This window comes from Mercurialis annua, linkage group LG8 (assembly GCF_937616625.2).
Source record: "Mercurialis annua linkage group LG8, ddMerAnnu1.2, whole genome shotgun sequence".
In the NCBI taxonomy this organism is placed as follows: domain Eukaryota; kingdom Viridiplantae; phylum Streptophyta; class Magnoliopsida; order Malpighiales; family Euphorbiaceae; genus Mercurialis; species Mercurialis annua.
Window position 1 is genome coordinate 14,534,079 of NC_065577.1, and position 72,089 is coordinate 14,606,167.

The window sequence follows — 72,089 nt, forward strand, 5'->3', positions numbered from 1 at the left end:
TATATTTATAATATTTGGACTAGTATTGTTCTGTACCACCCAAAACGAGTTCTAAATCTTAAGATTAACCCACTAAATGATGTCATTAAACCCTCATTAAAGGTTATCAATCCATGTAATATATGTTGATTACACATCCGATTGCGTCTTATTCATAATTGTATACCCTATTTATTTTATAAACATATATATATATATATTCATTTAAAACTATTATTAAAGAATTGAATTGATAAATATATAAGGCTCATTGCTGCTACAGTTTTAAATGACAAACTTTATTATAAATGTTAAATAAGTAAGTTTTGTAGATATTTAAAATATAAGTAACGTAATGAATTAGCACAAATATTTTAATTTTACCCTGTAGAAGTGTTTGTTTTTAGAAACACATTACGAAATTTTAATTACTAACGAAACTGCACATATTTAATTATATATTTTATAGGAGTTACAAATACATGTATATATAAATAGTTTGATGTGCAACACTAGAATTACTCCATAAAAGATATCTTCATTCCATACTTGAGTAAATATTATTTTATCGAAAACAAATCGCGGGAGTTAACAACCTTCTTATAGCAGTTGCTGTTTTTCTTAGCATGTCACTGTTTACTTGTGCACTAGATTTAGGAGCACCAACTTCTGCGCAAGAGCCACGCCCAGGATTGTTCAACTTCTTAGATGTATGCGCCAGTCATGCAACAAAAAAGTGTGGAAATGAGATATTTAAATCGGTGTTCTTGAATGGCACACTTTCTCATGAATGTTGTGTTGAACTCGTTTCTACACTGGGGAAATCTTGTCATGACGAAATGGTGAGTTATATCGCTCATGGACCGAACTTTGAAGCACGTCTGCAATACTATTTGGCTAAATCACAAGAAGTATACATTGGTTGTTTTCCTATTCCGAAGGCAATTGCAAACTGAGAAAAATCTAGCACGTGTAATCTCTTCAATTATGTTCTCAATGTCCAAACGGTGCACTACTTATGCTACGCATCGAATAATGAAAAGTGGAATAATCACTTTGTAAAATTTAAAAATAAAACATAATAAAAACATCTTAAGTTCTATTATTTGTTATGGAATACATAGGATAATATCAATTACTTTGTATTATAGCACTATGAAATTCCATTTTTTTTAATCAAACCTTTTATTAAAAAAATCGAAAAAATGATGCTCACATTTTACAAGCAGAAATATTAGAAGACAAATACATAATTTAATTGTTTTTTAAATATAAAATATACGTCAATGTGTATATAATGGACGTATATTTAAAAATATAAAATTCATTGCACAATTAAATTCTGAATAAGTAAAATAAATAAGGTACTAGTCATGTTATTAAAGCAACAACTAGCATAGTCGACTTATGTTTTTATTAAATTAAAAAAAGAAGTATGAATTTTTTTTTAATTTTTGCTATCCATAAATCTCAAAATTTACAGTTTAAATAATCTTTATACGGTATACCAGTAAAAAATCTCTGCGTTGTAATGGCATAAGTAATTATTTATAATTACATACTAAATTTTGTGGAATTGGGTTAAATATCTAATTTTATATTTTACATACCAAGAGAGTTATATAATTTCTTTGAGTTCGAACATATCTATTTGCCGATACTCTAATTTTAAATTTCTTTAACTTTTTGAATTATTTCGTACGGTGTTGAGAAATTAAAAGCATTTAAGTCATTTTTTATTTCATTTAAATTCTTTTACTCTAAACCATATGTAAATTTTACATTATCTGAATTAAAAATATTTATTAATACATAATCTATATGAATTAAATTTGCATGTTAAAATATTTAATTCCTTGAGAAGGGCGAATATAATTCTAAATAATTTCTGAGTAAATAATAAAGGTGTGAATTTTAATCAATTTTAGGAAACAATAGCGGTAGATTCCTTATCCGAAATTTGATATTAAGATATTGTTTTAGATTTCTTGTACTTACCTCAAGCCTTACACTTACGTAATACGAAAGAATTATTGTTTTGTACAAACACTAGAATTAATTCTAAGACATTTTCTAATTTTATATAAGTGTTGTCCATTAAAGATTAGAAAATTTAATTTTTAGTATAATGTTATAGTCCTACATTCACGTGTTCTAATATGTATATGATAGAAACATATTTTAGTAGACTTACATTCATAATTTGCACATTTATAATTCTTTTAATTTTTTTTATTAAACAGTTGTAGTGGACTTGTATATTTATAATATTTGGACTAGTATTGTTCTGTACCACCCAAAACGAGTTCTAAATCTTAAGATTAACCCACTAAATGATGTCATTAAACCCTCATTAAAGGTTATCAATCCATGTAATATATGTTGATTACACATCCGATTGCGTCTTATTCATAATTGTATACCCTATTTATTTTATAAACATATATATATATATTCATTTAAAACTATTATTAAAGAATTGAATTGATAAATATATAAGGCTCATTGCTGCTACAGTTTTAAATGACAAACTTTATTATAAATGTTAAATAAGTAAGTTTTGTAGATATTTAAAATATAAGTAACGTAATGAATTAGCACAAATATTTTAATTTTACCCTGTAGAAGTGTTTGTTTTTAGAAACACATTACGAAATTTTAATTACTAACGAAACTGCACATATTTAATTATATATTTTATAGGAGTTACAAATACATGTATATATAAATAGTTTGATGTGCAACACTAGAATTACTCCATAAAAGATATCTTCATTCCATACTTGAGTAAATATTATTTTATCGAAAACAAATGGCGGGAGTTAACAACCTTCTTATAGCAGTTGCTGTTTTTCTTAGCATGTCACTGTTTACTTGTGCACTAGATTTAGGAGCACCAACTTCTGCGCAAGAGCCACGCCCAGAATTGTTCAACTTCTTAGATGTATGCGCCAGTCATGCAACAAAAAAGTGTGGAAATGAGATATTTAAATCGGTGTTCTTGAATGGCACACTTTCTCATGAATGTTGTGTTGAACTCGTTTCTACACTGGGGAAATCTTGTCATGACGAAATGGTGAGTTATATCGCTCATGGACCGAACTTTGAAGCACGTCTGCAATACTATTTGGCTAAATCACAAGAAGTATACATTGGTTGTTTTCCTATTCCGAAGGCAATTGCAAACTGAGAAAAATCTAGCACGTGTAATCTCTTCAATTATGTTCTCAATGTCCAAACGGTGCACTACTTATGCTACGCATCGAATAATGAAAAGTGGAATAATCACTTTGTAAAATTTAAAAATAAAACATAATAAAAACATCTTAAGTTCTATTATTTGTTATGGAATACATAGGATAATATCAATTACTTTGTATTATAGCACTATGAAATTCCATTTTTTTTAATCAAACCTTTTATTAAAAAAATCGAAAAAATGATGCTCACATTTTACAAGCAGAAATATTAGAAGACAAATACATAATTTAATTGTTTTTTAAATATAAAATATACGTCAATGTGTATATAATGGACGTATATTTAAAAATATAAAATTCATTGCACAATTAAATTCTGAATAAGTAAAATAAATAAGGTACTAGTCATGTTATTAAAGCAACAACTAGCATAGTCGACTTATGTTTTTATTAAATTAAAAAAAGAAGTATGAATTTTTTTTTAATTTTTGCTATCCATAAATCTCAAAATTTACAGTTTAAATAATCTTTATACGGTATACCAGTAAAAAATCTCTGCGTTGTAATGGCATAAGTAATTATTTATAATTACATACTAAATTTTGTGGAATTGGGTTAAATATCTAATTTTATATTTTACATACCAAGAGAGTTATATAATTTCTTTGAGTTCGAACATATCTATTTGCCGATACTCTAATTTTAAATTTCTTTAACTTTTTGAATTATTTCGTACGGTGTTGAGAAATTAAAAGCATTTAAGTCATTTTTTATTTCATTTAAATTCTTTTACTCTAAACCATATGTAAATTTTACATTATCTGAATTAAAAATATTTATTAATACATAATCTATATGAATTAAATTTGCATGTTAAAATATTTAATTCCTTGAGAAGGGCGAATATAATTCTAAATAATTTCTGAGTAAATAATAAAGGTGTGAATTTTAATCAATTTTAGGAAACAATAGCGGTAGATTCCTTATCCGAAATTTGATATTAAGATATTGTTTTAGATTTCTTGTACTTACCTCAAGCCTTACACTTACGTAATACAAAAGAATTATTGTTTTGTACAAACACTAGAATTAATTCTAAGACATTTTCTAATTTTATATAAGTGTTATCCATTAAAGATTAGAAAATTTAATTTTTAGTATAATGTTATAGTCCTACATTCACGTGTTCTAATATGTATATGATAGAAACATATTTTAGTAGACTTACATTCACAATTTGCACATTTATAATTCTTTTAATTTTTTTTATTAAACAGTTGTAGTGGACTTGTATATTTATAATATTTGGACTAGTATTGTTCTGTACCACCCAAAACGAGTTCTAAATCTTAAGATTAACCCACTAAATGATGTCATTAAACCCTCATTAAAGGTTATCAATCCATGTAATATATGTTGATTACACATCCGATTGCGTCTTATTCATAATTGTATACCCTATTTATTTTATAAACATATATATATATTCATTTAAAACTATTATTAAAGAATTGAATTGATAAATATATAAGGCTCATTGCTGCTACAGTTTTAAATGACAAACTTTATTATAAATGTTAAATAAGTAAGTTTTGTAGATATTTAAAATATAAGTAACGTAATGAATTAGCACAAATATTTTAATTTTACCCTGTAGAAGTGTTTGTTTTTAGAAACACATTACGAAATTTTAATTACTAACGAAACTGCACATATTTAATTATATATTTTATAGGAGTTACAAATACATGTATATATAAATAGTTTGATGTGCAACACTAGAATTACTCCATAAAAGATATCTTCATTCCATACTTGAGTAAATATTATTTTATCGAAAACAAATGGCGGGAGTTAACAACCTTCTTATAGCAGTTGCTGTTTTTCTTAGCATGTCACTGTTTACTTGTGCACTAGATTTAGGAGCACCAACTTCTGCGCAAGAGCCACGCCCAGGATTGTTCAACTTCTTAGATGTATGCGCCAGTCATGCAACAAAAAAGTGTGGAAATGAGATATTTAAATCGGTGTTCTTGAATGACACACTTTCTCATGAATGTTGTGTTGAACTCGTTTCTACACTGGGGAAATATTGTCATGACGAAATGGTGAGTTATATCGCTCATGGACCGAACTTTGAAGCACGTCTGCAATACTATTTGGCTAAATCACAAGAAGTATACATTGGTTGTTTTCCTATTCCGAAGGCAATTGCAAACTGAGAAAAATCTAGCACGTGTAATCTCGTCAATTATGTTCTCAATGTCCAAACGGTGCACTACTTATGCTACGCATCGAATAATGAAAAGTGGAATAATCACTTTGTAAAATTTAAAAATAAAACATAATAAAAACATCTTAAGTTCTATTATTTGTTATGGAATACATAGGATAATATCAATTACTTTGTATTATAGCACTATGAAATTCCATTTTTTTTAATCAAACCTTTTATTAAAAAAATCGAAAAAATGATGCTCACATTTTACAAGCAGAAATATTAGAAGACAAATACATAATTTAATTGTTTTTTAAATATAAAATATACGTCAATGTGTATATAATGGACGTATATTTAAAAATATAAAATTCATTGCACAATTAAATTCTGAATAAGTAAAATAAATAAGGTACTAGTCATGTTATTAAAGCAACAACTAGCATAGTCGACTTATGTTTTTATTAAATTAAAAAAAGAAGTATGAATTTTTTTTAATTTTTGCTATCCATAAATCTCAAAATTTACAGTTTAAATAATCTTTATACGGTATACCAGTAAAAAATCTCTGCGTTGTAATGGCATAAGTAATTATTTATAATTACATACTAAATTTTGTGGAATTGGGTTAAATATCTAATTTTATATTTTACATACCAAGAGAGTTATATAATTTCTTTGAGTTCGAACATATCTATTTGCCGATACTCTAATTTTAAATTTCTTTAACTTTTTGAATTATTTCGTACGGTGTTGAGAAATTAAAAGCATTTAAGTCATTTTTTATTTCATTTAAATTCTTTTACTCTAAACCATATGTAAATTTTACATTATCTGAATTAAAAATATTTATTAATACATAATCTATATGAATTAAATTTGCATGTTAAAATATTTAATTCCTTGAGAAGGGCGAATATAATTCTAAATAATTTCTGAGTAAATAATAAAGGTGTGAATTTTAATCAATTTTAGGAAACAATAGCGGTAGATTCCTTATCCGAAATTTGATATTAAGATATTGTTTTAGATTTCTTGTACTTACCTCAAGCCTTACACTTACGTAATACAAAAGAATTATTGTTTTGTACAAACACTAGAATTAATTCTAAGACATTTTCTAATTTTATATAAGTGTTATCCATTAAAGATTAGAAAATTTAATTTTTAGTATAATGTTATAGTCCTACATTCACGTGTTCTAATATGTATATGATAGAAACATATTTTAGTAGACTTACATTCACAATTTGCACATTTATAATTCTTTGAATTTTTTTTATTAAACAGTTGTAGTGGACTTGTATATTTATAATATTTGGACTAGTATTGTTCTGTACCACCCAAAACGAGTTCTAAATCTTACGATTAACCCACTAAATGATGTCATTAAACCCTCATTAAAGGTTATCAATCCATGTAATATATGTTGATTACACATCCGATTGCGTCTTATTCATAATTGTATACCCTATTTATTTTATAAACATATATATATATTCATTTAAAACTATTATTAAAGAATTGAATTGATAAATATATAAGGCTCATTGCTGCTACAGTTTTAAATGGCAAACTTTATTATAAATGTTAAATAAGTAAGTTTTGTAGATATTTAAAATATAAGTAACGTAATGAATTAGCACAAATATTTTAATTTTACCCTGTAGAAGTGTTTGTTTTTAGAAACACATTACGAAATTTTAATTACTAACGAAACTGCACATATTTAATTATATATTTTATAGGAGTTACAAATACATGTATATATAAATAGTTTGATGTGCAACACTAGAATTACTCCATAAAAGATATCTTCATTCCATACTTGAGTAAATATTATTTTATCGAAAACAAATGGCGGGAGTTAACAACCTTCTTATAGCAGTTGCTGTTTTTCTTAGCATGTCACTGTTTACTTGTGCACTAGATTTAGGAGCACCAACTTCTGCGCAAGAGCCACGCCCAGGATTGTTCAACTTCTTAGATGTATGCGCCAGTCATGCAACAAAAAAGTGTGGAAATGAGATATTTAAATCGGTGTTCTTGAATGGCACACTTTCTCATGAATGTTGTGTTGAACTCGTTTCTACACTAGGGAAATCTTGTCATGACGAAATGGTGAGTTATATCGCTCATGGACCGAACTTTGAAGCACGTCTGCAATACTATTTGGCTAAATCACAAGAAGTATACATTGGTTGTTTTCCTATTCCGAAGGCAATTGCAAACTGATAAAAATCTAGCACGTGTAATCTCGTCAATTATGTTCTCAACGTCCAAACGGTGCACTACTTATGCTACGCATCGAATAATGAAAAGTGGAATAATCACTTTGTAAAATTTAAAAATAAAACATAATAAAAACATCTTAAGTTCTATTATTTGTTATGGAATACATAGGATAATATCAATTACTTTGGATTATAGCACTATGAAATTCCATTTTTTTTAATCAAACCTTTTATTAAAAAAATCGAAAAAATGATGCTCACATTTTACAAGCAGAAATATTAGAAGACAAATACATAATTTAATTGTTTTTTAAATATAAAATATACGTCAATGTGTATATAATGGACGTATATTTAAAAATATAAAATTCATTGCACAATTAAATTCTGAATAAGTAAAATAAATAAGGTACTAGTCATGTTATTAAAGCAACAACTAGCATAGTCGACTTATGTTTTTATTAAATTAAAAAAAGAAGTATGAATTTTTTTTTTAATTTTTGCTATCCATAAATCTCAAAATTTACAGTTTAAATAATCTTTATACGGTATACCAGTAAAAAATCTCTGCGTTGTAATGGCATAAGTAATTATTTATAATTACATACTAAATTTTGTGGAATTGGGTTAAATATCTAATTTTATATTTTACATACCAAGAGAGTTATATAATTTCTTTGAGTTCGAACATATCTATTTGCCGATACTCTAATTTTAAATTTCTTTAACTTTTTGAATTATTTCGTACGGTGTTGAGAAATTAAAAGCATTTAAGTCATTTTTTATTTCATTTAAATTCTTTTACTCTAAACCATATGTAAATTTTACATTATCTGAATTAAAAATATTTATTAATACATAATCTATATGAATTAAATTTGCATGTTAAAATATTTAATTCCTTGAGAAGGGCGAATATAATTCTAAATAATTTCTGAGTAAATAATAAAGGTGTGAATTTTAATCAATTTTAGGAAACAATAGCGGTAGATTCCTTATCCGAAATTTGATATTAAGATATTGTTTTAGATTTCTTGTACTTACCTCAAGCCTTACACTTACGTAATACAAAAGAATTATTGTTTTGTACAAACACTAGAATTAATTCTAAGACATTTTCTAATTTTATATAAGTGTTATCCATTAAAGATTAGAAAATTTAATTTTTAGTATAATGTTATAGTCCTACATTCACGTGTTCTAATATGTATATGATAGAAACATATTTTAGTAGACTTACATTCACAATTTGCACATTTATAATTCTTTTAATTTTTTTTATTAAACAGTTGTAGTGGACTTGTATATTTATAATATTTGGACTAGTATTGTTCTGTACCACCCAAAACGAGTTCTAAATCTTACGATTAACCCACTAAATGATGTCATTAAACCCTCATTAAAGGTTATCAATCCATGTAATATATGTTGATTACACATCCGATTGCGTCTTATTCATAATTGTATACCCTATTTATTTTATAAACATATATATATTCATTTAAAACTATTATTAAAGAATTGAATTGATAAATATATAAGGCTCATTGCTGCTACAGTTTTAAATGGCAAACTTTATTATAAATGTTAAATAAGTAAGTTTTGTAGATATTTAAAATATAAGTAACGTAATGAATTAGCACAAATATTTTAATTTTACCCTGTAGAAGTGTTTGTTTTTAGAAACACTTTACGAAATTTTAATTACTAACGAAACTGCACATATTTAATTATATATTTTATAGGAGTTACAAATACATGTATATATAAATAGTTTGATGTGCAACACTAGAATTACTCCATAAAAGATATCTTCATTCCATACTTGAGTAAATATTATTTTATCGAAAACAAATGGCGGGAGTTAACAACCTTCTTATAGCAGTTGCTGTTTTTCTTAGCATGTCACTGTTTACTTGTGCACTAGATTTAGGAGCACCAACTTCTGCGCAAGAGCCACGCCCAGGATTGTTCAACTTCTTAGATGTATGCGCCAGTCATGCAACAAAAAAGTGTGGAAATGAGATATTTAAATCGGTGTTCTTGAATGGCACACTTTCTCATGAATGTTGTGTTGAACTCGTTTCTACACTAGGGAAATCTTGTCATGACGAAATGGTGAGTTATATCGCTCATGGACCGAACTTTGAAGCACGTCTGCAATACTATTTGGCTAAATCACAAGAAGTATACATTGGTTGTTTTCCTATTCCGAAGGCAATTGCAAACTGAGAAAAATCTAGCACGTGTAATCTCGTCAATTATGTTCTCAATGTCCAAACGGTGCACTACTTATGCTACGCATCGAATAATGAAAAGTGGAATAATCACTTTGTAAAATTTAAAAATAAAACATAATAAAAACATCTTAAGTTCTATTATTTGTTATGGAATACATAGGATAATATCAATTACTTTGTATTATAGCACTATGAAATTCCATTTTTTTTAATCAAACCTTTTATTAAAAAATCGAAAAAATGATGCTCACATTTTACAAGCAGAAATATTAGAAGACAAATACATAATTTAATTATTTTTTAAATATAAAATATATGTCAATGTGTATATAATGGACGTATATTTAAAAATATAAAATTCATTGCACAATTAAATTCTGAATAAGTAAAATAAATAAGGTACTAGTCATGTTATTAAAGCAACAACTAGCATAGTCGACTTATGTTTTTATTAAATTAAAAAAAGAAGTATGAATTTTTTTTTAATTTTTGCTATCCATAAATCTCAAAATTTACAGTTTAAATAATCTTTATACGGTATACCAGTAAAAGATCTCTGCGTTGTAATGGCATAAGTAATTATTTATAATTACATACTAAATTTTGTGGAATTGGGTTAAATATCTAATTTTATATTTTACATACCAAGAGAGTTATATAATTTCTTTGAGTTCGAACATATCTATTTGCCGATACTCTAATTTTAAATTTCTTTAACTTTTTGAATTATTTCGTACGGTGTTGAGAAATTAAAAGCATTTAAGTCATTTTTTATTTCATTTAAATTCTTTTACTCTAAACCATATGTAAATTTTACATTATCTGAATTAAAAATATTTATTAATACATAATCTATATGAATTAAATTTGCATGTTAAAATATTTAATTCCTTGAGAAGGGCGAATATAATTCTAAATAATTTCTGAGTAAATAATAAAGGTGTGAATTTTAATCAATTTTAGGAAACAATAGCGGTAGATTCCTTATCCGAAATTTGATATTAAGATATTGTTTTAGATTTCTTATACTTACCTCAAGCCTTACACTTACGTAATACAAAAGAATTATTGTTTTGTACAAACACTAGAATTAATTCTAAGACATTTTCTAATTTTATATAAGTGTTATCCATTAAAGATTAGAAAATTTAATTTTTAGTATAATGTTATAGTCCTACATTCACGTGTTCTAATATGTATATGATAGAAACATATTTTAGTAGACTTACATTCACAATTTGCACATTTATAATTCTTTTAATTTTTTTTATTAAACAGTTGTAGTGGACTTGTATATTTATAATATTTGGACTAGTATTGTTCTGTACCACCCAAAACGAGTTCTAAATCTTACGATTAACCCACTAAATGATGTCATTAAACCCTCATTAAAGGTTATCAATCCATGTAATATATGTTGATTACACATCCGATTGCGTCTTATTCATAATTGTATACCCTATTTATTTTATAAACATATATATATTCATTTAAAACTATTATTAAAGAATTGAATTGATAAATATATAAGGCTCATTGCTGCTACAGTTTTAAATGGCAAACTTTATTATAAATGTTAAATAAGTAAGTTTTGTAGATATTTAAAATATAAGTTACGTAATGAATTAGCACAAATATTTTAATTTTACCCTGTAGAAGTGTTTGTTTTTAGAAACACTTTACGAAATTTTAATTACTAACGAAACTGCACATATTTAATTATATATTTTATAGGAGTTACAAATACATGTATATATAAATAGTTTGATGTGCAACACTAGAATTACTCCATAAAAGATATCTTCATTCCATACTTGAGTAAATATTATTTTATCGAAAACAAATGGCGGGAGTTAACAACCTTCTTATAGCAGTTGCTGTTTTTCTTAGCATGTCACTGTTTACTTGTGCACTAGATTTAGGAGCACCAACTTCTGCGCAAGAGCCACGCCCAGGATTGTTCAACTTCTTAGATGTATGCGCCAGTCATGCAACAAAAAAGTGTGGAAATGAGATATTTAAATCGGTGTTCTTGAATGGCACACTTTCTCATGAATGTTGTGTTGAACTCGTTTCTACACTAGGGAAATCTTGTCATGACGAAATGGTGAGTTATATCGCTCATGGACCGAACTTTGAAGCACGTCTGCAATACTATTTGGCTAAATCACAAGAAGTATACATTGGTTGTTTTCCTATTCCGAAGGCAATTGCAAACTGAGAAAAATCTAGCACGTGTAATCTCGTCAATTATGTTCTCAATGTCCAAACGGTGCACTACTTATGCTACGCATCGAATAATGAAAAGTGGAATAATCACTTTGTAAAATTTAAAAATAAAACATAATAAAAACATCTTAAGTTCTATTATTTGTTATGGAATACATAGGATAATATCAATTACTTTGTATTATAGCACTATGAAATTCCATTTTTTTTAATCAAACCTTTTATTAAAAAATCGAAAAAATGATGCTCACATTTTACAAGCAGAAATATTAGAAGACAAATACATAATTTAATTATTTTTTAAATATAAAATATATGTCAATGTGTATATAATGGACGTATATTTAAAAATATAAAATTCATTGCACAATTAAATTCTGAATAAGTAAAATAAATAAGGTACTAGTCATGTTATTAAAGCAACAACTAGCATAGTCGACTTATGTTTTTATTAAATTAAAAAAAGAAGTATGAATTTTTTTTTAATTTTTGCTATCCATAAATCTCAAAATTTACAGTTTAAATAATCTTTATACGGTATACCAGTAAAAAATCTCTGCGTTGTAATGGCATAAGTAATTATTTATAATTACATACTAAATTTTGTGGAATTGGGTTAAATATCTAATTTTATATTTTACATACCAAGAGAGTTATATAATTTCTTTGAGTTCGAACATATCTATTTGCCGATACTCTAATTTTAAATTTCTTTAACTTTTTGAATTATTTCGTACGGTGTTGAGAAATTAAAAGCATTTAAGTCATTTTTTATTTCATTTAAATTCTTTTACTCTAAACCATATGTAAATTTTACATTATCTGAATTAAAAATATTTATTAATACATAATCTATATGAATTAAATTTGCATGTTAAAATATTTAATTCCTTGAGAAGGGCGAATATAATTCTAAATAATTTCTGAGTAAATAATAAAGGTGTGAATTTTAATCAATTTTAGGAAACAATAGCGGTAGATTCCTTATCCGAAATTTGATATTAAGATATTGTTTTAGATTTCTTATACTTACCTCAAGCCTTACACTTACGTAATACAAAAGAATTATTGTTTTGTACAAACACTAGAATTAATTCTAAGACATTTTCTAATTTTATATAAGTGTTATCCATTAAAGATTAGAAAATTTAATTTTTAGTATAATGTTATAGTCCTACATTCACGTGTTCTAATATGTATATGATAGAAACATATTTTAGTAGACTTACATTCACAATTTGCACATTTATAATTCTTTTAATTTTTTTTATTAAACAGTTGTAGTGGACTTGTATATTTATAATATTTGGACTAGTATTGTTCTGTACCACCCAAAACGAGTTCTAAATCTTACGATTAACCCACTAAATGATGTCATTAAACCCTCATTAAAGGTTATCAATCCATGTAATATATGTTGATTACACATCCGATTGCGTCTTATTCATAATTGTATACCCTATTTATTTTATAAACATATATATATTCATTTAAAACTATTATTAAAGAATTGAATTGATAAATATATAAGGCTCATTGCTGCTACAGTTTTAAATGGCAAACTTTATTATAAATGTTAAATAAGTAAGTTTTGTAGATATTTAAAATATAAGTAACGTAATGAATTAGCACAAATATTTTAATTTTACCCTGTAGAAGTGTTTGTTCTTAGAAACACTTTACGAAATTTTAATTACTAACGAAACTGCACATATTTAATTATATATTTTATAGGAGTTACAAATACATGTATATATAAATAGTTTGATGTGCAACACTAGAATTACTCCATAAAAGATATCTTCATTCCATACTTGAGTAAATATTATTTTATCGAAAACAAATGGCGGGAGTTAACAACCTTCTTATAGCAGTTGCTGTTTTTCTTAGCATGTCACTGTTTACTTGTGCACTAGATTTAGGAGCACCAACTTCTGCGCAAGAGCCACGCCCAGGATTGTTCAACTTCTTAGATGTATGCGCCAGTCATGCAACAAAAAAGTGTGGAAATGAGATATTTAAATCGGTGTTCTTGAATGGCACACTTTCTCATGAATGTTGTGTTGAACTCGTTTCTACACTAGGGAAATCTTGTCATGACGAAATGGTGAGTTATATCGCTCATGGACCGAACTTTGATGCATTTTACTGGGTGATAGTATTATGGTTTTTATGCCCTTAATGAATTTGTTGATGTTAAACTATTTTGTGAGTACTTCTGGCGTTAGCCGAGAGCCTTGATTTTTAAAAAAAAATGATATTTTGTCAGACTTGACATTGTTTCGGGATTGAATGATTTTTTTTCTGAATAATCTTTTTCACGTTTGTGAATTACGTTGTAGGCCACGTATTGGTTTTAAACTGCCTTAAGAAAATTATTTTTGCCTAACTTGTGTTTAGACGCATATAGTTTAATGGGTAGTCTGTACATGACATCCTAATATATTATTTCAGTAATTTCCCCAGTAAAATGAAATCAGTATATTTCAAAATGTATATTCGACTAAGGATTGAAAAAGGGGTTTGTTCTTTTATAATAAAATGAATTTCTCGAAGTCTTAAAATTAGAATGTTACGTCTAGCTTGGTATTTTCAAATGATTGTTTGGAAATAAAAGTTATTTTGAAAGGTGTTATAGTTTTGGCAATTTAATATTACTTTTGTAATTTTACCATATTTTGGTTTGTCAACACTTGGCATTATTGGTCTTATGCTCGATTTTCTAGTTTTGACTAAAGATTGTGTTTCTGAAAATGTTGTTAAATTTTTTTTTCTCACTTGGGTGATGAGTCTGAGGTTGTTATTTGAGTGACGTCGAGCTTTCTATTTTGAAAGGATTGGAATTTGTTTAAAATGCGTTTTTCCGGATTCCATAAATGTTTTGTATACAATTTTTTTTTTCAAATCGTAATTGCGGATTTGACTTGGGTCATCCAAATTTAGAGTTGAGCTTGGAAGTGGTAATCACTCGGCTAACTCGATGATTTTAAATTGAGGCGTTTGAGAACAATTATATTTATTGTTTTATAAAAAGAGACTTTCCGGAAAATGTTATGTTTTTTTTTTTTTTTTTTTTTAAAAAAAAAAAAAAACTGTGGGGCTCGACATTAACTTGAAATCTATTTTGTAAATTTTAACTTTTGAAATAGATTTTAATAAATATTTTGATCAATATCACATTTCGTTTTATTTTGAATTGACGTTTAAAAAAAAAAAGTGTTATTACATGATATAATCATTGTTGGGCTATTTAAGTCATTGCCATGTCAGTAGGAATTCGTTGATCACATAAGATGTTCTATGCTAAATCCTTTGAAATTTATATTGGTTATCTATTTTAATGAGTAATTGTTTTACTGCAAAATGCTTAAATGTTTTTCGGATGTGTGAACAATTCTTGACCTATATTACTATGTTGTTATTTTTGTCTCTCATTAAGTTATGCCATGATAGTTTTGTGCTCGTTCGCCTCATTGTGTGAAGTATCACGTTAGGACAATTCTCGCTAGTTTTTCTTTGGCTTAACTTTGACATTGGTATCAATGTGCGTTTCGAACCTTTGTTTTGATCCTGCGATTAGTTTAGATGTTCTAACTGGCTTAGCTGGATCGAACGTTTGGACTCCGAAAATCGAATTTATTAATTTTATCAACAAGAAATTTGAGGAGCGATTCTCAAGAGCTGTTTGCAGATTCGAATTTTGAATCTGTCCTGGTCAGAGGAAGGCGATTCGAGTTATATTACTCAACATCGGTGGAATATTTTTTTTCTCGTGAGTGTTCGCCTCGTGCGTGGAATTTCGAGCGTTATGCGTTTCTACGTCGGGCTCATTTGTGATAAATTGTAGTATCAAAATCTTTCGGCTTTTCGCATTCTGGAAAAGAATGTGGAAACTGTGTTCGAGGTAGATCTGTGTAGTAATACACTGGTGTTTTCTTTAGGTGGATCGATGAAATACCAAACCTCTTAGTGGAGTGGTGAAGGCGGTCGTGTTACTTTGATGTCGTTGGAAATTTTTTTTTATTCGATTTGAGGTGGAATTCGTTATTAGGTAAATTTTAGTTTCATTGTTGATTTTGGCTTATTTCGTTAATGACAATACAAGTTGGTGGACTAGGATAATGGAGATGGGCAAATATGTCAAGATGGGCGAGTGCACGTCTCACAGAGTGTAATGTCTAGAAAATGTTTCGAGGGAAAATTGATTTCAAATGTTAACTTATTAAAGTAATTGAAATGTTTTTATCACGTAATTGTGCCCAGACATGTCATGAACATGCATTTGAAATGCCACGAATAGGAAACTGCATTGAGCATTGAGTATGGTCACTAATTAAAAGATAAATAAATAATTGATACATAAATTTAGAACATCCATCACGACATTAAATTATTAGGGTTAAATGCAACTCTTTGGGGATGAGAGCTGTCATCACCCTGGCGCACAATTATGTAAAATAAATTTTACCAGTGAAACTTTTCAAACAAAATATTTTTTTTTTAAAATCGCGAGTTATATTGTGAAAACGGTGTTTAAAAAGTTATTAAATTTCAAACGGTTTTGAAATTTTTAATTGGTTGGAAACTAGACAAATACTCTGTGATGACGGTAGTGATTTAAGAGAAATTGCATTGTAAAGATTTGTTTTATATTATTGGAGTATCCGTATTTGATAAGGAAGATCTATAGTTATAAGGTTGTACTCGAGGTTTAGTTGGGGTAAGTGCGGAAAAATATTGAGTTCGGATTAAAGGATTGTGTCAGCTTAGAGTATATAATTTGAGGAATTGTGATTTAAGGAATTGGTTATGCTCTGCGTGGTTATTTACACTGAAAGACTTATTATTTTTTTCAGATTCAATTTCTGTTTAAAAGGTTTTGGTAACGGTATGAAAATTATTTCGTAAATGAAGGGACTCTATTTGCAAAAAAAAATGATTATCTTTTGAGAAAGTGATGAAACTTTGTCGGTTTTGATTTAAAGGCCGATTTTAAGATTTTTCTAATTGAACAATTTTATAAAATTGTGAATTTATTTTGAAAGTAAGGTTCGGTCATGATTTCGAATTGAGAGTGTTTTATTATGTTGATGCGTTTACGAAACTAGAGGATTTTTCAACGGGTTAATTATTTTTGGTAAAAAAAAAAAAGAAATTATACTTGAGGTGCTAATAATTTCAAATTAAAGGCGGACGGTGTTATTATATATTTTGTGTTGCGAAACGTGTTTTTCATAAAATTTTGTCTTGAGCATAACCAATAAACTGGTTAAATTTGATCTGATCTAAATGATCTTCTGTAGGATTCGAGGTTATAGAGATTGATAAAAAAATTGAGGATGACAAAAAAATTGTTGTCAGGAGTTTAAGTTATGTATTTCTTAGAAATTGGCGTGCTTTCTTACGTCTGGGTTCGGAAAGTTGATGATATTGTCGAACTGATCTTAGTTGAACCGAGATGATTCTAGTGGTATTTAGTTCAGCCGTTATTTTTATGAGAGAATATATAAGCAGAACGACATTTTGAATTACTTGTATGCTTGTTATCGGGCGTTTTAAGTTTTCTCATATGAGGTATTTGGTGTTCTGACCACTATAGGTGATGTAGTGCGTAGGCGTTAAGGAATGTAAGAATTTTCCGGTTGAGAGTGTCTGTAGGTTTTTGGTTTTTAACTGTGGGCTTTTCCTCGTATAGCTGTTGGTTATTCCCGGTTGGAAAAAAAAAATTTGTAATTCAAACATTGTGTCTGAGAAGTCGTTTGAGATACCGGATTGTTACACTCAGAATTTTTCGCGTATGCGTGTGGTGATCTTTCGAGCTTACAAATAAGTTTTAAATTCGAGATCGTATTTCTTTAAGTTAGGGAGAATGTAACACCCCATATGTTTCACTGTGTTTTCGATTTCGTTTCGCTTTGACTCTCTTCAGTTTCATTGTGGTAAAATTATCTTTTGGTGAAAGTTAGTTTAATTTATTGAGATTGCGGTTATGTTCTGCTTAGGCTGAGTTAGGCGGGTTTTATTTTATTTCCGTTGAGTTGTTGCCTGATCGTAACGTGATTTTGGGAATCATAAATTGTTATGCATAGTTGTTTCTTTTATTCCGTCGAGGACGCGTTACTCCGTATTTTTGAGTTATGTGTGATTTTAGGCGTGCTATAATTGATTTTATATTACTTTAGTTTGTGTTAAATTCGAGGACGAATTTTTAATAAGTTGGAGAGAATGTAATATCCCGTATTTTTTTTTTAAATAATAATATAATTTTCCGTTGAGTTTCGATAATAATTGGAGTAGTTACGAATTCGTGGTTCAATTGGTAGTTTAAGTTAATTGTTTAGTTTGATTTTTGGTTTAATTAAATTCAATTTTAGGCCCATGCATCACAAGGCCCAATTTCCTTTTCTTTAATGCCCATGAATTCCCTTAATTATTAACGAGCACATTATTGTTTTGAAAGTTACAATTGAGTTTCCTTTTCATTTGTTTTACCGTAAGTTTTCCTTCCCCATATTTAATCCCGTTTTAACCCTAATTTCATTCTTATAATTATAACAAAACCCTAGCCACCACTCTCTATTCAATTACACTGAAAATTATTTTTCCTAACCCTCTCTTCATTGCTGCAAAATTTGGTAAGAGAATCACGTCATTTTATTCTTCGTTTTGCTTTTAATATCGACACTTTCGTTTGTTGATCCGTTCTCATTCTTTTTAACACCAAATCGAGATCCGTTTGTTTGATGCCGTAGTTAACTCAGTCCTCTACAATTCTCAACTTTGAAATCATTGAACGGTACGTTAATCTCTCCGTACTAAACGCCGTCGTTTTATCGTTTTTCTTGATACTTTTGACTGTTATTTTTATTAATGTTTCTGCCGAAAGTTGTACTGATTTGATTACGTTTTTATGATATTCTAGGGTTAGTATCTCTTGTGTTATGATTTTTAATCGACTTGCTTTTAGTTGTGATTATCCATTCGATTCATTTTCTTACCATAGTTGGATGCTATGTTGGTTTGTTCTTGTTTTTGTTCACTGCTCATATTCACTGATCATAGTTTGGTTTATTTCTTGTTTATGTTTCGTTAGGAAAGTTAGGGAAGGTTTGATTGAATTTAAATTGTTACTTGTTGAGCTTCCTTGTGTCCTAAGTTGATGGGTTATTTGGTTGTTGTTCAGAGATGATCAGAGACTTGATATGGTCACTTTTGTTGATCTGCGCTTAATTGTTATTGTGTTCCACGTTGAACTTGTTACTGTTGTTTTCAATATTTCATTCTCAAGGTTTGAAACTGTTTCAATGGAAAACTGATGAGTGTGTGGTCTGTTTATGTTTTGGCCCATCTTTTAAACTATGGTTTCTTATTCATTTAGTTATTTTGGCGGGAAATTGTTTAATGTTAATTAGGTGTTGGGCTTGAGTTTTGAGCAATTGTTATGGTTTCTCATTCTGAATTCTTATTTGAATTCTTATAAATTGGACTCATGTTGCATGGGTGATTATTATTTTTAATTTTGATTGGGCAATAGTTTACTCATTATTTCATTATTATGGTTATTGTTTTTAGTTTAAATTGTATTTAATTATTATAGTCGGAAATCGATAAAATATAATTACTCCGGGTAATTATTAAATTTTGGAATTATTGACTAGACGTGTCAATTTGACGTTTTAAATTTTAAACATTTTTCTTAATTTATTTTAATTAAGTAAATTGTTAGTAAATATGGGTTACTTGATAAGTTATTGAGTTCCGTTTTAAATTTTGATTATTATTTTGTCAAAATTTGTTATACAATTATAAACTGTGGTTTATAATTGGATATAAATATATTTATTTTGTTAAAGTGATTTTTGGGAATTATAAAATGTGGTTTATAATTGGATATAAATATATTTATTTTATTAAAGTGATTTTTGGGAATTATAAACTCTGGTTTATATTTGGATAAAATATTTTGGGTAGAGTGACTTGGGTCACCCGACATGTGAGGTAGCTTGGTAGTTATTGGTAACTCGGCTAACCAACTATCTGAGGAATTGATCTAAGTTATTATTTAAATATTACTTAAGTAATATTTTCCGTATCAGATTTTAAAACGGGAACTCAATAAACTTGCATTATTATTTATTTGAGTATTGTGTTTACTCAACGTTGTTCGTATTTTGTCTTGGGTCACGATATAATTATTTATTCTTTCTGCTCTGGCTATATTTTGTTTCACTTGGTATTGTGCTAGTCCTATGTGGTGTCTAGTACTCTTTAGAGTTAGGGTCTGATTTTAATAATTATTTTATTTGTCTAGACTCGTCTACTGTTCGTGCTTAAGAGGCGAACCAGAGTTAGTTGCTTGCCGGTATTTCACGCGGATTAGCAAGCAGTGAGTTTATATTTACTATTTACCGCTTTATTAAGTAAATTGTTATTTTAATATTAAATATATATACTGTACGTATATTTCGAACTGTTTTTATATTATGGCTCTTAGTTGGAACGTGCTACCTAATGGGCATCATTAGGACTGCGTGCGCACCGGTATTGATCTGGGTAAGGTATATATGGAAATGTGGTAACTCGGTGTGAGCATAGCTCTCGGGACCAGGTAGAGTAACTCGGTGTAGCTCAGCTCTCGGGACTCTGGTATAAGTGTGGTCAGTGGTAACTCGGTGTAGCTCAGCTCTCGGGACCAGACCTATTGGATTATGATTATTATTTAGAATTGTGGATTAGGGTTCCAACTATCATCTGTAATATCATTATTAAATGTTTTAAACGTTTTAAAGGTTTTCCACTTAATAAATGTAAATAGTGGTATGAACTCATCTCTGTATATCTGACCCCGTTGTTTTCCCAATTTTTCCCAGGGTTATGATCTGAGAGAGTCTGGTGATCTCCGCATTTACTTTTCCTCGGAGGTTCCATTTATTTTGATAAACTGTCAAACTATTTTATTCTTAGACCGCAGTAGTTGACTAGACGTCTTTATTATTATTACAGTTGTTTGTCGGATTGGTCTGACTGGTTATACTGCCCTAGCATGTTATGTATTTATTTCGGATTATTTATGTTATGCCTATTTTAGACTCAAAATTGAATAAGCATGTTATATTAACTGTTGAACATTATAACTGCTAGTTTTAGGCTGAAGTCTCGGTTGCCCCGAGCATTGGTTTTCTGCAGGTTTATGTGTTTATGAATTAAATGAAAGGCTAGCTACGGGTTTCGGTACTACATTACCCATACCCTAGCGCCGGTCGCGATTCATGAAAATGGGTCGTGACAAACTTGGTATCAGAGCTTTAGTTTCGAACTAAGGCCAAATTTTTGCATGTTATGTGTTTATCGCTTTAAGGCATGTTAAGTGTTGTTATTGTGTCATAGGACCTACTGTGGAATTAGGATTCAAGTCTTGTCTTTTGAAACGTCATCTTTTGATTTTAAAACTTTCTGCCTACACCGATAGAATTGTGTCGAGTCAGTCATTTTTTTTTTCTTAATTGAATGCTAATATTTATGTTGTCGGCGCTCTTTCGCTTGCGTGATTTTATTGCTTTTGATTTCTCAGGAAATCTTATGTTGGTAATTTGCTTTAATTCATATTTCGACATGATGTTATTTTTCTTATCATATTGGTGATGCATTTTACTGGGTGATAGTATTATGGCTTTTATGCCCTTAATGAATTTGTTGATGTTAAACTATTTTGTGAGTACTTCTGGCGTTAGCCGAGAGCCTTGATTTTTAAAAAAAAAATGATATTTTGTCAGACTTGACATTGTTTCGGGATTGAATGATTTTTTTTCTGAATAATCTTTTTCACGTTTGTGAATTACGTTGTAGGCCACGTATTGGTTTTAAACTGCCTTAAGAAAATTATTTTTGCCTAACTTGTGTTTAGACGCATATAGTTTAATGGGTAGTCTGTACATGACATCCTAATATATTATTTCAGTAATTTCCCCAGTAAAATGAAATCAGTATATTTCAAAATGTATATTCGACTAAGGATTGAAAAAGGGGTTTGTTCTTTTATAATAAAATGAATTTCTCGAAGTCTTAAAATTAGAATGTTACGTCTAGCTTGGTATTTTCAAATGATTGTTTGGAAATAAAAGTTATTTTGAAAGGTGTTATAGTTTTGGCAATTTAATATTACTTTTGTAATTTTACCATATTTTGGTTTGTCAACACTTGGCATTATTGGTCTTATGCTCGATTTTCTAGTTTTGACTAAAGATTGTGTTTCTGAAAATGTTGTTAAATTTTTTTTTCTCACTTGGGTGATGAGTCTGAGGTTGTTATTTGAGTGACGTCGAGCTTTCTATTTTGAAAGGATTGGAATTTGTTTAAAATGCGTTTTTCCGGATTCCATAAATGTTTTGTATACAATTTTTTTTTTCAAATCGTAATTGCGGATTTGACTTGGGTCATCCAAATTTAGAGTTGAGCTTGGAAGTGGTAATCACTCGGCTAACTCGATGATTTTAAATTGAGGCGTTTGAGAACAATTATATTTATTGTTTTATAAAAAGAGACTTTCCGGAAAATGTTATGTTTTTTTTTTTTTTTTTTTTTTTTTTTAAAAAAAAAAAAACTGTGGGGCTCGACATTAACTTGAAATCTATTTTGTAAATTTTAACTTTTGAAATAGATTTTAATAAATATTTTGATCAATATCACATTTCGTTTTATTTTGAATTGACGTTTTAAAAAAAAAGTGTTATTACATGATATAATCATTGTTGGGCTATTTAAGTCATTGCCATGTCAGTAGGAATTCGTTGATCACATAAGATGTTCTATGCTAAATCCTTTGAAATTTATATTGGTTATCTATTTTAATGAGTAATTGTTTTACTGCAAAATGCTTAAATGTTTTTCGGATGTGTGAACAATTCTTGACCTATATTACTATGTTGTTATTTTTGTCTCTCATTAAGTTATGCCATGATAGTTTTGTGCTCGTTCGCCTCATTGTGTGAAGTATCACGTTAGGACAATTCTCGCTAGTTTTTCTTTGGCTTAACTTTGACATTGGTATCAATGTGCGTTTCGAACCTTTGTTTTGATCCTGCGATTAGTTTAGATGTTCTAACTAGCTTAGCTGGATCGAACGTTTGGACTCCGAAAATCGAATTTATTAATTTTATCAACAAGAAATTTGAGGAGCGATTCTCAAGAGCTGTTTGCAGATTCGAATTTTGAATCTGTCCTGGTCAGAGGAAGGCGATTCGAGTTATATTACTCAACATCGGTGGAATATTTTTTTTCTCGTGAGTGTTCGCCTCGTGCGTGGAATTTCGAGCGTTATGCGTTTCTACGTCGGGCTCGTTTGTGATAAATTGTAGTATCAAAATCTTTCGGCTTTTCGCATTCTGGAAAAGAATGTGGAAACTGTGTTCGAGGTAGATCTGTGTAGTAATACACTGGTGTTTTCTTTAGGTGGATCGATGAAATACCAAACCTCTTAGTGGAGTGGTGAAGGCGGTCGTGTTACTTTGATGTCGTTGGAAATTTTTTTTTATTCGATTTGAGGTGGAATTCGTTATTAGGTAAATTTTAGTTTCATTGTTGATTTTGGCTTATTTCGTTAATGACAATACAAGTTGGTGGACTAGGATAATGGAGATGGGCAAATATGTCAAGATGGGCGAGTGCACGTCTCACAGAGTGTAATGTCTAGAAAATGTTTCGAGGGAAAATTGATTTCAAATGTTAACTTATTAAAGTAATTGAAATGTTTTTATCACGTAATTGTGCCCAGACATGTCATGAACATGCATTTGAAATGCCACGAATAGGAAACTGCATTGAGCATTGAGTATGGTCACTAATTAAAAGATAAATAAATAATTGATACATAAATTTAGAACATCCATCACGACATTAAATTATTAGGGTTAAATGCAACTCTTTGGGGATGAGAGCTGTCATCACCCTGGCGCACAATTATGTAAAATAAATTTTACCAGTGAAACTTTTCAAACAAAATATATATTTTTTTTAAAATCGCGAGTTATATTGTGAAAACGGTGTTTAAAAAGTTATTAAATTTCAAACGGTTTTGAAATTTTTAATTGGTTGGAAACTAGACAAATACTCTGTGATGACGGTAGTGATTTAAGAGAAATTGCATTGTAAAGATTTGTTTTATATTATTGGAGTATCCGTATTTGATAAGGAAGATCTATAGTTATAAGGTTGTACTCGAGGTTTAGTTGGGGTAAGTGCGGAAAAATATTGAGTTCGGATTAAAGGATTGTGTCAGCTTAGAGTATATAATTTGAGGAATTGTGATTTAAGGAATTGGTTATGCTCTGCGTGGTTATTTACACTGAAAGACTTATTATTTTTTTCAGATTCAATTTCTGTTTAAAAGGTTTTGGTAACGGTATGAAAATTATTTCGTAAATGAAGGGATTCTATTTGCAAAAAAAAATGATTATCTTTTGAGAAAGTGATGAAACTTTGTCGGTTTTGATTTAAAGGCCGATTTTAAGATTTTTCTAATTGAACAATTTTATAAAATTGTGAATTTATTTTGAAAGTAAGGTTCGGTCATGATTTCGAATTGAGAGTGTTTTATTATGTTGATGCGTTTACGAAACTAGAGGATTTTTCAACGGGTTAATTATTTTTGGTAAAAAAAAAAAGAAATTATACTTGAGGTGCTAATAATTTCAAATTAAAGGCGGACGGTGTTATTATATATTTTGTGTTGCGAAACGTGTTTTTCATAAAATTTTGTCTTGAGCATAACCAATAAACTGGTTAAATTCGATCTGATCTAAATGATCTTCTGTAGGATTCGAGGTTATAGAGATTGATAAAAAAATTGAGGATGACAAAAAAATTGTTGTCAGGAGTTTAAGTTATGTATTTCTTAGAAATTGGCGTGCTTTCTTACGTCTGGGTTCGGAAAGTTGATGATATTGTCGAACTGATCTTAGTTGAACCGAGATGATTCTAGTGGTATTTAGTTCAGCCGTTATTTTTATGAGAGCATATATAAGCAGAACGACATTTTGAATTACTTGTATGCTTGTTATCGGGCGTTTTAAGTTTTCTCATATGAGGTATTTGGTGTTCTGACCACTATAGGTGATATAGTGCGTAGGCGTTAAGGAATGTAAGAATTTTCCGGTTGAGAGTGTCTGTAGGTTTTTGGTTTTTAACTGTGGGCTTTTCCTCGTATAGCTGTTGGTTATTCCCGGTTGGAAAAAAAAAATTTGTAATTCAAACATTGTGTCTGAGAAGTCGTTTGAGATACCGGATTGTTACACTCAGAATTTTTCGCGTATGCGTGTGGTGATCTTTCGAGCTTTCAAATAAGTTTTAAATTCGAGATCGTATTTCTTTAAGTTAGTGAGAATGTAACACCCCATATGTTTCACTGTGTTTTCGATTTCGTTTCGCTTTGACTCTCTTCAGTTTCATTGTGGTAAAATTATCTTTTGGTGAAAGTTAGTTTAATTTATTGAGATTGCGGTTGTGTTCTGCTTAGGCTGAGTTAGGCGGGTTTTATTTTATTTCCGTTGAGTTGTTGCCTGATCGTAACGTGATACAAAAAAACAGTGTCTTTGTGACGGAAATATCCGTCACTAATCCGTCACAAACAGCAGTTTGTGACGGATCTGTGATGGATTTTTGTCCGTCATTATTTTGAGCGTCACTAAATTTTTGTGACGGAAAATACAATCCGTCACAATGTTGTGACGGATTTGTGACGGAAATATCCGTCACAAACACCAATTCTCAAAACTGAAAAATCCGTCACAAATTAATGACGACACCGTCTGTCAGAAATCCGTCACAAATAGTGACGGATTAGTGACGGAAATAAATTTGTGACAGATGAATCCTTCATTAATTTTATGACGGATTTTGTGACGATTTGGAATTTGTGACGGAATTCGTTACTTATCCGTCACTAATTTCTGAAGGATTAGTGAAGGATAACATAAATACCCTTCACTAATCCTTCACAAATTGGTGATGAATTAGTGAAGGATATTTATATTATCCGTCACTAATCCGTTACTAATTAATGACTGATTCACGACAGAAATATGGTCACGACATGTTATATGTAATTTACTCGTACTTGATTAACTGAAATTATAATTGAAATAAATATAAAAAGAAAAATTTACTAAACAGTAGCTGCCAAATAAATTAGAAAGTATATTCGTCATACACACTATTAATATTATACCATAAATAATAGTATATGTCTATGTCTAAATGTTGCATAGATAACAAAAACAACTACTACGATATAGCCCTTAGTGATATGCTACAACCGTCAAAACTCAATTGATGGACCTTAATTAGGTGGTGTATCCCGCTGTAAGGTCTCATAGAGTCGTAAACAATCTTCTTGCATTTTCCGAAGGGACGCTTGTTGTTGGTTCAAGGACTCCTGTTGTTGGGTCAGAGATTGCATCTTTTCTGACATTGCTTTTTCTTTCTCAGACAAAGACTCCATCATCTTTTTCACCTCATCATTAGTCGAAGAACCTGATTGAGAAGTAGTTGTAGATGGCAAGTGTTGAGGATAAAAGATCGACGCTTGAGAGCCCAGTCCGTATACACGCCTCTTCTTCTCACCACCAACAACATTATAATAAATCTGGTCAATGTCAATTTCTGGAATAGTTCCATCTTCTAATGGCTGAGTAGCAAGAGATAAAGCTGCTTCCATCTTCTCCTATATATAAATTGAACCAATAAATAAAATACATGGTAGGAACCCTTTTAATAAATAAATCATATCCATGAAACTTACCCAAATATCACGTGATTTGCTATCAACAAATGATCCATCTTTCCTCATATGTAACTTTTTGAAAACATTCCATGTATTCACAAGAATATTTTCCCTTTCCTAAAAATCATAATGAAATGCATATCAGAATGACAACTTTACAAATAAAAATCACACAAAATAACATTATAACTCACACCTTCATGGAGTAAACCAATAGCACCACCAACACAAGCAATCAATTTGACTTAATTTTCAATACAAATCAATCAAAAAGCAAGTATAAACTAATAGCAACAGAACAATATATTCTAATTAGTAGGAAGAAAATTTACATGCCACAAGAAATTATGGACTATATGAAACTATTCCAAGCATAACTCATTTTAAGTTATAGCACAAACAACATATATACAAGAAAAGAAAAGGAAAAATAACCTTTTCCACTATAAGCAAAATTAAATCAGACACAAAATAAAAAATCATGTAAAATTTTCAATCAAGTAAGAAGTAACTATATTTGTATAAGTATTAAAAGTATGAATAGCTACCATTGATGTCGTATGCTCCATAGTAGATTTGGAACCTCCTATATGCTTAGCAACACCGGTACCGGGTCCATTTGGTTCTGAATTTCTATTCTTTGAAGCTTGCTCCGATTTTTTTTTCCAGTCATCTGATTCCCATTTTTTAAGCCAGCTATCCCAAACATCTTGTTTAACACCTTGGGGTATTTTTTCCACCTTTTTCCATGATTTCCTCCACCTAGAAAGTGTTTAGTTGTAGTGAGTTCTCGTAACTTTATTCCATGCGGCCTTAACAACCTCTTCTTGATTTGAATTCCATGAGTATCTTCTCTAAAATATTAAAACAATCAAAATATATTAATCAGACATATTACAGGATATTGTAACTGTATTCTGTCTATAGAACAAATTTAATAATATATAGATATTCTAACCTCAAAATCCTGCCAATAAAATTGTTTTACATCCGCATTAACAGAAGACCAAGTATATCCCTCTGGATCTTGCTTCTCTTTAAATGCAAAACATAAATTTCGAGATATTTTATTGCCATTGGGAAGAAACCTTTAAAATAAAAAAATAGCCATTTAAAAGATATATCAACATGTACTATAATAAAGATATAAATAAAATTAATTGACATATTGTCTAACCTTTCACCCTTGACATATATGAAAGGAACATCTGATGAATGCCGATAGTTTGTGTTGGATCCTAGAGAAACATCAGGATGGGGTGTAGTACAAGAGTGTGGTGTAACGGGAGTCTCAAGATTTTCATCATTGCTTATTGAGGGAGCAAGTGATTCTCGTATAGGTGGCAGCGGTGGTACTGATAATGGTGGTGGTGGTCGTCGTATTGATGATTCTGGTCTTGTTGTTGATGCTTCTGCTCGTGGTTGTGGTAGTATTGGTGGCGGTGGTGGCGGCGATTCTAATCGTGGTAGTGTTGCTGGAGGTGGTGGGGGCGGTGGGGGTGGTGGTGCTATCGATGTTGGTAAATGTCGTCCAACTCTTGACGCTACTGCTCGTGACAATTCGTTTGATTTTATATAACGCTTTGATGTTACTGCTCGTGATAGTTCATTTGATTTTTTATGATGCAAACGTTTCATATCTATAAGAAAGTTAAAAGGAAAATACATAAAATATAAAAATACCAATGAGAAGAGCATAAATTAACACACAGCAGATTGGAGACTTTAATCAGGTATCTATCAAAGGCTTGCTTTACACCAACAATTATCCATAACCTAAATAGTTGCATTGATTTAATCATATGAAATGCAGAAATAATTTCATCTAAAAAAGAGACTATATGGACTTCGATAACACTATGGTGATAGCAAACTTACTTGTGTTTGAAACAATCCGATAACACTGTGGTGAACTTAAAATTCTGAAGATGATTAGAAATTAGTTGAACCTCTTTATGCACGCTTCTTGGTGTTCTACAATGAAGAAAATTAACAATCAGTTCCAATAAAAGTTCAAAAATAAAAAATTAATTTCTAGAGCTTTCTCTTAAGCATATGAATCAGTAACTCAAACCCAAAACATCCATAATCACCTTCACTAGTTATACAAATCAGAAACACAACTACAGATCCCAAAATCTTAACTTAGTTATAGAAATTCAATATTAATATTACACTACATGAAATAAGAACATAACACATAAGGCTAGCCATAATGATAAACAAGCAAATGCATTGATGTTCAAAAGCATATGCATTATGTTACCTAACAATAACAATGATTATCAAAAATAACCAATTGATTAATGAACATAAAAAAACAGACAAAATAATTCATAAAATGTTAAAAAAACAGAATTTATTCATCACTGTCATCACAATCATCCTCGTCATTATGATCATCATCGTCGTCGTCGTTCAAGTCTTTTTCTGAGTTGCCATCATTCTCCACATCATCAACATCGTCTATTTCAGTTACAAAATCATTTGGATCAACCAATGTTTCATTGACATCAACTTGGCTGTCCACTTCATGATGTTCAATCGAATCCTCTTGGTATGCTAATACCGTTGGTGACACTGGCAGGTCGCTTCTATCTGGTACCTCTACGACAAACCTTGGTTTAATTTTACAAACAGCTAACCAATCATTTCGTTTTGAAGTAGGATATCGTAGATAATGCACTTGTTCTGCTTGGACAGCCATAATAAATGGCTCATATTTATTGAAAACCCTACGACAATTAACATCAACAAGCTTAAGCTGCGGATGCACTCTTATACCCAGTCTTGGAGTTGGATCAAACCAAGAACACTTAAATAGGACTACCTTTTTAATCGGCAATGCTGGATAATCCAATTCTATGATCTCAGTCAATTTTCCATAAAAGTCTAATTCACTAGTGCTACTATTTGAACCTCTAATGCATACTCCACTATTCGTGGTTAATCTTCTTGATCCATGTCCTTCCGTATGAAACTTATATCCATTGACATAGTATCCAGAGTACCATTTCACCTCATGCAAAGGACCTTTGGCCAGGTCTTGCATAATTGGGTTTGTAATATTTGATATCTCACTATGTGCCTGGTGAAAGAATCAAATAATCAAAATTCAAAACAATTGAAGGTACAAACATTATTTATTATAGTTAAAACTGCATTAGGTATATATATGCTTACATATTTCTCAAACCAATCTGCAAAATTATTTTCCAATTTCAACTCAACTTCATTGTTGGTAATATTTGGATTATATATTCGCAGTTCATCTTCATATAAACTGTAAGAAAAAAAATCATTAGGATTAATCTTTGCATAAACATATTTAAATAATTTCTACTAACTTACTGTATATATGGCTTCACTTCAATGCAATTTAATAGTATATAAGTATGAGCTGCATGATATTCTTTATCCTCCAAATATCTGGATTTAGCTTGACCCATAGATCGACCCGGATGTTTAAAAATTGAGAGCATACCAGGAGGTGCATTTAAATCAACTCCGCCATCATCATTACGTGGCGCTCTCCTATGCCTCGTATGAATAGTAGGCTTGAAGTAATGTGCACAAAACGAAGCAGTTTCTTCAACCAGGTATGCATTAGAAATCGAACCTTCAACTTGAGATTTATTAGTCACATTATTTTTCAGCCTGCGAAGATACCTGCAAGTATATCCTTCAATTAAAAAATTTATTTAAAATTTTAGATAAAATTCTGTTATAACTTGTAGCATAGATAAAGTTCTTATTAATAATACCTCTCAAAAGGGTACATCCATCGATATTGAACTGGACCAGCTATTCGCGCTTCGTGCGGCAAATGAATTGGAAGATGCTCCATTGAGTCGAAGAAGCTTGGAGGAAATATACGCTCAAGCTTACACAATATTATTGGAATCTCTTGCTCCAAACGTATAATGTCTTCCCTTCTAATGACAGTGGATGTTAGACTTTTAAAGAAAAGGCTCAATTCTGTCAAGACTTGCCATACATTGGCTGGCAACAATTCACGAAATGCAATTGGAATTAGTCTTTGCATAAACACATGAGAATCATGGCTCTTCATCCCGTAAAATTTTAATTTCTTCATGTCAACACATCGACCCATGTTTGAAACATACCCATCCGGAAATTTGAGTTCTCGAACCCAATTACACAATTCTTCCTTCCCTTTTTTGTCAAGTGTGAAAGAAGCCTTCGGGTATTTTCCAGTACGTTCATCTTTGTGCAGCTCAGGGCGATCGCAAAACTCTTTCAAGTCTTCTCTTGATTTTGCATTATCTTTTGTTTTCCCCGTAACATTCATAACCGTATTAAAAATATTATCAAAGAAGTTTTTCTCAATATGCATTACATCCAAATTATGCCTTATTAAATTAGAACTCCAATAAGGCAAATCCCAAAAAATGCTTCTTTTTTTCCATCCACAACAATTTAGTTTAGAAATATGCACATTTTCTTCTTCTGCATTTATATCTGTCACTTTTTTCAGCCCAAGATGTTCTATTTCATCAAGTATTTCTGAACCAGATTGCATGTCAGGAGCAATTTTCAGTACTACCTCACCTTTTCTGAACCACTTTTTGTTCTTTCTAAATGAATGATTTGGTGGAAGAAATTTTCGATGATTGTCAAACCACGACGTCTTGCGACCTTTCGTCAATGAGAATGCATCAGAATCACCCATGCAATGAGGACAAGCTAATTTTCCTCCTGTACTCCACCCTGATAGCATTGAGTAAGCTGGGAAATCACTTATCGTCCACATAAGGGCAGCTCTCATTTGAAAATTCTGCCTGACCGATATATCATATGTGTTCACACCAACCTCCCACAAATGTTTCAACTCCGCAATTAGAGGTTGCAAAAAAACATCTAACTTGTCCTTCGGATTTTTTGGACCAGGGATGATGGCCGTCAAGAACATGTACTCTTCTTTCATACACATACCAGGCGGTAAGTTGTACGGTGTTACTATAACAGGCCAAGATGAATATTGTCGCCCTGTCTGTCCAAAGGGTTGAAATCCATCAGTACATAACCCCAATCGAACATTGCGAACTTCGGAAGCAAATGACGGATTTGCCTCATTAAAATGCTTCCAAGCAGGAGAATCTGAACAATGGCGCATTACACCATCTTCTTCCCATTCATGTTCACCATGCCACCTCATGTGATTTGAAGTTGCATGTGAAGCATACAACCTCTGTAGACGTGGTGTTAGCGGAAAATAATGCATCTTCATATAAGGTATATTTATTTTTCGCTTATTAGAACCACGTCCTTGCTTTTTAAATCGAGGATGACCACAAACCTTACAGCTGTTAAGGCCAATATCTTCATTCCAAAATAGCATACATCCTTGCTTGCAACAATCAATAACTTCTACTGGTAAACCCAACTTCCGAACCAACTTCTTCGTGCTATAAAAGCTATCAGTCATTACATTATCAGTAGGCAGTACCTCTGACAAAAATTTGCAGAGTTCATCATATAACCTTTCTGAAAAATGAAATTCCGCTTTCAAATTCATAAGCCTAGCAACAGCAGATAACTGAGAATGTCCTCCTGGATTTCCTTCCCACAACTCTTGTTCAGATGCCTTAAGCATGTCATATAATCGTTGTGCTTCCATATTTGGGCTCTCTTCCATTGAATGGGAAACATGAGGAGGATTAATGACATCTTCGCTCGGATGAAGAACACTAGCACGACCAATAACATCATCCATCATAGATCGAAATAAATCACCAGCGTCGCTGGTTTCAGCTTGATGGCATGTATTTTCTAAATCAATGTTATGATCAGGTCGGACTAAATTTGGTACATAAGTTTCTCCATGATTGTACCAGCAGTAGTAGTTCTGCATGAATCCATTTTTTCCAAGATGACACATCACTGTCACCTCATCAAGATAACCCTTGTTTCGACACTTCGTATGATTACAAGGGCATCTTATCTTCGCACCATCCATGAATTGAGGATGTCTTTTTGCAAATTCCACAAATTCTTCCACGCCTTTTGCGAATCGTGGATGCAAATATCCATCTTCCAATCGAACATACATCCATTCTCGATCCATAGTTATGAACTCTAAATTTTCGACAAAAATTATCACAAAATAGTGTAAAAGCGCAATAATAAACAGTTTTAGTTTCTTAGAAACCGAACAGATTGTCATCAAATGTGAATCAAACAAAGGGTCCACACAAGCATTAGAACAACTAAAACTAGACTAACATAGCATTTATTTTATTAGAAAGTAAGCAGATTGTCATCAAATATGAATCAAACAAAGCAGTCAACATTTTAAGTTTGAGCAACTATACATAAAGCCATAACAAGTTTCAAGCAACATGAGCAAAAACAGAAAATTAAAACTCAAATTTAACCATAAATAAAAATAACTATACCTGAAAGTATAAAATTATCTTCAATATCAACTGGTTAATCTTATCCACTGCACCCTTTGTTTGTCTGTAATTCAAGTTATCTTCAATCTTTCTTTTTAGTCTATCTTTATTCTTCTTATTAAGAGAGCTTTTCTTGCATGTCCTTCAATTTATCCCCCTCCTTTAAGTCATTATACCTGAAAGTATAAAATTAGTTGTATAAAATTAACAAATTCCTACAAAAATGATTAGTATTGGCTTCCTTTAATGCTCTCAATTCACTATTGTTTGCATAGGTTTATTTGTGGATCAAGTATAACAAAATCTTAGATAACAAGAGCAGTGCAGACTTGGTACTTATAGATTCAGCAATTAGTGGGTAATGAATGAGCTAAAAAAACCAAATCAGCCAATCCATTACAATTTAACTTATAGATCAAGATCAAAATTAGGATACAATCAGTCCTGCTGCACAACGAACATGAAACCAATAAATTTAAGACACAAAAACCAAAAGCATCACACAATTCTCTAATACTAGTATGATATCTTTATTTTATTAGTCGTTAGAGGCTAACAAAAGTGATTAGCAAAGTATCAAAATGCTAAACACGCATCCGTTTGTTTCATCTAGACTAAGGTCAAACATACAAAATATTTAGAGTAAATTCAAACTCTAAATTTGGGGGTACTGTGCAAAAAGAAACCACACCAATTTCAGAATGATATAATATTCTAACACATGAAAATTGGCTTATCCACTTGTTATACAGAGAATGCTATGACATCAGAAGCATGCCTATTTTATATATAGAACATCTAATTTTTATTAGCAAAGCTTAAAAATATGAAAATGAACCAGATGACAAATAGAACATCTAATTCTTATTAGCAAATCTTAAAAATATGCAATTATGTCTTAAAAAACAAAGGTCATGAAGGAAATTACTCAATTAGCTTTCATGGTCATTACTACACTCAACTAGATACTTTGATCATTAACGACTTAAGAACTGCAATCTCGTAGACCAGCTCACAACTTCTTGTAATTATTTCACTACTCAATCATAAACAATACTAGCATACAAAATAATACAATCACAGGTGCTATAAAATTTAAAGCATACAAAATAAAACTGAAAATTATTCATAATTTAATGACTGATTTCCGATTTAATGTAATTCTTTAAGTTAACAGCCTATTCACATTAATGGAAGAAATCTGAAAGTTAGAGTAGGAAATAAATAACTTCAAAACTAATATTTACTATAGACAATCATTGATTACATAATTATGATAATAGAAAGTTGATGATTGCATTATCTTCCTCACCAAATGCATTATAGTTTACAATGATTATCCAGTACAATTTGTACCCTTCAGACATCATAATTCATTGGTAAACAAACCTATATATATATATATATATATATATATATATATATATATATATATATATATATACATATATATATATATATATTGTTCATGAATAGTAACTAAAATGAATTAATGAAAATTATTTGTAAAATTAAAAAACATCATAAAAACAAGTAAAAGAAAGAAAAAGAACACAGAAAATGAAAAGGTCATGGAAAAGAAACTCCCTAATTACTGATTAAGGTAGCTTAAAAAAATATTCTCTCTATGCATAACATGTTATGAACTTTCAAAAAAAAAACCCTAAATACTGATTAAGAACCCTAATTAATATTAAAAATATAATTAAAGAAAAGCAAACAAAACTGTAAATCAGATGAGGGAGAATGAATAATAGTGAATCCAAAAAGTTAATTAGGCCTGAAGAATTGTGGTGTTGACCCACAAAGGAGCTTAAAAATCTAAAGTAATTACACTTAAACTAAGTTTAGTATAATTATGTAACACTATTTAAGAGAAATACCAACATTAATTTTGCTATACTCAATTACTTAATTAGAAATTGGAAATCTGTTTTAGCATAATTAGTTTTGATACAATCAATTACTCATGGAAAGAAAAAGAGCAGCAGAATTAGATCAAAATGTAAAGAGAAAGTGCAAGCCATTAACTCAGGTCTTGTTTAGCACAAAAGAAAAACATAAAATAAATTACACTTACTCAGCAAACCCTAAAATTGCTGGAATTAAAAATTGGCGATAGAGATGGTGATTGTGGAGAGCAACGAGAATGGATATAGTAATGGCGGAGAGCAACGAGAATGGAGAAGGTGAGCTATGGAGCAGAATTCTTCATCGCTCCAATTAGGTTAGTGAAACTGAGATGGAGAATTGGAGCGAATATTTGAGAGTTGGAGTGTGATTTTTGCCAAAGGCAAAAAAGTTATTTCGCCCTTAAAAAAAAGAGCGCGATAATTCCCGCTTGGGACTGAAATTATTTAGTATTTAATTATTAAATGTTATATTAAACATCCATCACAATTCCGTCACAAATTTGTGATACATCTATTTCTGTCACAAACTTGTGACGGAATTGTGACGGACATTCCCAACTCTAGAGATTGTGAAGGATCTATCTGTCACAAATATTTGTGACGGACAAATCTATCACTATTCCGTCACTAAAATAAAGATTGGTCACGGATTTAATATCCGTCACTAAATTCTGTCACTAATCGGTCACTAATCCCTCACAAATAGAAGTTGACGACCAAACACTCTATTCGTCACAAATTCCGTCACAAAAATGTACATCTGTCACTAGTCCGTTACAAATCCGTCATAAATTAGTGACGGATTCTGTCCTTCACAAATTTCCGTCACAAAGACACTGTTTTTTAGTAGTGATTCGAGGTTATAGAGATTGATAAAAAAATTGAGGATGACAAAAAAATTGTTGTCAGGAGTTTAAGTTATGTATTTCTTAGAAATTGGCGTGCTTTCTTACGTCTGGGTTCGGAAAGTTGATGATATTGTCGAACTGATCTTAGTTGAACCGAGATGATTCTAGTGGTATTTAGTTCAGCCGTTATTTTTATGAGAGCATATATAAGCAGAACGACATTTTGAATTACTTGTATGCTTGTTATCGGGCGTTTTAAGTTTTCTCATATGAGGTATTTGGTGTTCTGACCACTATAGGTGATATAGTGCGTAGGCGTTAAGGAATGTAAGAATTTTCCGGTTGAGAGTGTCTGTAGGTTTTTGGTTTTTAACTGTGGGCTTTTCCTCGTATAGCTGTTGGTTATTCCCGGTTGGAAAAAAAAAATTTGTAATTCAAACATTGTGTCTGAGAAGTCGTTTGAGATACCGGATTGTTACACTCAGAATTTTTCGCGTATGCGTGTGGTGATCTTTCGAGCTTTCAAATAAGTTTTAAATTCGAGATCGTATTTCTTTAAGTTAGTGAGAATGTAACACCCCATATGTTTCACTGTGTTTTCGATTTCGTTTCGCTTTGACTCTCTTCAGTTTCATTGTGGTAAAATTATCTTTTGGTGAAAGTTAGTTTAATTTATTGAGATTGCGGTTGTGTTCTGCTTAGGCTGAGTTAGGCGGGTTTTATTTTATTTCCGTTGAGTTGTTGCCTGATCGTAACGTGATTTTGGGAATCATAAATTGTTATGCATAGTTGTTTCTTTTATTCCGTCGAGGACGCGTTACTCCGTATTTTTGAGTTATGTGTGATTTTAGGCGTGCTATAATTGATTTTATATTACTTTAGTTTGTGTTAAATTCGAGGACGAATTTTTAATAAGTTGGAGAGAATGTAATATCCCGTATTTTTTTTTTAAATAATAATATAATTTTCCGTTGAGTTTCGATAATAATTGGAGTAGTTACGAATTCGTGGTTCAATTGGTAGTTTAAGTTAATTGTTTAGTTTGATTTTTGGTTCAATTAAATTCAATTTTAGGCCCATGCATCACAAGGCCCAATTTCCTTTTCTTTAATGCCCATGAATTCCCTTAATTATTAACGAGCACATTATTGTTTTGAAAGTTACAATTGAGTTTCCTTTTCATTTGTTTTACCGTAAGTTTTCCTTCCCCATATTTAATCCCGTTTAACCCTAATTTCATTCTTATAATTATAACAAAACCCTAGCCACCACTCTCTATTCAATTACACTGAAAATTATTTTTCCTAACCCTCTCTTCATTGCTGCAAAATTTGGTAAGAGAATCACGTCATTTTATTCTTCGTTTTGCTTTTAATATCGACACTTTCGTTTGTTGATCCGTTCTCATTCTTTTTAACACCAAATCGAGATCCGTTTGTTTGATGCCGTAGTTAACTCAGTCCTCTACAATTCTCAACTTTGAAATCATTGAACGGTACGTTAATCTCTCCGTACTAAACGCCGTCGTTTTATCGTTTTTCTTGATACTTTTGACTGTTATTTTTATTAATGTTTCTGCCGAAAGTTGTACTGATTTGATTACGTTTTTATGATATTCTAGGGTTAGTATCTCTTGTGTTATGATTTTTAATCGACTTGCTTTTAGTTGTGATTATCCATTCGATTCATTTTCTTACCATAGTTGGATGCTATGTTGGTTTGTTCTTGTTTTTGTTCACTGCTCATATTCATTGATCATAGTTTGGTTTATTTCTTGTTTATGTTTCGTTAGGAAAGTTAGGGAAGGTTTGATTGAATTTAAATTGTTACTTGTTGAGCTTCCTTGTGTCCTAAGTTGATGGGTTATTAGGTTGTTGTTCAGAGATGATCAGAGACTTGATATGGTCACTTTTGTTGATCTGCGCTTAATTGTTATTGTGTTCCACGTTGAACTTGTTACTGTTGTTTTCAATATTTCATTCTCAAGGTTTGAAACTGTTTCAATGGAAAACTGATGAGTGTGTGGTCTGTTTATGTTTTGGCCCATCTTTTAAACTATGGTTTCTTATTCATTTAGTTATTTTGGCGGGAAATAGTTTAATGTTAATTAGGTGTTGGGCTTGAGTTTTGAGCAATTGTTATGGTTTCTCATTCTGAATTCTTATTTGAATTCTTATAAATTGGACTCATGTTGCATGGGTGATTATTATTTTTAATTTTGATTGGGCAATAGTTTACTCATTATTTCATTATTATGGTTATTGTTTTTAGTTTAAATTGTATTTAATTATTATAGTCGGAAATCGATAAAATATAATTACTCCGGGTAATTATTAAATTTTGGAATTATTGACTAGACGTGTCAATTTGACGTTTTAAATTTTAAACATTTTTCTTAATTTATTTTAATTAAGTAAATTGTTAGTAAATATGGGTTACTTGATAAGTTATTGAGTTCCGTTTTAAATTTTGATTATTATTTTGTCAAAATTTGTTATACAATTATAAACTGTGGTTTATAATTGGATATAAATATATTTATTTTGTTAAAGTGATTTTTGGGAATTATAAAATGTGGTTTATAATTGGATATAAATATATTTATTTTATTAAAGTGATTTTTGGGAATTATAAACTCTAGTTTATATTTGGATAAAATATTTTGGGTAGAGTGACTTGGGTCACCCGACATGTGAGGTAGCTTGGTAGTTATTTGTAACTCGGCTAACCAACTATCTGAGGAATTGATCTAAGTTATTATTTAAATATTACTTAAGTAATATTTTCCGTATCAGATTTTAAAACGGGAACTCAATAAACTTGCATTATTATTTATTTGAGTATTGTGTTTACTCAACGTTGTTCGTATTTTGTCTTGGGTCACGATATAATTATTTATTCTTTCTGCTCTGGCTATATTTTGTTTCACTTAGTATTGTGCTAGTCCTATGTGGTGTCTAGTACTCTTTAGAGTTAGGGTCTGATTTTAATAATTATTTTATTTGTCTAGACTCGTCTACTGTTCGTGCTTAAGAGGCGAACCAGAGTTAGTTGCTTGCCGGTATTTCACGCGGATTAGCAAGCAGTGAGTTTATATTTACTATTTACCGCTTTATTAAGTAAATTGTTATTTTAATATTAAATATATATACTGTACGTATATTTCGAATTGTTTTTATATTATGGCTCTTAGTTGGAACGTGCTACCTAATGGGCATCATTAGGACTGCGTGCGCACCGGTATTGATCTGGGTAAGGTATATATGGAAATGTGGTAACTCGGTGTGAGCATAGCTCTCGGGACCAGGTAGAGTTACTCGGTGTAGCTCAGCTCTCGGGACTCTGGTATAAGTGTGGTCAGTGGTAACTCGGTGTAGCTCAGCTCTCGGGACCAGACCTATTGGATTATGATTATTATTTAGAATTGTGGATTAGGGTTCCAACTATCATCTGTAATATCATTATTAAATGTTTTAAACGTTTTAAAGGTTTTCCACTTAATAAATGTAAATAGTGGTATGAACTCATCTCTGTATATCTGACCCCGTTGTTTTCCCAATTTTTCCCAGGGTTATGATCTGAGAGAGTCTGGTGATCTCCGCATTTACTTTTCCTCGGAGGTTCCATTTATTTTGATAAACTGTCAAACTATTTTATTCTTAGACCACAGTAGTTGACTAGACGTCTTTATTATTGTTACAGTTGTTTGTCAGATTGGTCTGACTGGTTATACTGCCCTAGCATGTTATGTATTTATTTCGGATTATTTATGTTATGCCTATTTTAGACTCAAAATTGAATAAGCATGTTATATTAACTGTTGAACATTATAACTGCTAGTTTTAGGCTGAAGTCTCGGTTGCCCCGAGCATTGGTTTTCTGCAGGTTTATGTGTTTATGAATTAAATGAAAGGCTAGCTACGGGTTTCGGTACTACATTACGCATACCCTAGCGCCGGTCGCGATTCATGAAAATGGGTCGTGACATTTAATTACTAACGAAACTCCACATATTTAATTATATATTTTATAGGAGTTACAAATACATGTATATATAAATAGTTTGATGTGCAACACTAGAATTACTCCATAAAAGATATCTTCATTCCATACTTGAGTAAATATTATTTTATCGAAAACAAATGGCGAGAGTTAACAACCTTCTTATAGCAGTTGCTGTTTTTCTTAGCATGTCACTGTTTACTTGTGCACTAGATTTAGGAGCACCAACTTCTGCGCAAGAGCCACGCCCAGGATTGTTCAACTTCTTAGATGTATGCGCCAGTCATGCAACAAAAAAGTGTGGAAATGAGATATTTAAATCGGTGTTCTTGAATGGCACACTTTCTCATGAATGTTGTGTTGAACTCGTTTCTACACTAGGGAAATCTTGTCATGACGAAATGGTGAGTTATATCGCTCATGGACCGAACTTTGAAGCACGTCTGCAATACTATTTGGCTAAATCACAAGAAGTATACATTGGTTGTTTTCCTATTCCGAAGGCAATTGCAAACTGATAAAAATCCAGCACGTGTAATCTCGTCAATTATGTTCTCAATGTCCAAACGGTGCACTACTTATGCTACGCATCGAATAATGAAAAGTGGAATAATCACTTTGTAAAATTTAAAAATAAAACATAATAAAAACATCTTAAGTTCTATTATTTGTTATGGAATACATAGGATAATATCAATTACTTTGTATTATAGCACTATGAAATTCCATTTTTTTTAATCAAACCTTTTATTAAAAAAATCGAAAAAATGATGCTCACATTTTACAAGCAGAAATATTAGAAGACAAATACATAATTTAATTATTTTTTAAATATAAAATATATGTCAATGTGTATATAATGGACGTATATTTAAAAATATAAAATTCATTGCACAATTAAATTCTGAATAAGTAAAATAAATAAGGTACTAGTCATGTTATGAAAGCAACAACTAGCATAGTCGACTTATGTTTTTATTAAATTAAAAAAAGAAGGATGAATTTTTTTTAATTTTTGCTATCCATAAATCTCAAAATTTACAGTTTAAATAATCTTTATACGGTATACCAGTAAAAAATCTCTGCGTTGTAATGGCATAAGTAATTATTTATAATTACATACTAAATTTTGTGGAATTGGGTTAAATATCTAATTTTATATTTTACATACCAAGAGAGTTATATAATTTCTTTGAGTTCGAACATATCTATTTGCCGATATTATAATTTTAAATTTCTTTAACTTTTTGAATTATTTCGTACGGTGTTGAGAAATTAAAAGCATTTAAGTCATTTTTTATTTCATTTAAATTCTTTTACTCTAAACCATATGTAAATTTTACATTATCTGAATGAAAAATATCTATTAATACATAATCTATATGAATTAAATTTGCATGTTAAAATATTTAATTCCTTGAGAAGGGCGAATATAATTCTAAATAATTTCTGAGTAAATAATAAAGGTGTGAATTTTAATCAATTTTAGGAAACAATAGCGGTAGATTCCTTATCCGAAATTTGATATTAAGATATTGTTTTAGATTTCTTGTACTTACCTCAAGCCTTACACTTACGTAATACAAAAGAATTATTGTTTTGTACAAACACTAGAATTAATTCTAAGACATTTTCTAATTTTATATAAGTGTTATTCATTAAAGATTAGAAAATTTAATTTTTAGTATAATGTTATAGTCCTGCATTCACGTGTTCTAATATGTATATGATAGAAACATATTTTAGTAGACTTACATTCACAATTTGCACATTTATAATTCTTTTAATTTTTTTTATTAAACAGTTGTAGTGGACTGGTATATTTATAATATTTGGACTAGTATTGTTCTGTACCACCCAAAACGAGTTCTAAATCTTAAGATTAACCCACTAAATGATGTCATTAAACCCTCATTAAAGGTTATCAATCCATGTAATATATGTTGATTACACATCCGATTGCGTCTTATTCATAATTGTATACCCTATTTATTTTATAAACATATATATATATTCATTTAAAACTATTATTAAAGAATTCAATTGATAAATATATAAGGCTCATTGCTGCTACAGTTTTAAATGGCAAACTTTATTATAAATGTTAAATAAGTAAGTTTTGTAGATATTTAAAATATAAGTAACGTAATGAATTAGCACAAATATTTTAATTTTACCCTGTAGAAGTGTTTGTTTTTAGAAACACATTACGAAATTTTAATTACTAACGAAACTGCACATATTTAATTATATATTTTATAGGAGTTACAAATACATGTATATATAAATAGTTTGATGTGCAACACTAGAATTACTCCATAAAAGATATCTTCATTCCATACTTGAGTAAATATTATTTTATCGAACAAATGGCGGGAGTTAACAACCTTCTTATAGCAGTTGCTGTTTTTCTTAGCATGTCACTGTTTACTTGTGCACTAGATTTAGGAGCACCAACTTCTGCGCAAGAGCCACGCCCAGGATTGTTCAACTTCTTAGATGTATGCGCCAGTCATGCAACAAAAAAGTGTGGAAATGAGATATTTAAATCGGTGTTCTTGAATGGCACACTTTCTCATGAATGTTGTGTTGAACTCGTTTCTACACTAGGGAAATCTTGTCATGACGAAATGGTGAGTTATATCGCTCATGGACCGAACTTTGAAGCACGTCTGCAATACTATTTGGCTAAATCACAAGAAGTATACATTGGTTGTTTTCCTATTCCGAAGGCAATTGCAAACTGATAAAAATCCAGCACGTGTAATCTCGTCAATTATGTTCTCAATGTCCAAACGGTGCACTACTTATGCTACGCATCGAATAATGAAAAGTGGAATAATCACTTTGTAAAATTTAAAAATAAAACATAATAAAAACATCTTAAGTTCTATTATTTGTTATGGAATACATAGGATAATATCAATTACTTTGTATTATAGCACTATGAAATTCCATTTTTTTTAATCAAACCTTTTATTAAAAAAATCGAAAAAATGATGCTCACATTTTACAAGCAGAAATATTAGAAGACAAATACATAATTTAATTATTTTTTAAATATAAAATATATGTCAATGTGTATATAATGGACGTATATTTAAAAATATAAAATTCATTGCACAATTAAATTCTGAATAAGTAAAATAAATAAGGTACTAGTCATGTTATGAAAGCAACAACTAGCATAGTCGACTTATGTTTTTATTAAATTAAAAAAAGAAGGATGAATTTTTTTTAATTTTTGCTATCCATAAATCTCAAAATTTACAGTTTAAATAATCTTTATACGGTATACCAGTAAAAAATCTCTGCGTTGTAATGGCATAAGTAATTATTTATAATTACATACTAAATTTTGTGGAATTGGGTTAAATATCTAATTTTATATTTTACATACCAAGAGAGTTATATAATTTCTTTGAGTTCGAACATATCTATTTGCCGATATTATAATTTTAAATTTCTTTAACTTTTTGAATTATTTCGTACGGTGTTGAGAAATTAAAAGCATTTAAGTCATTTTTTATTTCATTTAAATTCTTTTACTCTAAACCATATGTAAATTTTACATTATCTGAATTAAAAATATCTATTAATACATAATCTATATGAATTAAATTTGCATGTTAAAATATTTAATTCCTTGAGAAGGGCGAATATAATTCTAAATAATTTCTGAGTAAATAATAAAGGTGTGAATTTTAATCAATTTTAGGAAACAATAGCGGTAGATTCCTTATCCGAAATTTGATATTAAGATATTGTTTTAGATTTCTTGTACTTACCTCAAGCCTTACACTTACGTAATACAAAAGAATTATTGTTTTGTACAAACACTAGAATTAATTCTAAGACATTTTCTAATTTTATATAAGTGTTATCCATTAAAGATTAGAAAATTTAATTTTTAGTATAATGTTATAGTCCTGCATTCACGTGTTCTAATATGTATATGATAGAAACATATTTTAGTAGACTTACATTCACAATTTGCACATTTATAATTCTTTTAATTTTTTTTATTAAACAGTTGTAGTGGACTGGTATATTTATAATATTTGGACTAGTATTGTTCTGTACCACCCAAAACGAGTTCTAAATCTTAAGATTAACACACTAAATGATGTCATTAAACCCTCATTAAAGGTTATCAATCCATGTAATATATGTTGATTACACATCCGATTGCGTCTTATTCATAATTGTATACCCTATTTATTTTATAAACATATATATATATTCATTTAAAACTATTATTAAAGAATTGAATTGATAAATATATAAGGCTCATTGCTGCTACAGTTTTAAATGGCAAACTTTATTATAAATGTTAAATAAGTAAGTTTTGTAGATATTTAAAATATAAGTAACGTAATGAATTAGCACAAATATTTTAATTTTACCCTGTAGAAGTGTTTGTTTTTAGAAACACATTACGAAATTTTAATTACTAACGAAACTGCACATATTTAATTATATATTTTATAGGAGTTACAAATACATGTATATATAAATAGTTTGATGTGCAACACTAGAATTACTCCATAAAAGATATCTTCATTCCATACTTGAGTAAATATTATTTTATCGAACAAATGGCGGGAGTTAACAACCTTCTTATAGCAGTTGCTGTTTTTCTTAGCATGTCACTGTTTACTTGTGCACTAGATTTAGGAGCACCAACTTCTGCGCAAGAGCCACGCCCAGGATTGTTCAACTTCTTAGATGTATGCGCCAGTCATGCAACAAAAAAGTGTGGAAATGAGATATTTAAATCGGTGTTCTTGAATGGCACACTTTCTCATGAATGTTGTGTTGAACTCGTTTCTACACTAGGGAAATCTTGTCATGACGAAATGGTGAGTTATATCGCTCATGGACCGAACTTTGAAGCACGTCTGCAATACTATTTGGCTAAATCACAAGAAGTATACATTGGTTGTTTTCCTATTCCGAAGGCAATTGCAAACTGATAAAAATCCAGCACGTGTAATCTCGTCAATTATGTTCTCAATGTCCAAACGGTGCACTACTTATGCTACGCATCGAATAATGAAAAGTGGAATAATCACTTTGTAAAATTTAAAAATAAAACATAATAAAAACATCTTAAGTTCTATTATTTGTTATGGAATACATAGGATAATATCAATTACTTTGTATTATAGCACTATGAAATTCCATTTTTTTTAATCAAACCTTTTATTAAAAAAATCGAAAAAATGATGCTCACATTTTACAAGCAGAAATATTAGAAGACAAATACATAATTTAATTATTTTTTAAATATAAAATATATGTCAATGTGTATATAATGGACGTATATTTAAAAATATAAAATTCATTGCACAATTAAATTCTGAATAAGTAAAATAAATAAGGTACTAGTCATGTTATGAAAGCAACAACTAGCATAGTCGACTTATGTTTTTATTAAATTAAAAAAAGAAGGATGAATTTTTTTTAATTTTTGCTATCCATAAATCTCAAAATTTACAGTTTAAATAATCTTTATACGGTATACCAGTAAAAAATCTCTGCGTTGTAATGGCATAAGTAATTATTTATAATTACATACTAAATTTTGTGGAATTGGGTTAAATATCTAATTTTATATTTTACATACCAAGAGAGTTATATAATTTCTTTGAGTTCGAACATATCTATTTGCCGATATTATAATTTTAAATTTCTTTAACTTTTTGAATTATTTCGTACGGTGTTGAGAAATTAAAAGCATTTAAGTCATTTTTTATTTCATTTAAATTCTTTTACTCTAAACCATATGTAAATTTTACATTATCTGAATTAAAAATATCTATTAATACATAATCTATATGAATTAAATTTGCATGTTAAAATATTTAATTCCTTGAGAAGGGCGAATATAATTCTAAATAATTTCTGAGTAAATAATAAAGGTGTGAATTTTAATCAATTTTAGGAAACAATAGCGGTAGATTCCTTATCCGAAATTTGATATTAAGATATTGTTTTAGATTTCTTGTACTTACCTCAAGCCTTACACTTACGTAATACAAAAGAATTATTGTTTTGTACAAACACTAGAATTAATTCTAAGACATTTTCTAATTTTATATAAGTGTTATCCATTAAAGATTAGAAAATTTAATTTTTAGTATAATGTTATAGTCCTGCATTCACGTGTTCTAATATGTATATGATAGAAACATATTTTAGTAGACTTACATTCACAATTTGCACATTTATAATTCTTTTAATTTTTTTTATTAAACAGTTGTAGTGGACTGGTATATTTATAATATTTGGACTAGTATTGTTCTGTACCACCCAAAACGAGTTCTAAATCTTAAGATTAACCCACTAAATGATGTCATTAAACCCTCATTAAAGGTTATCAATCCATGTAATATATGTTGATTACACATCCGATTGCGTCTTATTCATAATTGTATACCCTATTTATTTTATAAACATATATATATATTCATTTAAAACTATTATTAAAGAATTGAATTGATAAATATATAAGGCTCATTGCTGCTACAGTTTTAAATGGCAAACTTTATTATAAATGTTAAATAAGTAAGTTTTGTAGATATTTAAAATATAAGTAACGTAATGAATTAGCACAAATATTTTAATTTTACCCTGTAGAAGTGTTTGTTTTTAGAAACACATTACGAAATTTTAATTACTAACGAAACTGCACATATTTAATTATATATTTTATAGGAGTTACAAATACATGTATATATAAATAGTTTGATGTGCAACACTAGAATTACTCCATAAAAGATATCTTCATTCCATACTTGAGTAAATATTATTTTATCGAACAAATGGCGGGAGTTAACAACCTTCTTATAGCAGTTGCTGTTTTTCTTAGCATGTCACTGTTTACTTGTGCACTAGATTTAGGAGCACCAACTTCTGCGCAAGAGCCACGCCCAGGATTGTTCAACTTCTTAGATGTATGCGCCAGTCATGCAACAAAAAAGTGTGGAAATGAGATATTTAAATCGGTGTTCTTGAATGGCACACTTTCTCATGAATGTTGTGTTGAACTCGTTTCTACACTAGGGAAATCTTGTCATGACGAAATGGTGAGTTATATCGCTCATGGACCGAACTTTGAAGCACGTCTGCAATACTATTTGGCTAAATCACAAGAAGTATACATTGGTTGTTTTCCTATTCCGAAGGCAATTGCAAACTGATAAAAATCCAGCACGTGTAATCTCGTCAATTATGTTCTCAATGTCCAAACGGTGCACTACTTATGCTACGCATCGAATAATGAAAAGTGGAATAATCACTTTGTAAAATTTAAAAATAAAACATAATAAAAACATCTTAAGTTCTATTATTTGTTATGGAATACATAGGATAATATCAATTACTTTGTATTATAGCACTATGAAATTCCATTTTTTTTAATCAAACCTTTTATTAAAAAAATCGAAAAAATGATGCTCACATTTTACAAGCAGAAATATTAGAAGACAAATACATAATTTAATTATTTTTTAAATATAAAATATATGTCAATGTGTATATAATGGACGTATATTTAAAAATATAAAATTCATTGCACAATTAAATTCTGAATAAGTAAAATAAATAAGGTACTAGTCATGTTATGAAAGCAACAACTAGCATAGTCGACTTATGTTTTTATTAAATTAAAAAAAGAAGGATGAATTTTTTTTAATTTTTGCTATCCATAAATCTCAAAATTTACAGTTTAAATAATCTTTATACGGTATACCAGTAAAAAATCTCTGCGTTGTAATGGCATAAGTAATTATTTATAATTACATACTAAATTTTGTGGAATTGGGTTAAATATCTAATTTTATATTTTACATACCAAGAGAGTTATATAATTTCTTTGAGTTCGAACATATCTATTTGCCGATATTATAATTTTAAATTTCTTTAACTTTTTGAATTATTTCGTACGGTGTTGAGAAATTAAAAGCATTTAAGTCATTTTTTATTTCATTTAAATTCTTTTACTCTAAACCATATGTAAATTTTACATTATCTGAATTAAAAATATCTATTAATACATAATCTATATGAATTAAATTTGCATGTTAAAATATTTAATTCCTTGAGAAGGGCGAATATAATTCTAAATAATTTCTGAGTAAATAATAAAGGTGTGAATTTTAATCAATTTTAGGAAACAATAGCGGTAGATTCCTTATCCGAAATTTGATATTAAGATATTGTTTTAGATTTCTTGTACTTACCTCAAGCCTTACACTTACGTAATACAAAAGAATTATTGTTTTGTACAAACACTAGAATTAATTCTAAGACATTTTCTAATTTTATATAAGTGTTATCCATTAAAGATTAGAAAATTTAATTTTTAGTATAATGTTATAGTCCTGCATTCACGTGTTCTAATATGTATATGATAGAAACATATTTTAGTAGACTTACATTCACAATTTGCACATTTATAATTCTTTTAATTTTTTTTATTAAACAGTTGTAGTGGACTGGTATATTTATAATATTTGGACTAGTATTGTTCTGTACCACCCAAAACGAGTTCTAAATCTTAAGATTAACCCACTAAATGATGTCATTAAACCCTCATTAAAGGTTATCAATCCATGTAATATATGTTGATTACACATCCGATTGCGTCTTATTCATAATTGTATACCCTATTTATTTTATAAACATATATATATATTCATTTAAAACTATTATTAAAGAATTGAATTGATAAATATATAAGGCTCATTGCTGCTACAGTTTTAAATGGCAAACTTTATTATAAATGTTAAATAAGTAAGTTTTGTAGATATTTAAAATATAAGTAACGTAATGAATTAGCACAAATATTTTAATTTTACCCTGTAGAAGTGTTTGTTTTTAGAAACACATTACGAAATTTTAATTACTAACGAAACTGCACATATTTAATTATATATTTTATAGGAGTTACAAATACATGTATATATAAATAGTTTGATGTGCAACACTAGAATTACTCCATAAAAGATATCTTCATTCCATACTTGAGTAAATATTATTTTATCGAACAAATGGCGGGAGTTAACAACCTTCTTATAGCAGTTGCTGTTTTTCTTAGCATGTCACTGTTTACTTGTGCACTAGATTTAGGAGCACCAACTTCTGCGCAAGAGCCACGCCCAGGATTGTTCAACTTCTTAGATGTATGCGCCAGTCATGCAACAAAAAAGTGTGGAAATGAGATATTTAAATCGGTGTTCTTGAATGGCACACTTTCTCATGAATGTTGTGTTGAACTCGTTTCTACACTAGGGAAATCTTGTCATGACGAAATGGTGAGTTATATCGCTCATGGACCGAACTTTGAAGCACGTCTGCAATACTATTTGGCTAAATCACAAGAAGTATACATTGGTTGTTTTCCTATTCCGAAGGCAATTGCAAACTGATAAAAATCCAGCACGTGTAATCTCGTCAATTATGTTCTCAATGTCCAAACGGTGCACTACTTATGCTACGCATCGAATAATGAAAAGTGGAATAATCACTTTGTAAAATTTAAAAATAAAACATAATAAAAACATCTTAAGTTCTATTATTTGTTATGGAATACATAGGATAATATCAATTACTTTGTATTATAGCACTATGAAATTCCATTTTTTTTAATCAAACCTTTTATTAAAAAAATCGAAAAAATGATGCTCACATTTTACAAGCAGAAATATTAGAAGACAAATACATAATTTAATTATTTTTTAAATATAAAATATATGTCAATGTGTATATAATGGACGTATATTTAAAAATATAAAATTCATTGCACAATTAAATTCTGAATAAGTAAAATAAATAAGGTACTAGTCATGTTATGAAAGCAACAACTAGCATAGTCGACTTATGTTTTTATTAAATTAAAAAAAGAAGGATGAATTTTTTTTAATTTTTGCTATCCATAAATCTCAAAATTTACAGTTTAAATAATCTTTATACGGTATACCAGTAAAAAATCTCTGCGTTGTAATGGCATTGTTGGAAAAAATACGCAAGCGTACGTATGCCAACTTGTAATACAGACTGCGAAGTCCGGATATCGTACCCACAGAGAAAGCTTCTAAAGACAACCAGTTAGGAACCTCAATTTGAATAGCCAAAAAGATATTTGAATGTTGTTATTAAACTAAATAAACTGAAATAAGAATTATGGATAAAATTAACTAAAGCTGTAATGAAAATAAGGTTTTAACAATGATGGGAAGAACAGGGATTATTAACTTTCATTATGCTGTTTAGTCAGATTGGAATATGGATTTGGTTGTTCTACTAAGGTTCAGGCTAATCGTGAGCACCTAAAATTCCCTCTCGAGCAATTGCAGGCAAAAACAGATAACAAACTAGTAACAGGCTAATTACTCACTCTCGCACAATTATTAACCTAAATTACTAATCAATTAATGTTTATGAAGTAAACCCTAAGAACACGTACTCGTCAATTCACTCTCGCGCAATTAACTCCTACGTTCTTAATTATGTTGGTCTATTCCAGTTTTACTCTCTCGAGCTAAAACCAAAACACCGGACAATGAATAAATTGGCCAAATAAATCCAAGCGTTAAGAACAATAATTAAAACATAGTAATAACAACAACCCACAAATCCAATTCGTTTAAACAGACATAAATCCCATTAATAATCCCTAATGAAGGTTTAGCTACACATATTCATAGAGAATTCAACAATAATGTAATAAGAATTCATGGCTGAATAAGAAACAATAATAATTAATCTCTTAATAGTTATCGTACCTTAATCGACAATAATCCCAAAACAATGATGAAGAAAATCCAGAATACAAGCTAAAACGATGAACGGTAATCGAAAGCTAAACTAAACTAATGTAAAACTAATGTCTAATGTGGCGAATTAAGCGAACTAAGCGAACCCAAGCGAACCCTTGATTTGTTGTTTAGTGCGGTATTTATACGTCTTTCAGCTCAAAGAAGGGTTTTGACTCGTACCCATGTGTATTTTCGAAGTTGCCCTCAAGTTTAAGTGAATTCGGGTGATGTGGCAAGGTCAAAACGACCTTTTTTAACCCAAAAATCGTCGGGTGTGCGTTCGCACACTTGAGTGTGCGTTCGCACACTTTTTTGAGCTTCTAGGTGTGTGCGTTCGCACACTAGAGTGTGCGATCGCACACTCATGTACTTAGCCAAAATTTTGCTTCAAAACTCACTGGAAAGGCTGTTTCGCTCGCACACTGCTTTGCACTTTAGTGTGCGTTCGCACACTTCCACTCTGCTGCATACTGTCAACTTCAAAAGGTCATAACTCGGTGTAGAAATGTCGGAATGAGTCGATTCTTGATTCTATGGAAAGCTTAGGAGGTCTACTTTGTTTCTTATCAAGAACACAAAGTCAATTGAAGTCTCTAAGTAATCCAAAATCGTCAATCAATGAAGAGGGGTCAATTTCACAAGTAGAAACTTGTGCTCTCGGCGCCTATTTTCATCGGATCTTCGAACAACTTTCCTTTAACCTTCAATTATGATCCAAATGGCTTCCAATTAGCTTGAATATCATGACAAACTCCCAATTATTCCTGAAATGCTCAAACACAAAAATGAGTACAAAGAAGCTCAAAACCAAACGTCAAATGCACATATATGACATATAAAACACATAAAATATAGGAGTATTTCTACTCCTATCAAAATCCTCACACTTACCTTTTGCTTGTCCTCAAGCAAATAAAGAACAATTCCCAAATGCCAATCACACACCCATGTCAGAACATAAGAAATTAAAGCACTTTCACCCCCCCTAAGTAATGAATCAATCAAATCATGCTTTAGAGAAGAACAACATAGAGAGAAAAACAACTAATAACAATGGCAAATGCTCACACATGAACCAATAACACCGAGACTACTCAAGTGTTCTCACTCCTACATAACTTATAAATCAATTCAATCTCTAGGGCAGTCTAAACAATCTCAAAACAAAGATGAAAATCATATTCTGAGCGGAAAAACAACATGTGTAGCAACTAAGAAGTATGTCTCTCACAAGGTACTCTCGCACACACAAGTGTTTAAGGGTAAATGTTAAAAACTCTCTTGCCAAGACATGTTATTCTACCATAAGTTTGCCAATAGTCCACAATTCCACTACTAATTACGTTGAATAAAAAGAATCAAAATGGACTTTTCAATTGGTTGTAACGGGGTTTGGGTTAAGGTATGATACGGGTAAGCAAATATGGGTAATATGACTTGACAAACTTAACAAATGTCACAAGGAACAAACATTTAAAGTTTCAAGCTCGAACAAACTTTTAATCTCTTTTTCTTTACTTTTCATGCCTTAAGTTCACAATTATTTTTCTTTTTCTTTTCTCTCTTTTAAGCTCGATTTTTCTACTTTTTATTCGTTTTTTTTCTTCTTCTTTTTCTTACTTTTTTTTTTTTTTTTTGAACTTCACAAGGCATACTAATCATATAGCACAAGAGATAATCGTTAAACAACACGAGCTTAGGATGTTTACCATCCTCACACTAGTTCCTTTAATACTTATTCAATTTATCAAGTCAAAGGGTAGAAAGAGGTAAATGAGAATAGGTAAATGTGTAAACGTAGGTGTAACAAAAATAAGGCTAAGACTCAACTTGGGTTATCTAGGGGAAATCGGGTAGGCTATTTTAAGTGGTCTAAAGAAATGGGTATTCCTATATGCCATTTATCATTTTCAATTTATTTAACTAATCATGCAATTTTACTACGGACACATGGCAAATTCTAGAGAATTAACATGCATTGACTCACACCACAACAAATGAGACATAAAAATAATATGCTCGATATGGCTCAAAACCTCTCACAAATTGGGGTAATACTCTACGATTTGCTATACATCTTGTTCAAAAGCTCAGAAATTCAGTTTTTTTCAACAATGTTCTTGTCAAGTTCATATGCCCTAAAAATGACTTTCAACATAAATTATGCATTTGTGAAGTACAAATTTTCACCTCAGTCCTATTAGATCATGTCGGCTAAAAGACACAGTTATTTGACTATCATTCTAAACATGTTGTTCAATCACAAAAACACAATTTAACTAACTCATTAAATAGGGGGGACATAAACACTAAAATTTCAAAATTCTGACATTGGCAAGAAATACGGCATAGGCATGATATAGAGGACAAACCAAACAAGCAAGGCATGAACAAACTAAGCAAAAGACATACAAAAATATCTATAAAGAGGTTCGCCACAAATCATCCTACATACCAAACATGAACAAAAAACAAAAACCAAAAACAAAAACTAAACTAAAAACATAAAACATAATGTTTTCCCCACCCTCACACTAGTTCATGCATTGTCCCCAATGCAATGAAATAAAAAAAAAAGCATAACTGAAATATAAAAGTGTAAAGGGTGAAAGGAAAGATACCATTGGGATTGCCTCCCAAGCGCGCTTTAGTTAGAGTCCAAAGCTAGACTCTTCGCGTAAGGTTGTTAATAATACAACCTAACATGAGGAAGCCGTCTTGGTAGCATCTTCTCCCTCCTTTCCTTTGTTGGCTCCTTCAAATATAGATCAGATAATACAGAGTAATCATTGTCCCTGTAATAAAGAACAGGAGGAGTGTTCAGCATATTCATATGTTTGATATTATTTCCATCATACTTGGAATCAAACCCTTCTAAGAATGGATCCTTGTAATCAAAGGTTTTGTCGATTTCCTCATAGAGTACTGTAATACCAAATTCCTCCCCACTTTTCTCATTGAAGCTCATGGAAAAAGTAAGTGGGTCAGGAACTGAAGTTTCAAGATTACTACCCTCACACTGTCCTTTCTCACCCTCTGCAGACACCTTTGTGGAATGACATTCCACTAATGCCTTGTCGCTTTCCAACTCAAACTCCATGTCCATGGCTTGTTCTTTTGGAGTAACTTCCATTCTTGTTAGTAACCCATTTTGGTTTTCAACTTGTAAAGCACTAGCAAATTGAGTACATTGTACCTCAAGATTGTGAATAGATTCAGACTGAATCTTAGACATCTTTTGGAACTCAACATCACTCTTTTCCATCATATCAAGTAGCATATCCATCTTGCGAGAAAGTGACTCTTCTAGAGCTCTTTGATGCTGTTCAGTCTCATATGAATACTGCACCTCATCGCCAAAGTTGAAATTAGAGTCTTGGTCTTGATATGTATGGAAGTTCCACCAATTGTTGTTCCAATAAAACTTTTGATGGTTGTCCCACCCCAAATTGTACGTGTTGGAATAGGGATCATTAGCTTGACATTGACTGCCCACAGAGTTGACATCTTCATTTGAAGCTGGAAAAAGTATAGGACATTCGGCCTCAGTGTGATAGAAACTCCCACAAACAACGCAATTCTGATTCCAAGCCATTACACTTCGTTAAATAAGTACACCATAGAAGAAGCACCTGGAGATAAATAAACAAAACCCACGCGTAAAACAAGAAAATAAAGACTAAAACAAGCCAAGCAATCCTAACTTAGTTGCTAAAGATACGCTTTCCCCGGCAACGGCGCCAAAAACTTGTTGGAAAAAATACGCAAGCGTACGTATGCCAACTTGTAATACAGACTGCGAAGTCCGGATATCGTACCCACAGAGAAAGCTTCTAAAGACAACCAGTTAGGAACCTCAATTTGAATAGCCAAAAAGATATTTGAATGTTGTTATTAAACTAAATAAACTGAAATAAGAATTATGGATAAAATTAACTAAAGCTGTAATGAAAATAAGGTTTTAACAATGATGGGAAGAACAGGGATTATTAACTTTCATTATGCTGTTTAGTCAGATTGGAATATGGATTTGGTTGTTCTACTAAGGTTCAGGCTAATCGTGAGCACCTAAAATTCCCTCTCGAGCAATTGCAGGCAAAAACAGATAACAAACTAGTAACAGGCTAATTACTCACTCTCGCACAATTATTAACCTAAATTACTAATCAATTAATGTTTATGAAGTAAACCCTAAGAACACGTACTCGTCAATTCACTCTCGCGCAATTAACTCCTACGTTCTTAATTATGTTGGTCTATTCCAGTTTTACTCTCTCGAGCTAAAACCAAAACACCGGACAATGAATAAATTGGCCAAATAAATCCAAGCGTTAAGAACAATAATTAAAACATAGTAATAACAACAACCCACAAATCCAATTCGTTTAAACAGACATAAATCCCATTAATAATCCCTAATGAAGGTTTAGCTACACATATTCATAGAGAATTCAACAATAATGTAATAAGAATTCATGGCTGAATAAGAAACAATAATAATTAATCTCTTAATAGTTATCGTACCTTAATCGACAATAATCCCAAAACAATGATGAAGAAAATCCAGAATACAAGCTAAAACGATGAACGGTAATCGAAAGCTAAACTAAACTAATGTAAAACTAATGTCTAATGTGGCGAATTAAGCGAACTAAGCGAACCCAAGCGAACCCTTGATTTGTTGTTTAGTGCGGTATTTATACGTCTTTCAGCTCAAAGAAGGGTTTTGACTCGTACCCATGTGTATTTTCGAAGTTGCCCTCAAGTTTAAGTGAATTCGGGTGATGTGGCAAGGTCAAAACGACCTTTTTTAACCCAAAAATCGTCGGGTGTGCGTTCGCACACTTGAGTGTGCGTTCGCACACTTTTTTGAGCTTCTAGGTGTGTGCGTTCGCACACTAGAGTGTGCGATCGCACACTCATGTACTTAGCCAAAATTTTGCTTCAAAACTCACTGGAAAGGCTGTTTCGCTCGCACACTGCTTTGCACTTTAGTGTGCGTTCGCACACTTCCACTCTGCTGCATACTGTCAACTTCAAAAGGTCATAACTCGGTGTAGAAATGTCGGAATGAGTCGATTCTTGATTCTATGGAAAGCTTAGGAGGTCTACTTTGTTTCTTATCAAGAACACAAAGTCAATTGAAGTCTCTAAGTAATCCAAAATCGTCAATCAATGAAGAGGGGTCAATTTCACAAGTAGAAACTTGTGCTCTCGGCGCCTATTTTCATCGGATCTTCGAACAACTTTCCTTTAACCTTCAATTATGATCCAAATGGCTTCCAATTAGCTTGAATATCATGACAAACTCCCAATTATTCCTGAAATGCTCAAACACAAAAATGAGTACAAAGAAGCTCAAAACCAAACGTCAAATGCACATATATGACATATAAAACACATAAAATATAGGAGTATTTCTACTCCTATCAGGCATAAGTAATTATTTATAATTACATACTAAATTTTGTGGAATTGGGTTAAATATCTAATTTTATATTTTACATACCAAGAGAGTTATATAATTTCTTTGAGTTCGAACATATCTATTTGCCGATATTATAATTTTAAATTTCTTTAACTTTTTGAATTATTTCGTACGGTGTTGAGAAATTAAAAGCATTTAAGTCATTTTTTATTTCATTTAAATTCTTTTACTCTAAACCATATGTAAATTTTACATTATCTGAATTAAAAATATCTATTAATACATAATCTATATGAATTAAATTTGCATGTTAAAATATTTAATTCCTTGAGAAGGGCGAATATAATTCTAAATAATTTCTGAGTAAATAATAAAGGTGTGAATTTTAATCAATTTTAGGAAACAATAGCGGTAGATTCCTTATCCGAAATTTGATATTAAGATATTGTTTTAGATTTCTTGTACTTACCTCAAGCCTTACACTTACGTAATACAAAAGAATTATTGTCTTGTACAAACACTAGAATTAATTCTAAGACATTTTCTAATTTTATATAAGTGTTATCCATTAAAGATTAGAAAATTTAATTTTTAGTATAATGTTATAGTCCTGCATTCACGTGTTCTAATATGTATATGATAGAAACATATTTTAGTAGACTTACATTCACAATTTGCACATTTATAATTCTTTTAATTTTTTTTATTAAACAGTTGTAGTGGACTGGTATATTTATAATATTTGGACTAGTATTGTTCTGTACCACCCAAAACGAGTTCTAAATCTTAAGATTAACCCACTAAATGATGTCATTAAACCCTCATTAAAGGTTATCAATCCATGTAATATATGTTGATTACACATCCGATTGCGTCTTATTCATAATTGTATACCCTATTTATTTTATAAACATATATATATTCATTTAAAACTATTATTAAAGAATTGAATTGATAAATACATAAGGCTCATTGCTGCTACAGTTTTAAATGGCAAACTTTATTATAAATGTTAAATAAGTAAGTTTTGTAGATATTTAAAATATAAGTAACGTAATGAATTAGCACAAATATTTTAATTTTACCCTGTAGAAGTGTTTGTTTTTAGAAACACATTACGAAATTTTAATTACTAACGAAACTGCACATATTTAATTATATATTTTATAGGAGTTACAAATACATGTATATATAAATAGTTTGATGTGCAACACTAGAATTACTCCATAAAAGATATCTTCATTCCATACTTGAGTAAATATTATTTTATCGAAAACAAATGGCGGGAGTTAACAACCTTCTTATAGCTGTTGCTGTTTTTCTTAGCATGTCACTGTTTACTTGTGCACTAGATTTAGGAGCACCAACTTCTGCGCAAGAGCCACGCCCAGGATTGTTCAACTTCTTAGATGTATGCGCCAGTCATGCAACAAAAAAGTGTGGAAATGAGATATTTAAATCGGTGTTCTTGAATGGCACACTTTCTCATGAATGTTGTGTTGAACTCGTTTCTACACTAGGGAAATCTTGTCATGACGAAATGGTGAGTTATATCGCTCATGGACCGAACTTTGAAGCACGTCTGCAATACTATTTGGCTAAATCACAAGAAGTATACGTTGGTTGTTTTCCTATTCCGAAGGCAATTGCAAACTGATAAAATTCTAGCACGTGTAATCTCGTCAATTATGTTCTCAATGTCCAAACGGTGCACTACTTATGCTACGCATCGAATAATGAAAAGTGGAATAATCACTTTGTAAAATTTTAAAATAAAACATAATAAAAACATCTTAAGTTCTATTATTTGTTATGGAAGACATAGGATAATATCAATTACTTTGTATTATAGCACTATGAAATTCCATTTTTTTTAATCAAACCTTTTATTAAAAAAATCGAAAAAATGATGCTCACATTTTACAAGCAGGAATATTAGAAGACAAATACATAATTTAATTGTTTTTTAAATATAAAATATATGTCAATGTGTATATAATGGACGTATATTTAAAAATATAAAATTCATTGCACAATTAAATTCTGAATAAGTAAAATAAATAAGGTACTAGTCATGTTATTAAAGCAACAACTAGCATAGTCGACTTATGTTTTTATTAAATTAAAAAAAGAAGTATGAATTTTTTTTAATTTTTGCTATCCATAAATCTCAAAATTTACAGTTTAAATAATCTTTATACGGTATACCAGTAATAAAATCTCTGCGTTGTAATGGCATAAGTAATTATTTATAATTACATACTAAATTTTTTAAAATTGGGTTAAATATCTAATTTTATATTTTACATACCAAGAGAGTTATATAATTTCTTTGAATTCGAACATATCTATTTGCAGATATTATAATTTTAAATTTCTTTAACTTTTTGAATTATTTCGTACGGTGTTGAGAAATTAAAAGCATTTAAGTCATTTTTTATTTCATTTAAATTCTTTTACTCTAAACCATATGTAAATTTTACATTATCTGAATTAAAAATATTTATTAATACATAATCTATATGAATTAAATTTGCATGTTAAAATATTTAATTCCTTGAGAAGGGCGAATATAATTCTAAATAATTTCTGAGTAAATAATAAAGGTGTGAATTTTAATCAATTTTAGGAAACAATAGCGGTAGATTCCTTATCCGAAATTTGATATTAAGATATTGTTTTAGATTTCTTGTACTTACCTCAAGCCTTACACTTACGTAATACAAAAGAATTATTGTCTTGTACAAACACTAGAATTAATTCTAAGACATTTTCTAATTTTATATAAGTGTTATCCATTAAAGATTAGAAAATTTAATTTTTAGTATAATGTTATAGTCCTACATTCACTTGTTCTAATATGTATATGATAGAAACATATTTTAGTAGACTTACATTCACAATTTGCACATTTATAATTCTTTTAATTTTTTTTAATTAAACAGTTGTAGTGGACTTGTATATTTATAATATTTGGACTAGTATTGTTCTGTACCACCCAAAACGAGTTCTAAATCTTAAGATTAACCCACTAAATGATGTCATTAAACCCTCATTAAAGGTTATCAATCCATGTAATATATGTTGATTACACATCCGATTGCGTCTTATTCATAATTGTATACCCTATTTATTTTATAAACATATATATATTCATTTAAAACTATTATTAAAGAATTGAATTGATAAATACATAAGGCTCATTGCTGCTACAGTTTTAAATGGCAAACTTTATTATAAATGTTAAATAAGTAAGTTTTGTAGATATTTAAAATATAAGTAACGTAATGAATTAGCACAAATATTTTAATTTTACCCTGTAGAAGTGTTTGTTTTTAGAAACACATTACGAAATTTTAATTACTAACGAAACTGCACATATTTAATTATATATTTTATAGGAGTTACAAATACATGTATATATAAATAGTTTGATGTGCAACACTAGAATTACTCCATAAAAGATATCTTCATTCCATACTTGAGTAAATATTATTTTATCGAAAACAAATGGCGGGAGTTAACAACCTTCTTATAGCTGTTGCTGTTTTTCTTAGCATGTCACTGTTTACTTGTGCACTAGATTTAGGAGCACCAACTTCTGCGCAAGAGCCACGCCCAGGATTGTTCAACTTCTTAGATGTATGCGCCAGTCATGCAACAAAAAAGTGTGGAAATGAGATATTTAAATCGGTGTTCTTGAATGGCACACTTTCTCATGAATGTTGTGTTGAACTCGTTTCTACACTAGGGAAATCTTGTCATGACGAAATGGTGAGTTATATCGCTCATGGACCGAACTTTGAAGCACGTCTGCAATACTATTTGGCTAAATCACAAGAAGTATACGTTGGTTGTTTTCCTATTCCGAAGGCAATTGCAAACTGATAAAATTCTAGCACGTGTAATCTCGTCAATTATGTTCTCAATGTCCAAACGGTGCACTACTTATGCTACGCATCGAATAATGAAAAGTGGAATAATCACTTTGTAAAATTTTAAAATAAAACATAATAAAAACATCTTAAGTTCTATTATTTGTTATGGAAGACATAGGATAATATCAATTACTTTGTATTATAGCACTATGAAATTCCATTTTTTTTAATCAAACCTTTTATTAAAAAAATCGAAAAAATGATGCTCACATTTTACAAGCAGGAATATTAGAAGACAAATACATAATTTAATTGTTTTTTAAATATAAAATATATGTCAATGTGTATATAATGGACGTATATTTAAAAATATAAAATTCATTGCACAATTAAATTCTGAATAAGTAAAATAAATAAGGTACTAGTCATGTTATTAAAGCAACAACTAGCATAGTCGACTTATGTTTTTATTAAATTAAAAAAAGAAGTATGAATTTTTTTTAATTTTTGCTATCCATAAATCTCAAAATTTACAGTTTAAATAATCTTTATACGGTATACCAGTAATAAAATCTCTGCGTTGTAATGGCATAAGTAATTATTTATAATTACATACTAAATTTTTTAAAATTGGGTTAAATATCTAATTTTATATTTTACATACCAAGAGAGTTATATAATTTCTTTGAATTCGAACATATCTATTTGCAGATATTATAATTTTAAATTTCTTTAACTTTTTGAATTATTTCGTACGGTGTTGAGAAATTAAAAGCATTTAAGTCATTTTTTATTTCATTTAAATTCTTTTACTCTAAACCATATGTAAATTTTACATTATCTGAATTAAAAATATTTATTAATACATAATCTATATGAATTAAATTTGCATGTTAAAATATTTAATTCCTTGAGAAGGGCGAATATAATTCTAAATAATTTCTGAGTAAATAATAAAGGTGTGAATTTTAATCAATTTTAGGAAACAATAGCGGTAGATTCCTTATCCGAAATTTGATATTAAGATATTGTTTTAGATTTCTTGTACTTACCTCAAGCCTTACACTTACGTAATACAAAAGAATTATTGTCTTGTACAAACACTAGAATTAATTCTAAGACATTTTCTAATTTTATATAAGTGTTATCCATTAAAGATTAGAAAATTTAATTTTTAGTATAATGTTATAGTCCTACATTCACGTGTTCTAATATGTATATGATAGAAACATATTTTAGTAGACTTACATTCACAATTTGCACATTTATAATTCTTTTAATTTTTTTATTAAACAGTTGTAGTGGACTTGTATATTTATAATATTTGGACTAGTATTGTTTTGTACCACCCAAAACGAGTTCTAAATCTTAAGATTTACCCACTAAATGATTTCATTAAACCCTCATTAAAGGTTATCAATCCATGTAATATATGTTGATTACACATCCGATTGCGTCTTATTCATAATTGTATACCCTATTTATTTTATAAACATATATATATATTCATTTAAAACTATTATTAAAGAATTGAATTGATAAATATATAAGGCTCATTGCTGCTACAGTTATAAATGGCAAACTTTATTATAAATGTTAAATAAGTAAGTTTTGTAGATATTTAAAATATAAGTAACGTAATGAATTAGCACAAATATTTTAATTTTACCCTGTAGAAGTGTTTGTTTTTAGAAACACATTACGAAATTTTAATTACTAACGAAACTGCACATATTTAATTATATATTTTATAGGAGTTACAAATACATGTATATATAAATAGTTTGATGTGCAACACTAGAATTACTCCATAAAAGATATCTTCATTCCATACTTGAGTAAATATTATTTTATCGAAAACAAATGGCGGGAGTTAACAACCTTCTTATAGCAGTTGTTGTTTTTCTTAGCATGTCACTGTTTACTTGTGCACTAGATTTAGGAGCACTAACTTCTGCGCAAGAGCCACGCCCAGGATTGTTTAACTTCTTAGATGCATGCGCCATGCAACAAAAAAGTGTGGAAATGAGATATTTAAATCGGTGTTCTTGAATGGCACACTTTCTCATGAATGTTGTGTTGAACTCGTTTCTACACTAGGGAAATCTTGTCATGACGAAATGGTGAGTTATATCGCTCATGGACCGAACTTTGAAGCACGTCTGCAATACTATTTGGCTAAATCACAAGAAGTATACGTTGGTTGTTTTCCTATTCCGAAGGCAATTGCAAACTGATAAAAATCTAGCACGTGTAATCTCGTCAATTATGTTCTCAATGTCCAAACGGTGCACTACTTATGCTACGCATCGAATAATGAAAAGTGGAATAATCACTTTGTAAAATTTAAAAATAAAACATAATAAAACATCTTAAGTTCTATTATTTGTTATGGAAGACATAGGATAATATCAATTACTTTGTATTATAGCACTATGAAATTCCAATTTTTTTAATCAAACTTTTTATTAAAAAAATCAAAAAAATTATGCTCACATTTTACAAGCAGGAATATTAGAAGACAAATACATAATTTAATTGTTTTTTAAATATAAAATATATGTCAATGTGTATATAATGGATGTATATTTAAAAATATAAAATTCATTGCACAATTAAATTCTGAATAAGTAAAATAAATAAGGTATTAGTCATGTGATTAAAGCAACAACTAGCATAGTCGACTTATGTTTTTATTAAATTAAAAAAGAAGTATGAATTTTTTTTAATTTTTGCTATCCATAAATCTCAAAATTTACAGTTTAAATAATCTTTATAAGGTATACCAGTATAAAATCTCTGCGTTGTAATGGCATAAGTAATTATTTATAATTACATACTAAATTTTGTGGAATTGGGTTAAATATCTAATTTTATATTTTACATACCAAGAGAGTTATATAATTTCTTTAAGTTCGAACATATCTATTTGCCGATATTATAATTTTAAATTTCTTTAACTTTTTGAATTATTTCGTACGGTGTTGAGAAATTAAAAGCATTTAAGTCATTTTTTATTTCATTTAAATTCTTTTACTCTAAACCATATGTAAATTTTACATTATCTGAATTAAAAATATTTATTAATACATAATCTATATGAATTAAATTTGCATGTTAAAATATTTAATTCCTTGAGAAGGGCGAATATAATTCTAAATAATTTCTGAGTAAATAATAAAGGTGTGAATTTTAATCAATTTTAGGAAACAATAGCGGTAGATTCCTTATCCGAAATTTGATATTAAGATATTGTTTTAGATTTCTTGTACTTACCTCAAGCCTTACACTTACGTAATACAAAAGAATTATTGTCTTGTACAAACACTAGAATTAATTCTAAGACATTTTCTAATTTTATATAAGTGTTATCCATTAAAGATTAGAAAATTTAATTTTTAGTATAATGTTATAGTCCTACATTCACGTGTTCTAATATGTATATGATAGAAACATATTTTAGTAGACTTACATTCACAATTTGCACATTTATAATTCTTTTAATTTTTTTATTAAACAGTTGTAGTGGACTTGTATATTTATAATATTTGGACTAGTATTGTTCTGTACCACCCAAAACGAGTTCTAAATCTTAAGATTTACCCACTAAATGATGTCATTAAACCCTCATTAAAGGTTATCAATCCATGTAATATATGTTGATTACACATCCGATTGCGTCTTATTCATAATTGTATACCCTATTTATTTTATAAACATATATATATATTCATTTAAAACTATTATTAAAGAATTGAATTGATAAATATATAAGGCTCATTGCTGCTACAGTTATAAATGGCAAACTTTATTATAAATGTTAAATAAGTAAGTTTTGTAGATATTTAAAATATAAGTAACGTAATGAATTAGCACAAATATTTTAATTTTACCCTGTAGAAGTGTTTGTTTTTAGAAACACATTACGAAATTTTAATTACTAACGAAACTGCACATATTTAATTATATATTTTATAGGAGTTACAAATACATGTATATATAAATAGTTTGATGTGCAACACTAGAATTACTCCATAAAAGATATCTTCATTCCATACTTGAGTAAATATTATTTTATCGAAAACAAATGGCGGGAGTTAACAACCTTCTTATAGCAGTTGCTGTTTTTCTTAGCATGTCACTGTTTACTTGTGCACTAGATTTAGGAGCACCAACTTCTGCGCAAGAGCCACGCCCAGGATTGTTCAACTTCTTAGATGTATGCGCCAGTCATGCAACAAAAAAGTGTGGAAATGAGATATTTAAATCGGTGTTCTTGAATGGCACACTTTCTCATGAATGTTGTGTTGAACTCGTTTCTACACTAGGGAAATCTTGTCATGACGAAATGGTGAGTTATATCGCTCATGGACCGAACTTTGAAGCACGTCTGCAATACTATTTGGCTAAATCACAAGAAGTATACATTGGTTGTTTTCCTATTCCGAAGGCAATTGCAAACTGATAAAAATCTAGCACGTGCAATCTCGTCAATTATGTTCTCAATGTCCAAACGGTGCACTACTTATGATACGCATCGAATAATGAAAAGTGGAATAATCACTATGTAAAATTTTAAAATAAAACATAATAAAACATCTTAAGTTCTATTATTTGTTATGGAAGACATAGGATAATATCAATTACTTTGTATTATAGCACTATGAAATTCCATTTTTTTTAATCAAACTTTTTATTAAAAAAATCGAAAAACTTATGCTCACATTTTACAAGCAGGAATATTAGAAGACAAATACATAATTTAATTGTTTTTTAAATATAAAATATATGTCAATGTGTATATAATGGATGTATATTTAAAAATATAAAATTCATTGCACAATTAAATTCTGAATAAGTAAAATAAATAAGGTATTAGTCATGTGATTAAAGCAACAACTAGCATAGTCGACTTATGTTTTTATTAAATTAAAAAAGAAGTATGAATTTTTTTTAATTTTTGCTATCCATAAATCTCAAAATTTACAGTTTAAATAATCTTTATAAGGTATACCAGTATAAAATCTCTGCGTTGTAATGGCATAAGTAATTATTTATAATTACATACTAAATTTTGTGGAATTGGGTTAAATATCTAATTTTATATTTTACATACCAAGAGAGTTATATAATTTCTTTAAGTTCGAACATATCTATTTGCCGATATTATAATTTTAAATTTCTTTAACTTTTTGAATTATTTCGTACGGTGTTGAGAAATTAAAAGCATTTAAGTCATTTTTTATTTCATTTAAATTCTTTTACTCTAAACCATATGTAAATTTTACATTATCTGAATTAAAAATATTTATTAATACATAATCTATATGAATTAAATTTGCATGTTAAAATATTTAATTCCTTGAGAAGGGCGAATATAATTCTAAATAATTTCTGAGTAAATAATAAAGGTGTGAATTTTAATCAATTTTAGGAAACAATAGCGGTAGATTCCTTATCCGAAATTTGATATTAAGATATTGTTTTAGATTTCTTGTACTTACCTCAAGCCTTACACTTACGTAATACAAAAGAATTATTGTCTTGTACAAACACTAGAATTAATTCTAAGACATTTTCTAATTTTATATAAGTGTTGTCCATTAAAGATTAGAAAATTTAATTTTTAGTATAATGTTATAGTCCTACATTCACTTGTTCTAATATGTATATGATAGAAACATATTTTAGTAGACTTACATTCACAATTTGCACATTTATAATTCTTTTAATTTTTTTTAATTAAACAGTTGTAGTGGACTTGTATATTTATAATATTTGGACTAGTATTGTTCTGTACCACCCAAAACGAGTTCTAAATCTTAAGATTAACCCACTAAATGATGTCATTAAACCCTCATTAAAGGTTATCAATCCATGTAATATATGTTGATTACACATCCGATTGCGTCTTATTCATAATTGTATACCCTATTTATTTTATAAACATATATATTCATTTAAAACTATTATTAAAGAATTGAATTGATAAATACATAAGGCTCATTGCTGCTACAGTTTTAAATGGCAAACTTTATTATAAATGTTAAATAAGTAAGTTTTGTAGATATTTAAAATATAAGTAACGTAATGAATTAGCACAAATATTTTAATTTTACCCTGTAGAAGTGTTTGTTTTTAGAAACACATTACGAAATTTTAATTACTAACGAAACTGCACATATTTAATTATATATTTTATAGGAGTTACAAATACATGTATATATAAATAGTTTGATGTGCAACACTAGAATTACTCCATAAAAGATATCTTCATTCCATACTTGAGTAAATATTATTTTATCGAAAACAAATGGCGGGAGTTAACAACCTTCTTATAGCAGTTGCTGTTTTTCTTAGCATGTCACTGTTTACTTGTGCACTAGATTTAGGAGCACCAACTTCTGCGCAAGAGCCACGCCCAGGATTGTTCAACTTCTTAGATGTATGCGCCAGTCATGCAACAAAAAAGTGTGGAAATGAGATATTTAAATCGGTGTTCTTGAATGGCACACTTTCTCATGAATGTTGTGTTGAACTCGTTTCTACACTAGGGAAATCTTGTCATGACGAAATGGTGAGTTATATCGCTCATGGACCGAACTTTGAAGCACGTCTACAATACTATTTGGCTAAATCACAAGAAGTATACATTGGTTGTTTTCCTATTCCGAAGGCAATTGCAAACTGATAAAAATCTAGCACGTGCAATCTCGTCTATTATGTTCTCAATGTCCAAACGGTGCACTACTTATGATACGCATCGAATAATGAAAAGTGGAATAATCACTTTGTAAAATTTTAAAATAAAACATAAAAAAACATCTTAAGTTCTATTATTTGTTATGGAAGACATAGGATAATATCAATTACTTTGTATTACAACACTATGAAATTCCATTTTTTTAATCAAACTTTTTATTAAAAAATCAAAAAAATTATGCTCACATTTTACAAGCAGGAATATTAGAAGACAAATACATAATTTAATTGTTTTTTAAATATAAAATATATGTCAATGTGTATATAATGGACGTATATTTTAAAATATAAAATTCATTGCACAATTAAATTCTGAATAAGTAAAATAAATAAGGTATTAGTCATGTGATTAAAGCAACAACTAGCATAGTCGACTTATGTTTTTATTAAATTAAAAAAAGAAGTATGAATTTTTTTTAATTTTTGCTATCCATAAATCTCAAAATTTACAGTTTAAATAATCTTTATACGGTATACCAGTAATAAAATCTCTGCGTTGTAATGGCATAAGTAATTATTTATAATTACATACTAAATTTTGTGGAATTGGGTTAAATATCTAATTTTATATTTTACATACCAAGAGAGTTATATAATTTCTTTGAATTCGAACATATCTATTTGCAGATATTATAATTTTAAATTTCTTTAACTTTTTGAATTATTTCGTACGGTGTTGAGAAATTAAAAGCATTTAAGTCATTTTTTATTTCATTTAAATTCTTTTACTCTAAACCATATGTAAATTTTACATTATCTGAATTAAAAATATTTATTAATACATAATCTATATGAATTAAATTTGCATGTTAAAATATTTAATTCCTTGAGAAGGGCGAATATAATACTAAATAATTTCTGAGTAAATAATAAAGGTGTGAATTTTAATCAATTTTAGGAAACAATAGCGGTAGATTCCTTATCCGAAATTTGATATTAAGATATTGTTTTAGATTTCTTGTACTTACCTCAAGCCTTACACTTACGTAATACAAAAGAATTATTGTCTTGTACAAACACTAGAATTAATTCTAAGACATTTTCTAATTTTATATAAGTGTTATCCATTAAAGATTAGAAAATTTAATTTTTAGTATAATGTTATAGTCCTACATTCACTTGTTCTAATATGTATATGATAGAAACATATTTTAGTAGACTTACATTCACAATTTGCACATTTATAATTCTTTTAATTTTTTTTTATTAAACAGTTGTAGTGGACTTGTATATTTATAATATTTGGACTAGTATTGTTCTGTACCACCCAAAACGAGTTCTAAATCTTAAGATTAACCCACTAAATGATGTCATTAAACCCTCATTAAAGGTTATCAATCCATGTAATATATGTTGATTACACATCCGATTGCGTCTTATTCATAATTGTATACCCTATTTATTTAATAAACATATATATTCATTTAAAACTATTATTAAAGAATTGAATTGATAAATACATAAGGCTCATTGCTGCTACAGTTTTAAATGGCAAACTTTATTATAAATGTTAAATAAGTAAGTTTTGTAGATATTTAAAATATAAGTAACGTAATGAATTAGCACAAATATTTTAATTTTACCCTGTAGAAGTGTTTGTTTTTAGAAACACATTACGAAATTTTAATTACTAACGAAACTGCACATATTTAATTATATATTTTATAGGAGTTACAAATACATGTATATATAAATAGTTTGATGTGCAACACTAGAATTACTCCATAAAAGATATCTTCATTCCATACTTGAGTAAATATTATTTTATCGAAAACAAATGGCGGGAGTTAACAACCTTCTTATAGCAGTTGCTGTTTTTCTTAGCATGTCACTGTTTACTTGTGCACTAGATTTAGGAGCACCAACTTCTGCGCAAGAGCCACGCCCAGGATTGTTCAACTTCTTAGATGTATGCGCCAGTCATGCAACAAAAAAGTGTGGAAATGAGATATTTAAATCGGTGTTCTTGAATGGCACACTTTCTCATGAATGTTGTGTTGAACTCGTTTCTACACTAGGGAAATCTTGTCATGACGAAATGGTGAGTTATATCGCTCATGGACCGAACTTTGAAGCACGTCTGCAATACTATTTGGCTAAATCACAAGAAGTATACATTGGTTGTTTTCCTATTCCGAAGGCAATTGCAAACTGATAAAAATCTAGCACGTGCAATCTCGTCTATTATGTTCTCAATGTCCAAACGGTGCACTACTTATGATACGCATCGAATAATGAAAAGTGGAATAATCACTTTGTAAAATTTTAAAATAAAACATAAAAAAACATCTTAAGTTCTATTATTTGTTATGGAAGACATAGGATAATATCAATTACTTTGTATTACAGCACTATGAAATTCCATTTTTTTAATCAAACTTTTTATTAAAAAATCGAAAAAATTATGCTCACATTTTACAAGCAGGAATATTAGAAGACAAATACATAATTTAATTGTTTTTTAAATATAAAATATATGTCAATGTGTATATAATGGACGTATATTTAAAAATATAAAATTCATTGCACAATTAAATTCTGAATAAGTAAAATAAATAAGGTATTAGTCATGTGATTAAAGCAACAACTAGCATAGTCGACTTATGTTTTTATTAAATTAAAAAAAGAAGTATGAATTTTTTTTAATTTTTGCTATCCATAAATCTCAAAATTTACAGTTTAAATAATCTTTATACGGTATACCAGTAATAAAATCTCTGCGTTGTAATGGCATAAGTAATTATTTATAATTACATACTAAATTTTGTGGAATTGGGTTAAATATATAATTTTATATTTTACATACCAAGAGAGTTATATAATTTCTTTGAATTCGAACATATCTATTTGCAGATATTATAATTTTAAATTTCTTTAACTTTTTGAATTATTTCGTACGGTGTTGAGAAATTAAAAGCATTTAAGTCATTTTTTATTTCATTTAAATTCTTTTACTCTAAACCATATGTAAATTTTACATTATCTGAATTAAAAATATTTATTAATACATAATCTATATGAATTAAATTTGCATGTTAAAATATTTAATTCCTTGAGAAGGGCGAATATAATTTTAAATAATTTCTGAGTAAATAATAAAGGTGTGAATTTTAATCAATTTTAGGAAACAATAGCGGTAGATTCCTTATCCGAAATTTGATATTAAGATATTGTTTTAGATTTCTTGTACTTACCTCAAGCCTTACACTTACGTAATACAAAAGAATTATTGTTTTGTACAAACACTAGAATTAATTCTAAGACATTTTCTAATTTTATATAAGTGTTATCCATTAAAGATTAGAAAATTTAATTTTTAGTATAATGTTATAGTCCTACATTCACGTGTTCTAATATGTATATGATAGAAACATATTTTAGTAGACTTACATTCACAATTTGCACATTTATAATTCTTTTAATTTTTTTATTAAACAGTTGTAGTGGACTTGTATATTTATAATATTTGGACTAGTATTGTTCTGTACCACCCAAAACGAGTTCTAAATCTTAAGATTTACCCACTAAATGATGTCATTAAACCCTCATTTAAGGTTATCAATCCATGTAATATATGTTGATTACACATCCGATTGCGTCTTATTCATAATTGTATACCCTATTTATTTTATAAACATATATATTCATTTAAAACTATTATTAAAGAATTGAATTGATAAATACATAAGGCTCATTGCTGCTACAGTTTTAAATGGCAAACTTTATTATAAATGTTAAATAAGTAAGTTTTGTAGATATTTAAAATATAAGTAACGTAATGAATTAGCACAAATATTTTAATTTTACCCTGTAGAAGTGTTTGTTTTTAGAAACACATTACGAAATTTTAATTACTAACGAAACTGCACATATTTAATTATATATTTTATAGGAGTTACAAATACATGTATATATAAATAGTTTGATGTGCAACACTAGAATTACTCCATAAAAGATATCTTCATTCCATACTTGAGTAAATATTATTTTATCGAAAACAAATGGCGGGAGTTAACAACCTTCTTATAGCAGTTGATGTTTTTCTTAGCATGTCACTGTTTACTTGTGCACTAGATTTAGGAGCACCAACTTCTGCGCAAGAGCCACGCCCAGGATTGTTCAACTTCTTAGATGTATGCGCCAGTCATGCAACAAAAAAGTGTGGAAATGAGATATTTAAATCGGTGTTCTTGAATGGCACACTTTCTCATGAATGTTGTGTTGAACTCGTTTCTACACTAGGGAAATCTTGTCATGACGAAATGGTGAGTTATATCGCTCATGGACCGAACTTTGAAGCACGTCTGCAATACTATTTGGCTAAATCACAAGAAGTATACATTGGTTGTTTTCCTATTCCGAAGGCAATTGCAAACTGATAAAAATCTAGCACGTGCAATCTCGTCAATTATGTTCTCAATGTCCAAACGGTGCACTACTTATGATACGCATCGAATAATGAAAAGTGGAATAATCACTATGTAAAATTTTAAAATAAAACATAATAAAAACATCTTAAGTTATATTATTTGTTATGGAAGACATAGGATAATATCAATTACTTTGTATTACAGCACTATGAAATTCCATTTTTTTAATCAAACTTTTTATTAAAAAATCGAAAAAATTATGCTCACATTTTACAAGCAGGAATATTATAAGACAAATACATAATTTAATTGTTTTTTAAATATAAAATATATGTCAATGTGTATATAATGGACGTATATTTTAAAATATAAAATTCATTGCACAATTAAATTCTGAATAAGTAAAATAAATAAGGTATTAGTCATGTGATTAAAGCAACAACTAGCATAGTCGACTTATGTTTTTATTAAATTAAAAAAAGAAGTATGATTTTTTTTTAATTTTTGCTATCCATAAATCTCAAAATTTACAGTTTAAATAATCTTTATACGGTATACCAGTAATAAAATCTCTGCGTTGTAATGGCATAAGTAATTATTTATAATTACATACTAAATTTTGTGGAATTGGGTTAAATATATAATTTTATATTTTACATACCAAGAGAGTTATATAATTTCTTTGAATTCGAACATATCTATTTGCAGATATTATAATTTTAAATTTCTTTAACTTTTTGAATTATTTCGTACGGTGTTGAGAAATTAAA

General features: G+C 29.4%; 2 protein-coding genes across 2 annotated transcripts; both read right to left on the reverse strand.

Annotated features, from left to right (window-relative positions):
• Positions 1 to 26,254: 26,254 nt before the first annotated feature.
• LOC126661676 (uncharacterized) lies at positions 26,255 to 35,647 on the reverse strand. Its single transcript, XM_056103889.1, has 8 exons — positions 35,376 to 35,647; positions 33,296 to 33,471; positions 28,755 to 28,850; positions 28,054 to 28,516; positions 27,835 to 27,964; positions 27,425 to 27,730; positions 26,895 to 26,993; positions 26,255 to 26,816 (listed from the first exon to the last, which is right to left on the reverse strand). Exons 6-8 carry the CDS (start codon positions 27,443 to 27,445, stop codon positions 26,433 to 26,435), a joined length of 504 nt encoding a protein of 167 aa, XP_055959864.1. The 5' UTR covers positions 27,446 to 27,730; positions 27,835 to 27,964; positions 28,054 to 28,516; positions 28,755 to 28,850; positions 33,296 to 33,471; positions 35,376 to 35,647; the 3' UTR covers positions 26,255 to 26,432.
• LOC126661677 (uncharacterized) lies at positions 28,866 to 32,964 on the reverse strand. The gene is made up of 4 exons (XM_050355535.2): positions 30,641 to 32,964; positions 30,228 to 30,545; positions 30,060 to 30,159; positions 28,866 to 29,964 (listed from the first exon to the last, which is right to left on the reverse strand). The coding sequence occupies exons 1-4, from the start codon at positions 32,962 to 32,964 to the stop codon at positions 29,236 to 29,238; spliced, it is 3,471 nt and encodes a 1,156-aa protein (XP_050211492.2). The 3' UTR covers positions 28,866 to 29,235.
• Positions 35,648 to 72,089: the final 36,442 nt, after the last annotated feature.

Coding starts and splice junctions, on each gene's coding strand:
- LOC126661676 (XM_056103889.1), bottom strand. CDS start 27,445: ATGGAGCATACGACATCAATG. Junction 26,994..27,424: donor TGGAGCATACGACATCAATG/GTAGCTATTCAT, acceptor TATGATTTTTAG/GAAAGGGAAAATATTCTTGT. Junction 26,817..26,894: donor GCAAATCACGTGATATTTGG/GTAAGTTTCATG, acceptor ATTTATATATAG/GAGAAGATGGAAGCAGCTTT.
- LOC126661677 (XM_050355535.2), bottom strand. CDS start 32,964: ATGGATCGAGAATGGATGTATGTTCGATTGGAAGATGGATATTTGCAT. Junction 30,546..30,640: donor TGGATGTACCCTTTTGAGAG/GTATTATTAATA, acceptor ATATACTTGCAG/GTATCTTCGCAGGCTGAAAA. Junction 29,965..30,059: donor CAGATTGGTTTGAGAAATAT/GTAAGCATATAT, acceptor TTCTTTCACCAG/GCACATAGTGAGATATCAAA.